Below are 72,089 nucleotides of genomic sequence, written 5' to 3'. Positions count from 1 at the left end.
ACAAAACATTTCAACATGGCCTCTTACTCTCAGGCTGAACAGTTGAATATTTCATTGATGATAATCATTGATCCATAGATATTGATTACATTCATACGTTCACAGAGAAAGTTTGTATTACATTTGCTCTGCGTTTAGTTTAACACGTGTGTGTCTACATGTTCTGTTCGGAGGTTGTTGTACTTTTCTTCGCAGACGACAAAACTGAATTCGTGTCAGAAAATATTTATGAATCTCAGATTTATTTATTTTTTTGTCCACAAAAATGTTTAAAATTTTAAAAAAAATCAACACAAAACTGTGACGACGACGTCAAAGATAGTTGTTGTCGCTTGGAGCTTCAACTCATGCAACTAAAGCAAAGGTCAAAGGTCACAGTGTCCTGAATGTGTGACGTCCTTCACACACAGTGTCATCTCTAAAAAACACATTGTTTTGATGTCTTTACAAAACTTCCTGGTTTCACTTTCAACAAAAAACATTTGTTGCATAAGTTGAAGCTCCTGTTGACAACAACAACGTTTTCCTCCTGAACTGTTTTACATTTCTGTTGTTGTTGTTGTTGTTGTTGTTGTTATATGAAAAGTAATAGTTTCAACAAATGATAACACAAGTTTACTCACATTCATTCTCCGAGGCTTTCTTTCTTTTTCATCTTCTTTTATATCTTAAAACTGTTTGTGAACAAAATATTTGAAAAAATAATATTAATAATAATAATAATAATAATAATAATTTAAAAAAAATCGAAAAATTGAATTTAAAAAACTCGAAAAATATGAAATATATTTGATTCAAATTTGACAAAAAAATTAAAACAACCTTAGTTTAAGTAAATGAAAAGTGACTCGGAGACGCTTTAAGTCGTAAACAAGAGTCAGAAGACTCAGTTTATTAGTCCCACACACACACACACACACACACACACACACACACACACACACACACACACACACACACGCCCTCGTGCATGCTTTGCCCTCCCTCGTGCACGCTCGCTCCCCGGCAGATGAAGATAGCGCGGTGACAGCGCGGCCGGGGAGCGAGGCAGGAGGTTGAGATGGAGATCAGGTTTTTATAAATCTCATTTCTGCTGCTGATTCATCAGCGCGCCCCGGTCGCTGTCACACACACACACATGTGACCGGCGTGGCGAAAGGCTAACTCATTAGTCTGCCTCATCACAGTGGGACGCACACACACACACACACACACACACACACACACACACACACACACACACACTTTTCCTCCTCGCCTCGTCCCTTTCTTTCCTCGCCTATTTCCTATTCTCCGTTTTTTCCAATCAGTCTCTTTCACCGCCGCTCTACCTTTTCCTCATCTGCATCTCCATCTCCATCCCTTTCTTCTCGCCCTCCTCCTCTCCTCCTCTCCTCCTCTCCTCCTCCCTCGTTCTCTCCCTTCATCCGGAGAGTCTGAGTGGTGGCCTTCTCTGTCCGGGATTTAATTTGAGCAGTTTAAATGGCCGTGGGGTGATCCTCATCGTGTCGCCCCTTCCCTTTCTCTCTTCCTCTGGAGGTTAATATCAGACTAATCCACTCTTCTCCTCCTCTAATCCCTCCTTCATGAGGCTCCTCTCTGGCCACACACTCTCAGACACGCCCGAGTCTCCGTGCGCTCAGAAGGGACGCGGAGGTGTGGACATGCAGCGCTCCTCTCAAGAGGACGATGTCATCGCACGAGGAAGAGTCTGAGGACGAGGCGACGAAGATGTTTACTCACCGAGAGCAAAGAGAAGCTCGAGTGCAGCGAAAAAAATATATATATATAATTTTAAATATATATATATATATATATATATATATATATATATATATATATATATATATATACATTTATAAATATAAATACATATTTTTAATTGTAATATTATATATATATATGTATGTGTGTATATATATATATATTTAATCAATAAATATAAAAATATATTTTTATATATGATATATATGTATATATAAATTATAAATATTTTTTATATTTATAAAAAATTAATTTATATAAAATGTAAATAAAAACATATATTAATATTTGATATCTATACATTATATATTTAAATAGATATATCAGAAGACCCTTCTTGGTGGGTTTGTGTGGCATCATATCGGCTGTAAAAAGGCAGCAACTTGTTGCCGGTTTCACAGCAACAGGTTGCTCTCAGCCTCATGGGTTTCATATCGTCTCTCGGTTTCTCGTCGGTCGCTTCGTTCACATTCTTCAGATTTGAAGAAGAAGAAAAAACGTCTTTTTCTCCGTTGTGTTATAATTGCTTCACTCAAAACCCAGCGCTGGTTTCCCAGCATGCATTGGGAGCAGGTATCCACACAATTTAAATTAAGTGAAAGAAAACACGTCTGTGTGCTGCGCGCAGGTGTCCGAGGAACACGAGGAGTTCTGGATCACAATCTGCTATTAAACCCAGCGCGTCTAATGACCTTTACACCAGAGTGTGTGTGTGTGTGTGTGTGTGTGTGTGTGTGTGTGTGTGTGTGTGTGTGTGTGTGTGTGTGTGTGTGTGTGTGTGTGTGTGGAGGAGAGGCAGGCTCTCGGGCTGCTAATGAAGACAGGGATACACACGACAACTACCAATTAAAGTTGTCAGAGCCGCCGTGCTCTCGGTCTGACAGGCTCCGCCCCCTTCACGCCACCAGCAGCACAATTACAGAGAAGTGGGCGTGGCCAAGGCATTGTCTTCTCCTCCGTCCTGGAGTATTGTGTGAAAAGCATTGTGTGAAAGAGAGAGGAAGGGGGGGGGGGGGGGGAGAAAGAGAGAGAGAGTGGAGGGAGGAGGGAGAGAAAGAGAGGGAAAGAGATGTAGAGAAAGAGGGAGAGAGAGACGGGAGAGAGAGGGTGAGTGAGAGAGGGAGGGAGAGAGAAGGGCGGTAGAGAGAGGGAGAGAAAAAGAGTTATGTAGAGAGAGGAGGGAGAGAGAGGTAGAGAGGATGGAGGAGGTAGAGAAAGAGTGAGAGAGGGAGGTAGAGAGAGAGAGAGACAGAGAGGAGGGCGGTAGTGAGGGAGAGGGTGGGATGGAGAGAATAAGAGGAATGTAGAGAGGGGGAGAGAGAGATGAGGGTGAGAGAGAGAGAGAGAGAGAGAGAGAGAGAGAGAGAGAGAGAGAGAGAGAGAGAGAGACGGGGTAAAGAAGACAACCTCTGCTAAATCGAATGTTTCCTCCTGCGTGATTTCAGACTTGTGGGATGTTTCTGTCCTCAAACCAGGAGGCGTCTGATTGGTGGGTTCTCTCTCTCTCTCTCTCTCTCTCTCTCTCTCTCTCTCTCTTTCTCTTTCTCTCTCTCTCTCTTGGAGGCGGAGCTCCGGTGTCGCGCGCTAACCGCTGTGGCTAACGGCTGCGTAGCCGCGGCTCATAAATATCGTTTCACGGCTGTTCTCCGTAATTTACGCCGGGGCGTAAATCAGCGTTGGACTGACAGGCCGCCGCGATGGCGGAGAAACACTTTTAACCGCGAAGAGGAAAGAACGTCCATGAACACGCCTCCTGTCAGCACGCCGCCGCGTCCTCGTTGACGGCTTGAAGAGAGCGAAATATGGTGGAGGTCAAAATAAACGGTCCTTTCTTCCCCTGTCATTAACTGCCACACTTCACTAAGTCCCGCCCCCTTCAATGCCTACGAGCCAATCAGTGAGTGCACTTAGTGTCAGTGTGGGCTGACTGATATTTTCAACTAAAGGTGAATTTAGAGATATTTTCATGAACTAAAGGTGAATTTAGAGATATTTTGGTGAACCCTCAGTGTCACCTTTCTTAAATCTCACCTAGATCTTCCACTAATGAGCTCCAACATCGCGTCACCAGCGCTACAAATCCACTTCCTTCTCGTTTGCTCCGCTCAGGGCGGCAATAAAGTCCCAGTTAAACTTCCGTTAAAAGAGAATATAGCGCTTGTAATTACAGCTTTTGCCCGGGATATTATTGGAGGGCTTTTATTGTGGAAGCAGTGAGCTTCACTCACATGACGGTAGAGACAGATACGCCCGGAGAAAATGTGTTTTATGTCATAGAATCAGCTGTAAATACTCTGAAATAAAAAGGCAAATTCTGCTATTTTCAGACAGACATTTGTGCTCAAACTAATGTGTTTTTTGAACATTGATAAGATAAGATAATCCTTTATTAGTCCCGCAGTGGGGAAATTGCAGGATTACAGCAGCACTGCTCACAAGAGACACAACAAAAAAAATCAAGTTATATAAATAAACCGTAATAAAAACAGTAAAGAAGAATACAGTAGCAATATAAAAGTATACAAAGTACTTACATGTATTACATATTGCACCAGATGAATGCAATTAAAGTGATTAAAGTGCTTGTTATGCAGCCTGACAGCAGCGGGAAGGAAGGACTTCTGGTCCACCAGAAGCATCTCAACATGTTCTAGTAAATAATAAAATGCAAGAACTTCTATACAACCCTAAAAGACAGCGCTGACGGCTTAAAGGAACAGACATATTTTATAAAACAGAGTTTAATCTCCAGTTGGCAGCCAATAAAACTCTTCACAGTAAACACTCAGTCTTTAAGTTTCCTTCATATTTCAGTGATGCTGCAACAATAACATTTGATCCAAAAGCTGCTGCAACATAATCAATAATACACTTTAAGTGTTTGTACTAAAAACAGTTGAATTATACGAGAAGTTATCTGGAAGAATTTGATGGTCGGTCGCAGTCAGTTATGAAGGAAATGTAGCCGAGGGTCATAAAAACATTAGTCAGTCATGTTTATTAATATCGTTGCTTTCATGTTATGATGTTGGGAGGTTTAGTGTCAAACTTCCAGCTGCTTTCATGCAAAAAAAAGAATAAAACCAAAGTGGAAATGGTCAAAGAGGAAGATACCGACTGTAAAATAAAAGTTCCAGAAAAACTTAAAGTGGAAAAATGGTGAATAAAAAAAAAGACGAGAGGAAAACAGAGAGGGGATCAAAAAAGGTGACGATCAAAAAGGAAGTGTGTGAGCGGAGGAATTTGGATGAGGGATCAAAAAATAAAAAAGTATGTGGGTCAGGGTGAGTCTAAAATGAGAATAGAAGGTGTGAAAGAAGAGGATGGAGGAAAAAAAGCTTTCAGCGGCGATTCTGCATGTGTGAATTAGAGAGAAAGAAGCCGAAATAAAGAGAGTCAAGATGAAAGCGTCGCCTTTTGGGAAGGAAATAATGGTGACCGATGCATTTCCTCCTGGCAGGAAGGACCGGCAATGTGTGTGTGGACACACTTTGAAGGGGGATAGCTGACTTTTAGGAGGGGGGGGGGGCTAGTTCCTGAAATGAGTCTGAACCTGTAGTGAAGGTTCAGCTTAAAGGTCACATGCACTTCACATGTGAGAGTTTTACATTGTTCTCTTCATGTAATACACACTTTTATACTACAGAAAACTATGTTCTACAGAGTCTCTCTCTGCCTGAGCCAGTCGTCTACCCACACACACTGTCACACACACTCTCACACACACTCTCACACACACAAACATGGCAAGAAAATAATTCACTGAAGCTCTTTGTGAGTTTTAGTAACGGATCAAATTGAGATTAGACTTCAATGTGATTGTGAACGCTCCAAAAAACTGCATTACATCATACCCAAACACACACACACACACACACACACACACACACACACCTCCCCCTAACCCCCGACCGCGCTGCAGTGTTGAAGTTGACTCCAGATAAGCAGTGTGAACACACTGGGCACTGCATGGCACGAGCGGAGGGGCTTAAGACCCCCGGCTAATTTCCTATTTAAATCACAGGATGACTGAATTCTTGCCAAAGTTTCTGCACAAAAGCAACAGCCAACCCCCCCCCCCCCCAACACCACCACCACCACGCGAACAGAAAGCCACATTTTCTTTGCCATTTAGCACATCCAAGGGCGTGCAATGTTCTTCTTTTATATCATTTAAACACCCACAAACCATACACTGTAATCACTGTACTGTTTTTTTTTCTTCTTCTCCAGAATGTGTGGTGCGACGCCCGAGGAGAACGACGCCTCGTCCTCCAAACCTCCAGGTACACGAACACGATAGACATCGAGTTTACGAGACCAAACGCTCGCCTTCGGGTGGCGGCGGCGGCGGCGTGGCGGGGGGGGGGGGGGGGGTGGAGGGGGGGTTGTGTGGGGTGACGGTTCCTTCCCAAACCCGGGGGTACTCAGGATAAACGCAGCCAATCAAAAGGGGATGTGGAGGTAATGAAGACTAAGGCGCTGAGAGGCAGAAAGCCGCCGTAACGCTGAGCACTTCAGACCGGCTCTCTCCGTCTTCCACAGCTCGGCGGATTAGCCGGCCTAGTCTCTATGGAAACCTTGTCCCCACATGGAAAACACAGAGTCCCCACACTCACACACACTCACACACACTCACACACACTCACACACACTCGCGTCCTGAAGGTTTTTTATATTTCCCCTCAGTTAAAAACAATGAAACAGGATAATTTAAGTGCTACTTATGATTCTTTTAGCTTTGCCTCGTGGATTTTTGTTTCTACCGACCGGCCCGACAAACACACGAGGAAAGTCTTGACTTCTCAGCTCTGATGTTGCACAAACCAGAGCTGCAATGTTCCCTGGGATGGAGGAAGCACCGTCAGGGGGAGGAAGGCAGGATGGCGGCCTTATCAGCCGAGGAATCTCGCTGCAACGGAAATCTACAGGCTCAATTATTTCTCAGCTGAAGGTATGTGCTCTCTCCCTCTCTCTCTCTCTCTCTCTCTCTCTCTCTCTCTCTCTCTCTCTCTCTCTCTCTCTGCGGGTTGATCCCTCTCATCCGCCGAACATCGGAGCCAATAACCTTCGCTTACCCAGAGGAAGCTCCGGCTGAGGGGCCGTGATTACGTCGAGGGGAGGAGGGCGGAAACCACCCGCCGCCTGAGAGCGTGAGCAGGAGGGAGGCGGCACACACATGGGCTATATGGGCATACTGGTGTCACTGGGACTGTATATATAGAGCTGGTTGGTAGCGGTTAGCTCTTAGCCTTCCAAGTCACAGGATCTCCGGTGGATTCGAGTCCAGTCTTTCAGGGATGTAAACCATATCCTGTCCTTCAATGTGAGGGAGTTCAGCTCGCTCGTAGTGTATAAGAACCTCGAGTGCACAAAACAAGTACACACAAAACACACAGGACGAAAACGCTGCTATCAAACCTGCGCGTCGCCATCTTGCCTCCATCTGGCTTGCTAGCACCTCAAATGGGAGCGAGGTGGTAGCATGGCATTAGCATCTTACAAAGTACATTATGTATAGTTGGATTATGGCTAACCCAGTAGCACAAAGGCTAACGCAGTAGAACAAAGGCTAACCCAATAGTATGATGGCTAACCCAATAGTACAAAGGCTAACCCAATAGCACGAAGGCTAACCCAGTAGTATGATGGCTAACCCAATAGTACAAAGGCTAACCCAGTAGAACGAAGGCTAACCCAGTAGCACGATCGCTAATCTAGTAGTATGATGGCTAACCCAGTAGCACGATCGCTAACCTAGTAATATGATGGCTAACCCAGTAGTGCAATAGCTAACCCAGTAGCACGATGGCTAACCCAGTAAAACAATCGCTCACCCAGAAGCACAAAGTCTGACCCAGTAGCACGATGGCTAACCCTCAAAAACAAACGTTTGTGCAAAGAGAAACAAGACGGTCTGACAGCTGAGTGACGTGTAGGTCTGAGCACTTAGCCGCTGCAACAGGAACAATCCCCACAGTGATGAAAATCCACCCAGCGTGCACGCTGCACTGCAGCCGCCGGTAAACACTGAGCGGTGAGTTCTCTGTTAGCGAGCGGTCGAGGGTCACGTGACACATCCGAGTCTCGACACGCGAACGAGGCTGAAACGGCGCCGTTAGCAGCCATTACGCCGCCAACGTCGGGTTTTTTACTGGCAGCCATCGGTTCCCCGCGACCGCCTCCCGATCGTGTCCAACGCGAGCTCCTCGCGTCCTGGAAACCGATGAAACAAACCAGGTGCATCGCTACCTCCCCGTATGGAACAGATGCACACATTTAAAATAATTGCGAGCGAGCGCGTCTTCACAGGATGCACATTAGTCGGAGGGGATGAGGAGAAGTCGTCCTCGTCTCTCAGGAAGCTTTTTCATGTCCCCTGCAGCAGCTTTTTTTTTTTTTAAGCTGAATCGCCTCCCGCTAACGTTCCTCCCGTCGCCGTCTGATCTGATACAGAGCAGCTCATCTGCGCGGCTCGCCGACGATAAGACTCGACTTTTAAAAAACGGAAAAAACGGGCCGCGTTTCAACGTTGAAACGTAGAGGTGGCGGGGGACCCGGTGACAGTTTGCTTCCTTTTGTCCGGCGAGACCGTAATCTGCGGCGGCGGCCTTTGAAGGCTCGGCCTGCCGGCTTGACCTCGCAGATTTAAGCTACTTGGCTTTGCGGACAGTAGAGAGACGAAGACCGGCCTCAGGTGAAGACTCTGTGACTCACATCGCGGTCAAATAACTCTCACGTTTGATAACCAGAGACACCGCCGCCTCCCCGTTTGCGTAACTCTCATTATGTTCTGTTATTAATTGCCTGTATTCTGGTTTAAGTATCATATTCTCCCCCTCCTGCTCCCGCTGTCTGTATTCCTCTGCTCGCTGCTGCTGCTGTGACCCTGTCTCCCTTCAAGCATCATTTAAGTTTTATCTAAAATAATAAAATCTAATTAACACTTCAAGTAAAGTCACTTAGTGGCTTCGTTGCGTGGTGTTAATTGTGTTAAATATGGTGAATCTCAAATTGGAGCCAATCCACTTCAGCTATATCTACTGGAGCTGTCAATTTTTTTTTTTATTATAGTTTTAACTATCTGTCATATTGTGTAAAAAGTGTAACTGTCATTAAAGCTGCACTCCTATTATCATATTATGCACCGAGTCTAGACCCAAAAGAGAAGGTGTATTACCGGAAAAGTCAAAGAGAAGGTTTCTGTTACTAGGAAACACTGATATGCACCTAAAAAAAGATGGTTTAAAGCATATTGTAGGCATACAATATATTGATATGCACCTAATAAGGCAGTTTAAAGCATATTGTAGGCATACAATATATTGATATGCACCTAATAAGGCAGTTTAAAGCATATTGTAGGCATACAATATATTGATATGCACCTAATAAGGCAGTTTAAAGCATATTGTAGGAACAAAATGTATTGATCTGCACCTAAAAAGGTGGTTTAAAGCATATTGTGGGCACAAAATATACTGATATGCACCTAAAAAGGCGATTTAAAGCATATTGTAGGCACAAAATGTATTGATCTGCACCTAAAAGGTGGTTTAAAGCATATTGTATACACAAAATATATTGATATGCACCTAAAAAGGCGGTTAAAAGCGTATTTGAAGACACAAAGCCTAACAACACCCTTGAACAGTACATTATTGACGATACACTACTTCCTCTCAGACATTATTGCTTGAATATGTAACTAAAAGCTCTTGAAGTTCTACATTTGACTTGAAAACGAGATCAACTTTAACTGAGAGGTGGTATTTCAGCCTGTTCCTGACGGCCTCCCCGCTTGTTTGTGTCGTTTCTCCACCTCTAATCCGACACGGCGGCCGTACGGTTCTGGCTTTGTGCGGCAGCGGCGCCGGACTCTCGCCGCCGCAGGTCGACCGGCCCGCCGGGACGAACCCAGATGGCTTCAGAGCCGCACCCCGCCCGACGTCCCCCACTGCCAACGTCTCCACACTGCATAATGCATCGTGGCAGACAGCTGGTTTTCAGGGTAACAGCGAGGTCAGGAGGCCCAAAAGTATGCAGAAACGGCAATGTCAGAGCGGCGCTAACTAACAAACGCTAACTGTATTAAAGTATGTGTTCACTTCAACCTCGTTTAGTGGAATTATATATATAATATTTCTATTAAACCTGTGCACAAATATGTCTTGTTGCTGGGAGTCGGCAGCAGAAAGCTTCGACACCCCCAGAGTGACATCACGACACCACAATGCCGGCTGCATCTTTATCGACCAATCAAAACAAGAACAAACATGCATCATCACCGTGTTGGATTGCTCCTTCTGTATGTGTGGGATTCAGCCTGGCAGACAGTAATACCTGCTATTATCTCCAGCGGATCGGATCCAAGTGAAAGTGAGAATAAATGGCGGAGACTTTAAAAAAAAAATCTTCCCATAGCTGAATGTTTGCGGCTCCAGCTTCATTTGTGACATGTAAACTAATTCAGGTACAACAACAACGGCTTTAAAAGGCCTTTTCACACATTGGGAAGCTTTCTGGAACTAACTGTATTCATTTATTAAATTGTCACATTGGTGATTTGTGAAGGAACAGACGAATGACCTATTTGGTCGTTTCGGTTGAGCGACTCGGACTCCGAAGAGGCGAACGTTCCGCTTTTTTAATCCTGAAATGATCCGTCAAACTAAAAGTTTCTTCAACGCGTCAGTCACCAGCCAATTGGGATCCAATAAGAGGTTGTCCCATATGGTTTCGGGGCTGTGCGAAGGAACAGATGCCGGCACATAATCAACTAAAGGGAAAAGCCTCAGGAAATGGTGGGTGTCCAGTTTCTGTCGGATCAGTCTGGGTTCCGGTCTGTCGCATACCCTCGATCGCATTCAAGGGTTTAGAAAATACTGGATTTCTACAGTGTTTGCACACGGGGACGACTTGGGGCTGTAAGAAAATATTGAGACAGGTGAGTATTGTTAGAAGATACTGTATTGATTCTCAAAAGCACATTTGCTCGCAGAGATCCATGGCAGATGGTGCTTCAGATTGCACAAGTAGTATAATTTCATGTTGGATGTGACGGACTGTTCTAATTGCATGAAAAACATCACTATGTGGTCGCGTCCCTCTGCCAGCCACTTATTTTGCAATTTAAATCCATGAAGTGATCATAATTAGCAGATGAATTCTTAAGCAATGGCCGAAAATGTGGTTTGTGGGGCCCTCGGTGACCTTTTGAGCACCGTATTATAATCGGTTAATCCTGAAGCGTAGGGGTTCGTTTCCTCAAGGACCTTTTTTGAATGTCGTGCTCACGAGGAACAGATCAGTCTGTCCAGATATACGTAAATATGTCCGAACTAACGCGTCCAATCCATTGCTTAAGGTATAGCGATCTACTGAATGCTAACCCCTGTATCATATCACCAGATTATGGCCGATACTCAGTACGAACGGTTCAGATTAAGGACTCTGGTCTTTCATATAGACGTCAATACTTTCTGCATTTGCATCAAAAGGTGGAAACTGTGCATATATATTGAGTTTTTTTGAGATTCGCCCTTAAAAAGCACTGTTTTCAACGGGAATCAAAAGCTCCCGGTTGTCACCGTCGCAGGAGCGTCGTATGAAATGAGGGTGGGGGAGGGGGGCGAGGCGGGTGCTTTGAGGTCAGAGTAGCAGTGCCGCGCCGCAGTCATGGTTGTAGGAGCCAAGTATGAAATATCCGACAGCGTTACGGTGGCGCGCCGGCTCCGGGAGAAGAGCCTGGTCCGCTCTGCCGGGGATCAGGCTCAGCCAATCAGAACCATTCCACACCATTGGCCAGGGCCATCTCTTATCTAGCAGAAGTGGAGAGGCTTTCCCTACTAATGCCACCCAGCTTGCTAGATCCTCCATCCTTTGCTTCACCACTCTCTCTCTCTCTAAACCACCTCTCTCTCATTCTTTTTTTTTTATCTTCCTCGCCACTTCTTTCTGATTCGGCTCCATCCAGTCAAACTCTCCACCTTTCTCTCATCTTTCTGCACTTCATCTGCCTTCTATCTCCTTTTTTTTCCTGGCGTTCTTTCAGTCATGCGTTTCTTTCACTTTATTGGTCACGCATTGCCGAGGTGTGTGATGGGCCTCCCCCCCTATCCTCCCCCCATCCCCCACACACACACCCGGTCACACCGCACACCTGTGCCGAATCCTGATTCTGAGCGGCCGCGGTGTCATGCGAAGGCGGGGAAGACAGATGAAATTAGAATAGCGAGGACATTAAGTGCTTTCGACTGGCTCGACGCTGCAGATGGAGACACGAGGAGGCAAATCATAGAGCTGATGTGTTGCTTTTCGTTTAGTTTTTTCCAGAAAAAAAAGGGGAGAGAAGAGAAGAAAAAGAAAAGGACGGCGGGCACGAAAGAAAAGAGGATGCAGGCAATCATGTTACTTCTAATCTGTTAATCTTTTGCTTGGAGCAGGAGGTGGGGGTGTTAAGTGGACAGTGTGTGTGTGTGTGTGTGTGTGTAGGAAATAAATATATTGCAAATGGGGAAAGACACCAGCGAGAGATCGGTGCTCGCAGATGGAGACCCGGCTTAATCAAGACAAATTGCAGATGGGCTCGGATTTGTATTCTTACCAAAAAAAACATAAAAAATTGACTAAAGCTGCCATCCGCAACACTCCTACAGCCGCCTGAATCAACACGCACACATGGATGAAACAAAAAAAAACACTTCCGCCATCGCACGCACAACTCAAAAGCTATTATTGCTTTCAGGGGCGTCGGCTTCTGGAGGGTTTAGAGGAGGACAGGTTGTGTTTTGAATGTCGAATATAGAGTGTGAGATATGCATCAAACGGCATATTAATTAAAAATGGCGTCCCCAGCGAGTCAAAGCTCGCCACGCCTCCTCCGGCCGCCGCGTCACCCCCCCCCCCCACCCTGTTTTCCCGTGAAACAAATCAACACATTTATTTATTGTTGCGTCATCACGCCGGGCGGGCAGGTTGCTTTGTAAACTCCCTTCAGTCTCTCCTGTAAATACGATGTCATCGGCGATGTTAATAATCCTCTTTTGTTTGCTTGACCAGGAGCTCTCCGGCGCCGCCCGCTTTTTTCCCCTTTGATTCAATTACCGCGGTTTAGGGAGTGGAGAGAATGAAGCCCGGCCCTTGAAGCCGGCGGTGTTAATGACATTCTAATTGATCACCGCCACATGTTGCTACGGTGTGGCCTATTTAAAAGTGAGGGTAATGAAAAGAGGGGCTCTCCATTACAGAGAGCGTAACTAAACATGACACCTCCTCGCGGAAAATTACAAGGCCCCGGCTCGCGAACGCCGCCGCCGCCGCCGCGTGCATGTGATTCGGCCCGGATGCACCCGAGCCGGGAGCAGCTCGGAAACCTGGCAAGCCGCGGAAAAACATGCAATCTGGAGCGCCGTCATGCCCCGAAGACGTGCCGCCGGCAAGAAATGTGTGTGTGCACGCATGTTCGCTGACCCAGAGAAAACATTTAAAGGGGAATGACGCTGCAACGTACACCAAAGAGCCACGAAGCGAGCCGGTATTACAGCTGTAACGTGCATTTCTATTGGCCTGGGGGGCGGTGAGCTGTGAAAGCCCATTTCCGCCACACACACAAAAACAAATCAGGACCAAAAAATAAATAAATAAAAAATTAGGACCAAAAAAATAAAAAAAACATCAGGAACAAAAAAAAATAAAAATAAAAATTAGGACAAAAAAAAAAAAATCAGGACCAACATTTTTTTAAATAAAATAAAATTAGGACCAAAAAATAAATAAATTAGGACCAAATAAATAAATTCGGAAAAAAATGAGGACAATAAATTTTTTTTTGGTCCTAATTTTTTTAAAAATTCTAATTATTATTATTTCATTTTTTTTGGTCCTCATTTTTTTTTTTTTTTTGTGTGGCGGGAATGGGCTTCCATAGTGAGGAGTTTTCACATTGAGGTAACAAAATAAACGAGGGTCAGCCACGTCAATGAGAGAGCAACGCGGCAACACCGGAGAGGCAAAACGAGTCTTCAGGGAAATATTCAAGTCCCCAGAAAGCTGAGCGACTTCGGTCATTTTAATTAGAGATAATGGCGCCATGGGAAGAGCCGTAAAACCAATAAAAGCCCAGGAAATGTCGTCAGCAGTTACCACCGACAAGAGGTCAGTAGAATAGTAAAATTGTAAAACTTTTGCATGTAAGCTTCTTTACAATTGACTAAATCTACTGCATCTAACGTATAACTTATGGTTGACTGTATCTGAGGAATACAGTAACTTACCGTAGTCATATGTCGTATAAAAGCAGTTAATTACTGTGAAAGGAAAACATTTGGCGGCTGGGATCATGGTAGTAAATAGTATGACTCCCAGAATGCATTGCTCTCACAGGAAAATACAGTAAAAGCACAATAGAGAAATGTAAAGTGAATTTACAATGTTTTTTTTCTTGTCATACTGTTCCTTAAGTTGTCGGTTGCCGCTGAAAATGTACATTAAAACCAGAGAGTCTAAATATAAATATGAGCTATAGGTATGTTTCATGTTTTATTTATGTCAGTATGTTTCTGGGTGGGTGGCTGCATGTGTGGCAGCTGGACGACTAAAACACCTGAACCCACAACCGCACTGAAGATAAAAGAGGACTGAATACATTTTCTGATAAAACAAATACATTATTCAGTATTAACGATGTAATCAAAGGGTGTAACTTGGCAACTGTTTGGCAAAACCCCAAAGAAGCGTTGAGATTCAGTTTTAATACCTTTCTGAATCATCAATAATGTCGATTGTTTTCTGGAAATTAAAAAAAGCATCAAACAAAACAAGAATATATTTCCCACTATAGTAATTTTAAAAAAGTATTTTTTTAAATAAATTAAAGTCGGATTTAATATTACACAAATGTCCATTTTAATGAAATTCAGAGGAAGATAAAGTGGACTTTAGTACTTTAATCTTGTAGAAATTAAGAATGAAAACCCTATTTTGTCTACATTAAAACCTAAACTGCAGTTTCTTTGGCTTGTTTTATTCTGTTCAGCTCTCAGCGATGAATGGAAACGGCTGGAGGCTTAAAAGGTGTAAGAGATGTTTTTATCGTTTCTCAGTGGTGGACTGAAGTTGTACAAAAGATGTATAAACAGAGTCTCTGAGAGTCTTCCCCGGCTATTCGCCAGAAGAACGATGCTGACACACGAGAACCCACGGGGGGGAACGCCGAGCCGAGATGTATGAAATGACGCATTGCGTATGAATCACGATGAATGTATGCAATGATAATGAATGAGTGTGGGCTGCTGGGAGAGGGAATGCTCGCTACATTGATGCTCGCCACATTGATGCTCGCCACATTGATGCTCGCTACATTGATGCTTGCTACATTGATGCTCGCTATATTGATGCTTGCTACATTGATGCTCGTTATATTGATGCTTGCTACATTGATGCTCGCTATATTGATGCTCGCTACATTGATGCTTACTACATTGTTACTTGCAACATTTTTACTCACAACATTGGTATTCGCAACATTCGTACTCGCAACATTGTTACTCGCAACATTGTTACTCGCAACATTGTTGTTTGCATCACTGTTACTCGTTACATTCTTGCTCGCTACATTCTTGCTCGCTCAGGATACCTAAGTTTCTATTTCCCCCCAGTCTTTGCCCCACTTCACCTGGAAAACACAGTCTGAGGATCTGAACCAGGATTTCCTTCACTTTTCCCCCATTTATAAATGACAAACATCCCGACCCGATCCACAATAAGCCTTAACCATGAAGTGTAAAACGACCATTTCTGACCGTGGAGTCCAATGACACGGCTTGACCACGGCTGTGTGGTCCTTAAAAACCGTGGAATTCAATGGGTGAACCGCAGGGCGTCCAGTTACACCTTCAGGATCGTCCCATTACCAATGTTGCCAGTGCGTTTTTACAGTTATCATCATCATCATGTAATGTTGTGACGGTATGTCTCTCTCTCTTAACACAGAAAGTGTGTCAGAAGCCGAGCCATTCAACACCTGGACCTCTATAGCTGCCGAGCCATCTGTGTTCCCTTCAACCTTCGGGGGAGGATGTTTCCTTGTTCCACACCTGGGGCCTCGTTACAGAAACCATACGATGACGCTTTAAATCATCGTGTAAGTCGCAAATCCACAATTTTCTGCCCATTATCTTTTTTTTTCCCGCCGCCATGACAGCAAACTAGATAGCCAAGTGACAAATGAGGGCTGTTACAGCTGCGATATTGTGTCTTGTACATCTGTAGTGGCCTGGCAGTGTACGTTTTAAACAAAGATACAGACAGCGCAGATTAGAATAATCTAACGTACAGTTGGGATTTCTTGGGATCAGTTTGGGAATTGGCTCCAGTTCCAGGAAGATCCGATTCTCGTAGGAGGCCTTTAAACTCAAGACAGTAAAAGCAGTTTCCACAGTTTCTGTAAGCGGTACGCATCCATAATTCTCCCTGCGAATAACACAGTGTTTAATGAAGCAGCTCCCCGGAGGGGGGGATTCGAACCCACGACCCTTGCAGTCCATCTCCCGCTCCCATAAACCGCCAAGTAAATCTCAGCTAAATGCCGTAATCACTCCAGTTGGACAAAACCTCCCAGTAATGCGTTGGTCAATACGAGGCCTCCGGGGCTGAAGGGTGACGGCGGCGGCGTCGATGCATCTCTGTTTACTCGACGGCCCGTCACCGAGGAGGACGGTCTTTACGGAGACGCCGCGGCGCCCCGCGGGCGAGGTGGAGGGCGAGGGAGGGGGGGGAAGAGAGAAAGGAAGAGCGAGCGGACTCGCCGGGTCACTTTTCATCTTTAAGTCTCCCCTCGGCAGCCAGACGGATGAGCACAGTCCTCCGTTTCCCCAGATGGAAAACACACGAGCGCCTCCGTTTAATGAAATGGCATTACCGCCGACGCCCCCGCCCGGCCAATCGGAGAGCCGGGCGGTTTGGTCACGTGACAGCGAGCGGGGATGGATAGCCCATCTCATAAAGTGCTTTTACATCACAGCCCGCCCGATGAGAGCAATATCATCACATTTATGAGAAAATAATGATTTCTCCTCTGAATTTATGAGCATCTTGGAGAAAAGAAGGGTTTATATGAATTACATCAGTATGAAAGAGGAGAAGAAGGGAAAGGAGGAGGGGGGGGGGACACTCCCTTTAATTTGTTTTTCCCCTCAAGGGAATAAATACAGCGCCGTAATATCAGGCATAAAAGTCAATCTCGTCGACAAAGAATAGCCCAATTAGTTGAGCTCGGAGGAGATGAAACAAAGGAATCAAAGCCGATCGATAAGGTAGATGCTCTCCGGCTCTCCGACCGCCGATCGATGCGAGCCGCCGCGAGAGATCGGGGCGGGAGATCGCCGAGCCGCGGCTAACCCGCGGCTAACCCGTCCATAATCAAGAGGTAAACCTTTACGGACGCGGCGCTCGGCTCACCTGCCGGTGATAATGAAAGAGCATTCGTCCCGTTTGGACACACGGAGGAAATATTAAAGTAAATCTGGATGAAATACTCGTGGAGGACGACCGCGAGAGGGGAAATAAAACTCGGCGTATACCTACGGGATGAGCCGTTCTCCAAAATGAGTTATTTGTGTCATCAAATATCACATCAAACCAATAATTCTCCGGAATTGCTAATGTGCGTGTGCTTATTGGGCTCCGTGGTTTTGATTTGACGCATGAATAACATAATTAATGGCTGGTGTTTTGATTAAATTCTGCATTGTTAAAGGTGCATTCAGCGACCACTTCAAACGATCGGCACGGTGGAAAATTTGCACACGGGAAATCAGAAAAATCTAAGAAAACTTGAAAAGAAACGAGTAAATAAATAAAAATAACAGTTGTTGACGATGGCGCCCAATTAAATCGGGCGACTCCAAAAATCCCCCTCGAGAGTCAAATTTGTGAGCCGGCGCTCTTCTCTTTCCTCTCGGATCATTTGTGCTCAAATGATGCATGAATGAAAAAAATGAGGAAAAAAAAAAAAACTTAAGCCGGCAGCGCAGAGTGATATCGGTGAAAAAGAGCCGGCGTTTTGAGAAGAGAGCGACGCCTCTCGACCGGGAAGGAGGCGGAGCTTACGCTGCTCCATTAGGCCGCCGCTAAGTACCGATGTAGAGCCACGAGCGGTGGAGTAAACTTTACTTCTCTGTTTAAATCTCTGTGTTTATCAGGACTACAGTGCAGAGGGCTTAAAGTGCTTGAAACCATCAAAGCATGGCACGTTGGTGTTGGAGGGGGCGTGGCCATTTGAAGCGTGCAAATTGATTGGCTCTCGGAAGTGCTGCAGGATGAACGTAACTGCAATTATTAAAAATACTTAACTTCACTCAATCAAAGCCAAACTTTGCACAGCTACTCTTAACATGTATAGCTATGTTGTATATTAAAATATAGCAAATCTAGTTACGCTAAAAAAATACGACTTTTTATATATTTGTTCCTCATAAGCCAAAATACCAGTAACACATATATTGACTTATTATCTATGTTCCTGAGGGTTTTCTCTATATTTTTCCTTTAAAAAATTCAAATAGGCCTTGTGGTTGAGGAGATAATCTGAATTTAGTACGTGTATATTAACCATTCTGATTTTTGGAAAACAGGTTGATGCCATTTTTTGTAAATATCACAAACGACGACTTTTTAGCGAAGGTGGCTGAAGGAAGGAAAGAGTTCACAAGATGCAACGAGTCAGCAACTGGTCATAAACTTGCATATGAACAGGAATATTGGTTGAATATTCATTTTTATTAGCCACGTAAACAGTTTATTGGGACTATTTTTTAAATAAGGGAAACACGCTGGAATACCTGGAGTATTTAAGCGCAGCCGTTGTTGTCTTTAGGTCGTTATCCCGCGGCGTATATGTGAAAGTTTACAATTATTCAGCATTTCCCGTCCCCTGTTATTCTTGACGGGCTGCAGAGAGCTCATTAACGCGCGTATACAGTGTGATGGGACACTTAAACCCTCCATAATAAGAAGGGAAATAAAATTCAAGCGCACTTGATGTGGAATCCAATCAAAATGTCTCATTAGAATGATTTCGGTCTTAATGGCTTCCCGTAGAAATTGATCAATTAAACGCTGTCATCAAACAAACCGCGTCACATCCATCACCGCCCGGGCCGATATTTGAATAAGCGCTGACCCGACGTATCAGCGAACCAATTAATCAGAGTAAACCCAACGAGGCGACGTTCCTCTCCGCGAGGGGGAAGGGGGTTCAGACGACCGGGCTTCAGCCCATCTGGCGGCTGAATGAAGAGGTGAAGGCCGCTGTGATGTAATTATCACGCCGGCTTCCATCGCCGAGAGCCGAGTGAGGACCTGAGGAAGTTACGCAAGGATGTGGCCGAGTCCCCGCAAGGATCTGAGGAAGTTATGCGAGGACCTGGCCGAGTCCCTTGCGAGACCTGGCCGAGTCCCCCGCGAAGAATTGGCCAAGTCCCTCGCCAGGACCTGAGGAAGTTATGCGAGGACCTGGCCAAGTCCTCGCGAGGACCTGTGGAAGTTATGCGAGGACCTGGCCGAGTCCCTTGCGAGACCTGGCCGAGTCCCTTGCGAGACCTGGCCGAGTCCCTCGCCAGGACCTGTGGAAGTTATGCGAGGACCTGGCCGAGTCCCTTGCGAGGACTTGTGGAAGTTATGTGAGGACCTGGCCGAGTCAAGGCAAGAACCTGGCCGAATCACACACAAAGACTCGGCTAGGTCCTCCGCGAGGACCTGTGGAAGTTATGCAAGGACCTGGCCGAGTCCCTACCGAGACCTGGCCGAGTCCCTCACGAAGACTTGGCTGAGTCCCTCGCCAGGACCTGAGGAAGTTATGCGAGGACCTGGCCGAGTCCCTTGCGAGGACTTGTGGAAGTTATGTGAGGACCTGGCCGAGTCAAGGCAAGAACCTGGCCGAGTCACTCGCGAAGACTCGGCTAAGTCCCCCGCGAGGACCTGAGGAAGTTATGCAAGGACCTGGCCGAGTCCCTTGCGAGGACCTGAGGAAGTTAGGTGAGGACCCAGCCGAGTCCTCCGCGAAGACTTGGCCGAATCGCTCGCAATGACCTGAGGAAGTTATGTGAGGACCTGGCCGAGTCCCTCGCGAGGACCTGTGGAGGTCACGAGAGTCCACTACTTGTGTCCGACACGAGTCCTCGCTCCCGTCCTCCTAAACCCTGAAAACACTCGCCCGCCGGTTCCCACGGGGGTCCGAGCTCTCGTCCAATCGCTCGTCGCGTGAATCCATAACTTTCGTCTCTCTCCCCTCGGCCCGAAGGAAAACACAATAAACTGCCGCTCATCTTTTATGCATGATTTTCTCTCTGTCTCTGTAGCTCCGGCTTCGCTCTCGGTGCATATCAATCATCACGGGGACGCCGCGGGGCAGGAAGACGGAGACGGGGACGGGGGGGAGGGAATATACACGGTTGCACAACAAGGCGGAATGAAGAGTCCTGCTTCTTTATCCACTGACTTGGATTTCTATTTCAATTTCACCCTCCTCCTCCTCCTCCTTCGTCTTCTCCTCAGGTCTACCCTTCACGAGACGGAGTAAAAAAAACAACAACACGTTAGCGATGTGAAACTGACCGGCTCACCTCTCGCTGTGCAGCTATAGCCGCGAGTTCATGGACACATGTTGGTGTTTTTAAGAGACACCTTTTAACCCTCGGGGGGATTGCACTGTTTACCCTCCCACACGGTGGCCCCCGACACACACACACACACACACACACACACACACACACTCTCACACACACAGGTTGGGTTAGCGCAGATGTGTGCGCGGCGTCTCCGCGGGCCTCGTTGGCATGCTAACGTTATGCACATCTGGCACCGCGAGGCTGGCGGTTCGATAGAGCGCCACCGGATCGGATTTCAACAAGAATAATACACATTTATTATATATATATATATATATATATATATATATATATATATATAGCAGAAAGTAAATGAGCAGCTAACATTAAAAGAACGTACTGGAGTAGAGGAAGAGCAATGAAAGACAGACTCACAATAAGACAAAGGAAAGAAAATAGCCTTGAGTCCTTTTGATTCTCTTATGGAATAATTCAGTGTTTAGCGTCATAAATCATGAAGAACTGTACTGAAAGGATGAAGTCATTAGTTAATTGAAAGATAATTTGAATCCTCTATTAATCATCTTAGAAAGCTATGAAGCTTTTCTATTTGAAGGGTTTCTCTCGCTGGTGTTTTTGATCGGTTGGTTGATTACGTGACGGCCAAGTGTCACAAATGATTTTAGGACTAAACAAATCAATCAAAATAATAATCGATAACTACATATATGAATTAAAAACGACCACCCTAGTTTATAACTATACCACACACGCTGTCGTCAAACTTATTTACTCATATTGCACTTCTTAAAATTAAAAATGAAAAAAATGGCTGCAAAAAATGAAAATTGTGCATTTTTAGGCCTAAAAAATAATAAATGGACAGTCACCGCGATCCGTCTGGATGTTTATTACTACGTGGTAACAGAATATTTGGAAACTTTAGGGGTAATTCATGGGTTTGTACAGTAACCAGACCACAGCTTTGGATGGTTTAGCCAATGGTTACGCGGCTAAAGACATGTGGAATCACAGGAATGCAAAAAAATGTATATTTGATTAAATCTAATGCAGCGTTATTGTTTTACATGACTCACCACAACGGCAATCACACAGTATTCATAGAATATTATTCAATATAATCTCTGTTATGAGGTCCAGACCTCAGCGGGTCCATCTGGACCTCCGCCACGATTACCAGTGTCAGAAACCTGCAGGAAAAGTCTCCAAAAACCATGTTTGACGCCGGTGTGTCACACACACACTTCAGCGTTTAAGACGTAGGAACTGCACTCTGACATTTTGTGCCGCACGCAGAGCTTTTATTTCCCTCAGAGCTAATTCTTGACAAGCGTTTTGGACGGAAGGTCTTTTACAAGAGAAGTGGCGCTTTGAATAGCCGCCCCGAGCGGGAAGGTGTTCATTATTCCCATCCACACCCCCGCAGGCCAATCCATCACAATCAATCAGTCAATCAAACGCTCTGTTCCTGATGCTTTTAACCGAACCATTTGTCACCCTTCACCCGTGGTTTCACAGTGCCGCGCAGCAGCGGGGAATGCAAATACAAAAACAACTTCTCTATTATTTCTTCTTTTTTTTTTTTCCACCGGGTTGCAATGGAATACAGTCTGAGGAGAAGGTGTTTAAAAGCCTCCATGTGACGGCGACGAGTGTGTTCCCAGGTTGGCGAAGGGCTGAGCGGCGGCCACGGGGAAGCTGAGATTACAGAGTAAAGCCCTCCTCCTCCTCCCTCAAGTAATAAAAGCGAAATGAGACTGACATTTCACTCTGGAAGACACACACACTCACACACACTCTTTCACACACACGGACAAACTCAAAGACATGGAGCAGGAAATGGCGTGTGACACACACACACACACACACACTGACATGTGGACAAATATACAACATCCCATAAAGAGTGACAGGAGGTACATGGACACGGGAAGGCTGAACCGACACTACGGACGTGTGTCTTTCCATCAAGGGCTGAAGGGAAATTATTCTAATGAAATGAAGCGACTGTGAAGAAGCTCAGAGGAGATTCAGGAGCTCTGGCCTCAGATCTACTCGCCTGACACGTAAATAAGCCGAATTTTTAGGTGATTTCAGCAGATTTTGTAATTGCTTTAATAGCGTAACTAATGCAAAATGAATTAAATAAAATAATGCTTTTGAAAATTGGACAATTATCCAATATTTATAATGAAATCAATCAGCAATATCCGGCTTCCTATTGGTCCACGCCCATGATCACTTTGTGCAGCAACATGACTCCTCTGGTTGTATAGAAGTCTATGCTTCATGTCTTAAAGCTGCATTCTCTCTCCTGACCACCAGGGGGCGACTCCTCTGGTTGTATAGAAGTCTATGCTTCATGTGTTAAAGCTGCATTCTCTCCTGACCACCAGGGGGTGACTCCTCTGGTTGTATAGAAGTCTATGCTTCATGTGTTAAAGCTGCATTCTCTCCTGACCACCAGGGGGCGACTCCTCTGGTTGTATAGAAGTCTATGCTTCATGTGTTAAAGCTGCATTCTCTCTCCTGACCACCAGGGGGCGACTCCTCTGGTTGTATAGAAGTCTATGCTTCATGTGTTAAAGCTGCATTCTCTCCTGACCACCAGGGGGCGACTCCTCTGGTTGTATAGAAGTCTATGCTTCATGTGTTAAAGCTGCATTCTCTCTCCTGACCACCAGGGGGCGACTCCTCTGGTTGTATAGAAGTCTATATAAGTGACTTTACTTCTCTCTTGATGTATTCCCTCAGTAAACATTGTAAACATAAGTTTATGTCTCAATCTCTAGTTTCAAGTCTCCTTCAAAACAACATGATGTTTATTTATTATATTATGGTCTACTTAGGGGGCGGGGCTACAAGGTAATTGACAGGTCGCTACCAGAGATGTATACATACTCCTCCCCAGTCCTTATATGGGTTCTTTTTCTTCTTCTTCTTCTTCACTGGCAGGATAAAAAACCAAGATGGCGGTCCTTGCAAACTAATGTAATGCCGACGGTCCCAACAGACTTCTGGGAACAATGGGGCCCTCGCTGTATTCAACAAATGTAATATTTCCTTTAAAAAAAACACACACAAAAATACATTAAAATGACATAAAACGTCCCGGTTTCCATTCATCCTCTCAAATTCAATATTTCATGGTTAAGAAAAAGTGAAGGGAAACCCGACCAGAGGAAAGCGAGGGAGCGGATGGAAAGAGTTATTAAGCGCATATGAATGTTTGCTCTCCTCCTCCACGGCTCGCTCTCCTGAGATGCGCCCGTCGCTACTTTAAGCATGAATACTTAATCACACACCAAACAGCGTCTAATTCCTCTCCCCAGAATGCGAAGAACAAGACCGAGCGAGAGACAGAGAGACGGAGAGAAAAAAAAGACAAAAAAAAAGAAGGATTGAAATGTCACGGAGGCAGTGCTGGGATACTAATAAAGCTATGCAAATAGCAATTAGCTGAACCAATAACCTCCGAGTCAATACCACGCCGCCCAGATGGGAATATCCCGAGCGAGTTCAAAGGTCGCGGCGTTATTGGAGGTCGCGGCCCCCGAGGAGAAAAGCGAGCGCCTCTCGGAGGAGGAAAGGTTGTAATTGTGGCCGGGGAGAGCCGCTAATGTTGGTGTGCTCGTGGCGTTAAAGTAGCTTTAAGTGCTCGAGTGACGCGCGGGCGCGATTAGCGCTCTTGTTTCTCCCAAAATCCATACGCTTCGATACGCCGAAAGAGGGAAATAATGAGTCATCGATAAGCGCTCGCACCCCGGTGATGAACGAGAGACTCGAGCCAGACTGTAGTTTCGTGGGTTCGATTATTATTTGAGGGCCAAGAAAAGCTTTGCACTGCTACTCTGGCGGTAAAATTAGCATCTAGCAATTAGCGAGAACACAACTCTGGCAGATTTAGAGTTTATGGACATGGGTATAAACTGTGTGTGTGTGTGTGTTCTGAAAACAATCAGGGCCTGACAGGTGCGGCGTTCACACTCTTCCCGTGAAACACGTCGTCGCAGCGTCAGATAAACAAAGTGGAGGAAAAAAATTCACCGCAACTTTGTGTGTGTGTGTGTGCGCGTGACAAAACGTGCAAATTCACTCTCACTCCATGAAAGTGTGTCGAGATTTCACACCTTTTTCCCTCAACACTATGGATGCATTCGGTACAGATTTACACAGTGTGTGTGTGTGTGTGTGTGTGTGTGTGTGGGGCCCGGGGTTAGTGCTGCTCCGCTCGGCTGAGTTTAAAATCTTTTCCCACTCGCAGAAACTGAAATGTTAAAGTGACGCAGTGTGTTTTTTATCTGACTGCATGAATACTGAACTGTGGGTAAAAACAACTTTGGAAGGAAAACACTGCGTGTGTGTGTGTTTGTGTGTGTTTGTGTGTGTGTTGTTGGCAAAAACTGATTTAACACTTTCGAACCTGCTGATGTGTAATCCGCGTTTTGACAGTGTTTTTACGTTTTGTAAATATTCATATCTTCGCGATAACACATCCCAGAAATACGGTTCGACTTCTACCGGAAACAGACTTCCTGCCACATTTTAGGCAACTATCGATGGAGACACGGGAGCGTCAGTGTATTTAGCTTCTGAACTTTGATTGCAATAGCATATTTATGCTAGCAGAGTGAGCACATTTAGCTAACGGTTCCGTTACTTTTGACCCTGAAGGCCTCGACCCCCACGACGAAGAGGAATATGCAGACAGAAGGGATCCATTTGAAGATGGGTAAGTGTATTTAGCTGCTCAATAGCGTATTTACGCTAGCAGACTGAGCACAAATAGCTAACGGTTACGCTACGTTACTGCACGGCGATGGCTAGTAATGTTTACAGAGAGCGTCGTGACCACAACTTCATTCTTCCAGTGAACTTAGTGACCAGTAGAACAATCTGTGAAGGGAAAGTTTAAACTTTTAGAGCTCATGACACCTTCAGTCCGTGATGAGGGCCCAATAACTGGGTATCGCCTCGCAGGCTAAAAAGGTTAGGCACCGCCAGACCAGACCTCTGTCATAATGAATGATGGGATTAATTATTCAAGCACTTATCACCTCACATTTCAGCCTCATCCTCAAGAAAAAAACCTATTGTTACGGGTTCTCTAATTTGACTCGAACACGTGTACTTTAACGAAGCAGCGCCCAGCGGTAAAAGTGTAAAAAAAGAGAAAAAAATTATCATCTATTGTGTGAATCGATCTTATTAAATCACACCCTGCAGAGATGGAGAGGGGAAGAAATGATTCAGCTCTTCATTCGACTTTTAATCTGCGAAAAGCGCCAGAATGACCTGTGTTCGACACACACACACACACACACACGTATTCCCACACAAAGCGCTATGCGGGGACCGGCTTTTGATGCGCCGTTAGTGCGCAATCAGGAGCAGCATGTAGCCCGAGGCTAGCAAGCAACGCACGCTGCAGAGGAAAAGGTAGAGCGACGGCGAGGTTAGTGAATATGTGCCGATTGGGTGATTTCTTTCCTCCTTTTTTAAGGAAGGCTTCTAAGTGTTTACAGAGAGCACAGCGGATATAAAAGCACAACGTGGGAGTTTGTCCCTCAGTGGATTTCTGGAACGTGCTGTAATATTTTTCATTTTATCTGCTTCAGAGAGAGGAAGGCGAGCTTTCAACCCTCCGCGCCGCTGATGGGCTGTTTGGTCTCTCTAAACTCCGCGTGAGAAATCTCCCGCGCACAGCTTCCACTTCCTTTATCTGGTGTGCCTATATGCTCGGGTCCGTGGCTGCGGTGCATGTCCTTCATGTCTCCGTGTGTGTGTGTGTGTGTGTGTGTACGTTTTCCTGGTATCTTCTACTGTGTGTGTGTGTGTTCTTGTCTCTCTAAGCAGGTCTGGCTGTGACACAGTTGCCACTAATTACAGATCAGGCAGATTAAAACCTGGAGAGGAACGGGCCAATCAAAAATAAAAATCTCCCCCGGAACGTTCCTTCCTTCCGCTCGTCGCCTTCCCTCCATCTCTTTCATGTCGCTGTTCATCACCTTGTCGCTACCTCTCGCCCGTCCTGAACCTCTCTCTCTCTCTCTTTCTCTCTGCACCCCGTTGACTTTGAAGTATTTTAACACCCTGACAACTACACTCGAGAGTAAAATGACATCTTCGCACAAGATAAGAGCCAAAATGGCGGCCCTCGGGAGGTTTATTTTACTCTCTTTATTCTCCGAGATGTCACCGACATTCGGCATGTTTTTAGGACATGAGGTACAATGGCTACTGTTGACTTTGAGTTTCCCAAACAACAAGGAGGCGGAAGCAGCATCAAGCCACAAGGAAACAAAAACAAATGTAATTAAGAAATGAGAACGATTTGTTGGTACCGGGGTTTTCTTTGTCTTGTTCCCATTTGCAATAAACATGTTTTGAACGTTAGCGCTACAGGATATGTTGTCAAATAGTGGGCTTCGATGTGTTTGGTGTATACATGGAAAGCAGAAAATCAATCACTGCATTACTTATAATAAAAAAAAACATCAGAGGAAGATCTAAATAAGTTATGAGGCGCGTTTATGTTTTGACGTTTATGGGGTCCAGTTTGACGGCAATGACTCAATGAGGGGTCAATCTGACCGTCAGTGACACCAATGAATCAACAATAACATAAAGATGGAGCACCAACACGGGGCAGGGGAGGGAAAGAGGAGGCGGCGGCGGCGGCGGCTGCTCGGCGATGTCAAGTCTGGGGATGTATGAGCGGAGCAAATGAGGATGAACCAGTCAGCGCTGCAGACAGGCAGCTGAATAGACGAAAAGAATGGAGAGACAAGGAGGGTGGGGGAGGATTTTGGGAGAGAGCGCTATTGTCTGCACCTTACAAGCGATGGCAGAATCTGGGTGCCGGGTGTCACGTTGGAACAATCCAACGTGGCGCGCCACGGTGGGAGAACGGGAGGATTCGGCTTCCGGGGCGGCGGCGGCGGCGTTCTCCATCCTCATACCTGGGAATGAATTTTCCCAGGATGAGAGTCTGAGGCTCACCGTGCTGGCTAAACATCCCATAATATACGACGGCGGACAGGCTGACAGAATCACAAGCATATCAAATATGTCTATACTTGATGAATACACAAAATAAGCCGGTTTTGGCCCTTTTCCCCCCAAAAAACGACAATGCTCCGACTGAGCGGTTTTCACGGCTAACGGAAACGCTGCTAATGGAAATACTGCTTTAGCCGGGGGATTTTACTGGCAGGAATGGAGAACAATATTCCCAACTATGTTTTTGTATCGTCATCCGACACTAAGAGTCGCCCTTATGCATGTCCAAATAAACTGTTGAGGTGTGAACTGTGGACTTGTCTTTTGGCCGTGCGTCTCTGCAAATGGCCGTAATATTTAATTTAATATTGGGAGCATTTCAGGGAGTCAACGGAGGAGATGGAGACGTACACACACATGTCCAAAGCATGCTCCTAAAACCTAAATCATAACACACACATCTCAGTCTGGAAATGCAACAGAACATTATAATAATATCCAAACTGAAAAGGCTTTTTACACGACACAGTCTGAATAAAGTGGAATATTAATATGCGTGTAAATATAGGCGGTTATGAAAAGCCCACACTAAGTACCCTGTTAAAATAAAGTACACACTTCCTACACTGGTGCTGGCTGGAAACTGTGTACTGCAGAATTGTCCAAATATGAATAATTCTCCTAAAGGAGAGTGGGATGTCTTCTACTTCTTCTTCTTCTTCTTCTTCTATTTTTGGCAGTTAGCAAAAAAACAAAAACAACAACTGCCAGTGCTGAAAGGAAGTCCCATTATTGAAAACAGTTTGAGTGAAGTGGACAAACTGGTAATGACCATTCACTTGATCTATTGGCCACAACAAGCATTTATTTACTGACGTCGCATTGGAGAAGATGTTCTGTCTGCAGCTGCTGGAAGACACCAAGCCGACCAATAACATTTAAGTGCTTCTGTAGCTTTTTATCTATATATTTGTATATATAAATATACATATATTTATAGATACCCCTATTTTTTTGGCGCTAAATTAATTCATCATCAGAAAATTAGCCGTTGGCGGCTTATGCAAGAGAAAAAATAGGTTTGTAGTAAAAGTCCTTTGCTTTTCTGACTCCGCTAGCTCCATGCTAACATCCGCTTGGTCCATGCTAACCCCAGCTAGTAAAGTATTATGTATTAACTTTTTGTCACGGGTTGAGTTTTGGTTCCTGTTTTATTTTGTAGTCTTGTGTCTCCTGCGTCTCTGCACTTCCTGTTCCGGTGATTGTCTGCGATAGTCTGTCTACCTGGTTCCTGATTGTGGAGTCTGTGCACCTGTGCTGCCCTCATTGTGCCCACCTGTTGCTTGTTACCTCCCTCCTGTATTTAAACCCCATTTGTCGCCTTGTCGGTTCGTACTGTGTCTACCTGTGGTGGTTTTGTTTTCTGTCTGTTTTGCAGTCTTCCTTGATTCTGGTTTTTAGTGCCCTTTTGTTTTTTGTCCTCTTACCGGTCCTTTTTTTTTGTTTTATTAAAGATTCCTGGAACGGTTCATCGGCATTTGGATCCTATTTCCAACACCGCACCATAACACTTTTACCGTCGAAATACCGCAGTCTACGGCGGTTAGCGCGACTTTCGTGTGTGCTTGTGCTCCTCTTGTGAAAAATGCATAAGAAATAACAGAAAATAGACCGTGTTTATTGACGTGTTGCGCATGAGCTAGCCGTTAAAGTGAGGGCAGGAGGTTAGGTGTAGCGGCTAACGCAGCTGTACAACTGTTAGCATAGTGATGATGTCCCTGGTTCCAGGTTTAATATTGGGAGCGTTTCAGGTTTTGAGCCACGTATTTAATCAGCACAGACATATTTAGCTCTAAACGGTCTCCCTTCGCCCGTCAGCATCACTTTGTATGCCGAGAACGTCGCGCCGGGTGGTTCAAAAACACCATGTTAGACGGTTAAGTCTGTCTGTCAGAATATCCGCCGTGAAATTTGGAGAGCAGATGCCTTGGGCAAAAGGAACTGTCGATTTAGATTTTTCGGTGGTGATCCGGACGTTGTGGGGGGGTTCTGCTGTTCCACAATTATTATTATTATTATTTGTAATCTTTAATCACTGGAGGGAGATAAAGATAGAGATACAGGCTTGATTTTGAATTCTAAAGGTATGTGTTTCAAGGTCAGGAAATCCAGTGGAGGGAATTAACAGCCCGTTTAAGAATTGATCAGTGTTGGCAGAGATTGGCCCTCTTCCCTATCACTTTACGCTTTATATTTCCAATGTAAGTCTGACCCTTTCCACCCTCAAAATATGAATCTGTCTCCACCTGCCACATTAGCTTAATACTCTACTATTAAAATGTCAATTTAAACGCCAATTAATGACATACACTTCAACTTTGTGTCTGTCCTACTTAGTTTGGATGCCAGTAGCTCACAGTCTCTTAACCCAACGTTAGCAAGCCGTGCCAAAGGCAATAATAATAGCAGCATATATTAATGATAATTCCAATACCATGCTCTTTTTATTCTTCATTGCTTGGAGTACAAGCAGGAACTGACACTAACACACACTACTTTGGGTGAGAAATTAACAGGGAAATGTGTTTGCTTGAGGTGAAACATCCAGCTAACGTCTGTTTTCATATGGAAGCCCATTTCCGCCACACCCCCCCAAAAAAAAAAAAAAAAGTCCTTTTTTTTTTTTTTTTTTGGTGGTGTTGGTGGTCATAATTCTTTTTTGGGTCCTATTTTTTATTTTATTTTTTTGGTCCTAATTTTGTTTTTGTTTTTGCGGAAATGGGCTTCCATAGTTTGAGGTAAAACATCCAGCTAACCTCTGTTTGAGGTATGACTTTAGCTAATGTCGGTTTGAGGTAAAACATCCAGCTAACGTCTGTTGAAGGTAAAACATTTAGCTAACGTCTGTTTGAGGTAAAACATCTAGCTAACGTCTGTTAGAGGTAAAACATTTAGCTAACGTCTGTTTGAGGTATGACTTTAGCTAATGTCGGTTTGAGGTAAAACATCCAGCTAACGTCTGTTGAAGGTAAAACATTTAGCTAACGTCTGTTTGAGGTAAAACATCTAGCTAACGTCTGTTAGAGGTAAAACATTTAGCTAACGTCTGTTTGAGGTATGACTTTAGCTAACGTCTGTTTGAGGTAAAACATCCAGCTAACGTCTGTTTGAGGTAAAACATTTAGCTAACGTCTGTTTGAGGTAAAACATCTAGCTAACGTCTGTTTGAGGTATAGCATCCAGCTAACGTCTGTTTGAGGTGAAGCATCCAGCTAACGTAAACGCTTCCAGCTGTCTAAGGAGGAATCGTCCCAATATCCCAATAAAACACAATGAATAAAAAATTCTAAGAGTTGTTAAATTATTTACCGCCTCTCTGGATAACATCACCACCAAAATATGTCTCTCAGCTGGAAGAGATTCAAACTGAGCCGTGCATATCTCAGAAATGACATTGGTACATGCTAATAAACAGAACATTACCCGCAAAGAAAGAAAGAAAGAAAGAAAGAGAGACGCTAATGATGTGTGGATTGTTAAACAGCCGAGAGAGACACCAGGAGGTTTTCTCTCTGCGGTGTTAGCGAAGACAGATAACAAGATTTAGAGAGGGAAGAGACAATGAGATGGTAAAGGAAGAAGAGGAAAACAGAGAGATTCAGCAGCTCTGGAAGGAGGGACTGGCAGGCTGACTCAGAGGGAAGAAGTGTTTCATCCTCCCTCTCTGCCTATCCATCCTTTTCTATTTCCATCCTGCTGCAGCTATCACTCTTTTTCTTTCCTCCTCTACCTACTTTCTCTCCGGTGTTGTTCTCTCTCCGTGGAGAGTCGTCATGACGAGGCGGTATATTTCTAATGTTTGACATTTCGCCCCGTGCCGCTCGCCTGAGAGAACACGCCGCGATGAATGATCCGCTATTTTCAAAGGAACATCTTGTTATTAGCCGCCCCCCCCCCCCCTCATTCTAACACACTCGGCACGCAGATAAACACGAGCTGCACACACACACACACACACACACACACATGCATACTGAGAGCTGCACAAACGGGCGCAGAGGTGCATTCAAAAATGGAAAGATCTGTCGGGCTTTTTAACCTTTCATCTCTGTGCAGAATAAAGCCGGTTTCTGACTCCCACATCATGTTTACACCCTCAGTTCCCCCACACCTCTCCCCCCACACTTCTCTCCATCTCTTCCCTCCTCTGTGGGATCAAAGTAAGGAAGGGAATTGATAAAAAAATAAGAAAAAAAACCATGTGGGCTCTGGTCTGAATGGGTGTTAATGGAGGCTACAGGTCATTCATTGTGATCCTCCGACGGTCGGGAGAAGAAAAGCGAGGATTTGGATCTATTCCCTCGTTCACGCAATTCTTTTTTTTCCCATTTCCATCTTCTGATGGACCTCTAATCAGTTTTTATCTCATCTTTCTTGCCTTTGTCCTAAATTTTCTTCTCCCTCAGCGTTATTCCACATGATTAATTCGTTTTTTTTTGCATGACCTACCGTGGTTTTGACGCCCTGAGCAGCGTCTCGCAGGGCGGTGGATGTCAAAGTCTTACGTTTGCTTCTGCAGAAGACAAATACTGTATGTTCATCCAAATATACGTGGCATTTCAAATTGACAATTTGAGGGAATTCAAAATGTTCAGCCATCTCTACGAGCAGATTCTGCGTTCAGAAAGTCCTTCCCTCCTGCTGCTGTCAGGCTGCACAACCAGCTGAGCGCACAGGAGATCACAAAAATAAAATAAACTCACACTTCATTCACTTTGGTCACTAAAAGACATGTGTCTGCATGTATAATATTAATATTGTGCATTCTTTACTGTTTGATTATATTACTTTTAATTCAAATTTGACTGTCTCTTGTGTGCCCTTTACCTGTTTGCTGCAAATTTTCCAACTCGGGACTAATAAAGGAATATTTAATCAAATTCTTCTGCAGAATCTGAAGGCAACGGCCCGAGATCTGCATTCTGGTTTCCATTTGTAGTCCGAGTCGTATCGACCAATCACGTTCCAGCAGGTTTTTGGTACCTCCGGCCCCGATGCTCAGTTGTACCGAACTGAGCTTGAACGCATCACAAAGCGACCTCCGTTAACATCCGTTCGCTCCGCTGAGCGCGGGACTGTTTATGTGAGCGACCCCGTGCCGTCTGCCGAACAACCCAAACACTGAAATCACTCCGAGCGCAAATTGCGGCTTCATGTCTCCTTCACCCAGACGACATGTTGTGTGTGTGTGTGTGTGTGTGTGCCGCTGTGTACCCATGCAAAACATCATCATCATGTGGCAGGTGTGTGTAGATGTGTGTGTGTGTGTGAATCTACCTGCACACCTCAAAATGACGTGAAGGTAGAGTAAACATGGCAATTGGAGAAGAGAAAAAAAAAATCCACACAGCCGGCAACCCGGAGAAGATGAGGATGTGAGATGTATTCATGAGGAGCTCACCGAACCAATCCAGCGGAAAACACAAGACGCAAATGGACTTCTATTCCACAGACGCTTAAACCGGATGACTCCATTGGGTCGTCCGTGTGGTTTCTTCTCTGATAGATGTGCGAGGATAAGTAATGCCCCCACAATGCAACACCAAATTCAACCCATTTGGATCCAAAGAAGTCTCATGAAATGGTGGCTGACGGCCTTAAAAACAGGGATCCATCAAATAAAAAACATCCGCTCAAGAGGGACGGATGAGCAACAGTACAGCGGAGAGCAGCTCGATCGGCCGACACCCGACTAAAAAAACCGGATTTACTCCAAATGGATTAGACGGCCTCGCTTCTAAAACTGTAAATTGCAATTGAAAGCTGGAGCGGGATCAAAGCCGACGCCGCGTTGAGATCCCCGGCAACGTTTTGGCCAATTCTCATCAAGTCAACCGGACGTGGGAATTTGTCCGAAGGTGCCCGATCGAATTTCTCGGGCGCTGACGGCGACGGCGGCGGCGACGTGAAGCGAAATTGAACAGTGGACTGAACGCGGCACGGCGGGCGTTATTGGTCTTTTCCTGCGCTGAGGGAGACGGGAGGAGAAGGCCACTCTCTCTCCGAGGTGTCGCGCACACCTTGTAGGCTGCCAAGCCCCATTAGAGGGTGACAAACAGACGTCCGCTCGGCTCGGCGCTGTCAGACCCCACGGTAATGAAAGACACATCAGCCTTCGGAAAAAGAAAAGGAAAAAAAGCAGAGGAGGAGAACAACAACAACAACAACAACAGGCCATGCACTGACACAAACACATTTTAAGACTAATGGCTTAAACGCAACTGCACTATGTAGCAATGACTGGCAGGGCGGGCGGGGAGAAGATGTATAAATAAAAGAAAGTTCTCCATGAACTATGAAGGGAGAAATAGCGAATTAAAGCGACATGTGGAGAGGAGATTCTGTGGGATAGAAAACGTGCAAAAGCAGGAAAAAGGAATAAAATGGCGAGGGTTCCTCTGCGACTCATTGAGCCGCGTGTGTCGGCGCCGCGCTATTAAACAGCGAGATGCCGCGTCAATAATTGTCTCTGTTTCAGCCACGTTGCTGTCAAATGATTTAGCGGCGCCGGGAAAAGCCCTAACAGAAGAAAAGCAGATATATCTTTCGGCGCTCTCGATATAATAAAGCCGTGCCGTTGCTGTTCCCCCCCCTCCCCTCCCCTCCCTCCTCGCGATGAATCAGAGTTGCACTTTGTGAGGCGTGCAGGAATCCATAAGTACATAATAATGAATTATACACATGGTGGCAGACAGGTGCAGCTCCCGACGTTATGGATGGAGCAGTTTGGGAGTGGTGTCATTATAACCCACGGACGCTCGGTCTCTTGCTGATACAAGAGGATAGGGGAGGCAGATTGTGTCATTCTCCGTCCCCGCTTTGTAATCTTTCCAGAGAGAAAGGATGAGACGCGGCTCTGTCCGGGGGGGAATGTATTTTCTCTGCATGGATATATTTCTCCCACAGCGCCGCCTTCAAAAGAAGGAAGAGAGGAACGACAGAGAATGAGAGAGAGAGAGAGAGAGAGGCCGGTGTTTTGGTTGGTCATAGTTATCATTTATTAAATTTTAAAAAATCACACTTTTTAATGTGATGGAAACATTAATGAACTCCTCACAGCTGCACTTGAGCCAATCAAATCATTATAATATTATATATATTATATTAGAAAAGCCAAGTAACATAAAAGAGAAGATGGCTGCTTAAAGTTTTACGCAGATGACTCTGTCTTTTACTTGAACTATAGGCCCTCGGTTCATCAATTATATTCATGGATTACATATATTTCTCCCCTAATAAAAGTCCGATGTATCAGTATGTTAGAAAGTATCCTACTTTAAAAATAAATTGACAATTAATATTGTTGAAATCATATAGAAAAGCACATTGTTGTCGTTGGGATAAAGTTGGACAATCGGACCGAAGAAACTACTAAATTTACATTTTAACAAAAGGCAATTTTTAATTTACTGGCTCAATATCAGTTTTTTTAAATAAAAACCTGATATTGTCACATGGTCGTCTCGGCCCTGATGAGATAGACATGATGCATTACTGTTTGTATGTTTGATTAGACAAATACACACACATTTAGACAAAACAGTGTCAACTAGAAAAAACAGTAAATTGATTATTGGCACTCAGACCGAGCTGTTGACGGCTTTACTTACTTAAAAACAACCTCTTGAAAGCTTTTTCATACCCAACCAAGTGGCAACATAAAAGAGACTGAAAAAAAAAAAGTACTTTACCTGAACGTGTGTAGAAATGTGTGTGTGTGTCAAAGTTCCTCTCAGTGGAAAATGACACTCTGACATTTCCGTGTGTGGTGTGGATGCTTGAAAAGCATCACACCGCGAGGAGCATCAACACCACTGAGCAGTTCAATACCGGCCCGACAAAATCATTACGCCGTTTCCTCTCAGGTTAAAGCCCCTCGCTACACGGCCACTTAGGAATATGGATCAGACTTGTAAAATGGTGAAAGGGCAGGTTAATGCAATCAATTATTTTTTTTTTAACAGTAATTGCTATGCAAGAGTCCTTGACATACCCACACAGTATATCTCTGTGTAAAGTAATGGGCCTCGACAACTCTTTTGTGTGGGTTTTAGCTGGTTGGCCCCCTGATGACATTTAGAAAGGGACAAAAGATCAGTCCATTGGGAAAAATCACATTTTATGGTGAAATCACCTGTTTGAGGTGAAATCTGTGATGCATCAGAGTGCTGCACGGCCCTCTATATCAGTTTGTTTTTTCTTTAAATACAACATACAGTGATGTTTTTAGAGATGTTTACGTCTGGATTTCTACCCACGTCAACGCCACGGTGGCTTTTTTTTTTTTTTTCGAGCTAAAATTTCCGTGACATTTACACCGATCGTGTTGCTGCAGGCGAAATGCCATCAAAACCATCAAGATGTGAGGAGACAAGAGTGCGAATGCAGCGGAAAGGGGCCGAAAGCAGCGACAGCAACAATATAATTACTGCATGGGGTGTTCGCCAGCAGGAGGCATGGACGATACTCATAGATTCACATAATGGCGCCGTCGAGTCATCGTGAACTGAGATATTGAACGGCCTAAACGTGTTTCATCACTTCAAGGTTTCAGTCTTAAATGGCGGCTCCATTTAATCCAGATCCACAGCAACAAGTACTCAGTTTCTTAGGCGGAGGTTTGACTTTTTACAATGACATACCGCATACATTGTAGCCTAGCCGTATACATTGTAGCCTAGCCGTATACATTGTAGCCGAGCCGTATACATTGTAGCCTAGCCGTATACATTGTAGCCTAGCTGTACACATTTTAGCCTAGCTGTATACATTGTAGCCTAGCCGTACACATTGTAGCCTAGCTGTATACATTGTAGCCTAGCCGTACACATTTTAGCCTAGCTGTATACATTGTAGCCTAGCCGTACACATTGTAGCCTAGCTGTATACATTGTAGCCTAGCCGTATACATTGTAGCCTAGCCGTACACATTGTAGCCTAGCCGTATACATTGTAGCCTAGCCGTATACATTGTAGCCTAGCCGTATACGTTGTAGCCTAGCTGTATATTTTAGTTTATTCATATATAGCGTAGCCTAGCCATATACATTGTAGCTTATTCATAAATATATATATATATATATATATATATATATATATATATATATATATATGTATATATGTATGTATATGTATTTGTGTATGTATATGTATTTGTGTATGTATATGTATTTGTGTATATATATGAATATATATATATATATATATATATATATATATATATGTGTATATATATATGTATATATATATATGTGTATATATATATATGTATATATATATGTATATATATATATGTGTATATATATATATGTATATATGTACATATATGTGTATATATATATGTATATATATATATGTATATATATGTATATATATATATGTATATATATATATGTATATATATGTATATATATGTATATATATATATATATATATATGTATGTATATATATATATATATGTATGTATATGTATTTGTAGCCCAGCCGTATACATTGTAGCCTTTCCATATACGTTGTAGTAACTAATTTCCTTCATATCCACTTCCACCTTCCTGGAATATACCGTCCTTCCTCGTGCTCCTATAGTCTACGTTGGAAGCGAATAATTACATTTGATGCGTACCGCTGTTTATATGGTAAAAAGCCTTTTCATTAAACTCCACATAAATCCGGCAGGAAGCTACATCAATGGGCAAATGAACACGCGCCACATGAACACACACCACGGGGGGCTGCAGGAAGGGGGCAGATTTATTTTTTCTCTCCCCGGCACTCCGGGACCCTCATTACAGCGGAGAGTGGGTGCAGGGAACACATGGCGGTCGGGGCATGTGCATAAAGCAGCGTGGGTCTGAGATATTTGGACTCCTTGCGTCAGTCTGTTTCCACCTTGTTAGTCACCTCGTGCCGCCGCCCGAACAACCGGCCACAACGCTGAGATCACTGCCGTCTGCAGAGGCGTCTGCGATGTGACAGCGAAGGCCAGCTTTTCATTTGCTTGTCAAGGACAGGAAAATATATTTGCACCTGCAGAGTTCACTGGTCAGTCACCTGCTGGAGCAACGCTCATGGATGTTCAAGTTACACCTGTTTTCAGAGTTGGCTGGTGCAGCTTTAAAGCTCAGTTTCTGCCTCCTACAGCAATACAAGGAGAGCTGAATGGCGCTGGGTTTGTGGCGCGAACGCCATTGAAAAATTCACATTGGACGTTTTCCTACACAGGACATATTCCCAAAATCCTGTTAGTGTCTTGGCCGATCCAAGTTGTATAGAAATGCAGAACCTTTATGATTGACAGCTGTCCGTCTCTGCTGCGCTAGCGGTTTCAGGCGTTTCTTTATGTCCAGGCTGGTTTTGGTGGACTTGGAGCTCGTCGCGGTGAAACGTTGCGTAACAGCGTTGTTCGTTACCCGGAGAGGTCGGAAGGAGATATGTACGGTTTCCAAAAAGTTACGATCCTCCGTAAAGTCTTGCAAAGCTAACGTTAGCATAGTACGTTAGCATAGTACGTTAGCTTGTCACTCTAGCGTTGGCGCTACCGATCAAAGTCTGAAAGCTGCTTTTTTAATGGTTGTAACAGCGATTAAAGAACTTTACGGGGTCAGTGTTGCTCATTCATTGCAGCTTTCACTTTCAACTGATTTGAACATGAAATCTTTGGGGAGTCAATAAACATCAACTTTTGCGGTGGAATACTTTTTTAAACTTATATTTTAACTTCTCTTAATTTTAAGAGAACATGCAGAGCATCCAGAACATTAAACATAGCCGTTAGGAACTCTCTCGCTAAATATTTCCTTTTCTCTCTGATATTTCTGAAATATTACTCCAGAAATTCTTTTTGTGATACATCCCACTGATATTGTTGATGTGCAAAGTTGCAAAAGCTTGACAATCTCAGCGACAGCAACCGAGGAGGGAGGAGCAAAGTATGCGTCGTGTCATATATGAAAGCTCTCAGACCGCCGTCGCCTTTGATGCACAGAAACTCTCTCGCTTTACGTTCGTGCTTTTCTCACATTTCACTAGTTTTGTTCCCCGTGCAGAGAATCCAACGACGAAATACAGCCGAGCGCCGTCCGCGTCGCGTGATTGACAAGTGAAAAAACACGGCAACGAGGAACCCGCCCCCCCTTCCAGTTAAAAAAAAAACAATGTCACAGGTGAGAGCTTTAAAAGCTTGCTTCGGTGTCACGGGGAGCCGCTGATGCGAGTACTTTGTGTAACAGGAATAGCGTGTCTTTAATGACCGACTTAAGTAATGTGATTCATTGCTTCTGACAGTCGTGTGCGGCTGCAAATCACAGCGTATGGCGAGCGGAGAGAGCGCCGCCGCATCTTAAAAAGCCAGCGCCTGAACCTCTGCCTCGCGGCCCACGCCGCAGACGCACGACAGCTACTTAGCCTTTTTTTTTTTTTTTTCAATTATGACTTTAAGTTAATTGAGAGGAACGACAAACACATTTTCGTCGGGTGTCGTTGAATTGATGGGCATTCGGCGACGGCGAGAGCTATTAGAGAGCTTGTTTATGATGATAACGCATAGAGTAATATCCATATTCTTCATAATATGTTTATCTTGTACAACATGTAGTGGCCCTTTGTACTACTGGAGACTGCGAGACACTTAAACGCATACGCTTTTGAATGCATAATCGCACGTTGTGAGCTCACTCTGTATGTGTGTGTGAGCGGGCTTTCATTTAGCCGTTCGGCTAATTTGATTTGAAATCTGGCGAGTGGCCGAGGTAATAGAGGGGCTGAGCGGTCATCTGGGGGCCTCATCATAACGCTTGGTGACGAACGGGGGCCATCACACTCTATCGGCGGGAGGGAGGAGAGAGAAATCGAGTCATTTCAGGTCACCAGGAAGAGGAGAGCCAAATGGGGGTCTTTTTAATTCAAGCACAACCCGGCTGGCCTCTTGAAAAATTAAACAAAAAACAATTTCAACTGCAATGGAGACGGAGGCAAACAAGTTAACATGGTCATCTGAGCGACGGGGGCGGTGGGGGCGGGGGGATTACTGACTGAATTAAAGTGTGTGGGTACTTCTCAGTTGAGAAGCGGCGGCAGATGTTGCATCGCAAATTAACTTACATTAACGAGAGGTTTGTATTTCACAGTTAAGACTCGCTTCTGATCGCCGGCAAGCTCTCACCCTGCTGAGCGACTTCAAAAAGAAAACAATTAGCAAACAGTTAGCTAATAAAGTTACCGTAGAAGTCGGGTTGTTTGCCGCGAATATCTTCGGCGGGTTTTACCGCTAAAGCCGGCTAACGTTGCTGCTAGCGCCCTGCTAGCTCTCTGCTAGCTCAATGCCCAACTCAGGAAGCGGGGATGCGAGCGGTAGCAGCAGCAGTAGGGAGCTAGCCGCAGCTCTAGCTGGCTACAGCGAGGAGCTAGCCGCAGCTTTAGCTGGCTACAGCGAGGAGCTAGCCGCAGCGCTAGCTGGCTACATGTATAACCCGACATCTTTAAAAGATAAGTGTTAAAAAACAAACATATAAACCTGTCAAAATACACTGGAAAGTTTATTCACATCAATCAAGAGTCTGTAGTCCGAGAGCCCCTCCTTCCGCTCTCACCTTTCACAATAAAAGCCCTAAGACGTGTAATATTCGCGCAGCGTTTTTTGCATTTTTGTGTAATTTAGCCGTCAACCAGCTAGCTGTGTGCAGCAGGCCTTTACAGCCGCTGCATGAGCTCAACACATCGTGCATGAGGGACTGAGAAAGAAGTAGTTTATTTAATGATATTTCATAAAAAAAGAAGAAGAAAACTGAAAGGTTCTCACCCCGCAGACGATAAGTGTTGCAGGAGCTACAGGAGCAATTTCTGTTCATGATTTAATACCTTTTTCTCCAACCGTGAATCCAAGTAAACAAGAGGTGCCGAAAGATGCACTCAAGTGTTTCATACTCTAAAGATTTTGATTCAATCCAATAATAATAATACACATTTCACCGTCGTCGCACCCACCAATAAAACTGTTGTCTGGATCATTAATAGTGAAAGCATATTTGAAGCGAATTACAGGCAATGATTGCAAAACACCAGGGTTTACAGGAACAAGACAGATGACATCTGTTAGTCAGTAATTACTCACGGAAAGGCTGCCGGCAGGTGAACGCAGTGAGCTGATGTTTGGATCCAGCCAGAACGTCACGTCGCGATCTTGAAGAACTGACGTACGAGTCGCTGTGAGATTCGGACCGACGGTAAGAAGCGGCCATTGTTGATGTCATCCGAGAGCTGGAAGAGTTCAACCGCATGCAAAAGAAAAGTGCAAGAGCAACAAATTAGACGGCAAATGTTTTAACGTCCCTCATTGATATGTCATGCTTCACCTAAGAGCCCGCCCACTTTATGACGGTCCAATCAAATGCGAAGGATTTCATTCCAATCCCCTCTCGTAATGCTGCGTTCACACCAAAAGCGTTGCGAATTTTCCCGCAGCGCTTTTACTCGCGTGAGTGTGTCGACTCGCTCGACTGGTTTATTCGCTTCATTCGCGCTGGAAAAAGGGCGTGGCTTATCGCTGTAAAAACAGTTACCATTTCCGCCATATGCCGTGGAAATAGCAACTAGTTCTGGATTATAGTCATTGTGAAAGTCCCTTAAACGTTGAGATATCAGACTCCATTTTGTCTGGGTTTAAAATATATAATCTGTAGCCTTGAATTTTCCAGGAACAAGCGGACGGGTAGCCATTTTGATTTAGCACAACAGCATGACGGCGGTGGTAGAAATGTGCGTCGTTTGCAACCAACTACTCATGCGAATAATTCGCAACGCTTTTGTTGTGAACGCAGCATAACCAAACACTCTATCATAGCACATCACGAAGGCAAAAGGTTAGCTCGAGATTAGCTCGACCTGATTGGTTAATCCTCTGGGGAAGCGTGATTGGAGTGATGAGGGAAAAATAAAAGTTATCAAACATAATTTACCAGGTCAAATGGTTAAAACATCATGACACTCTTTGGATCAGAGCGAGTCTCATGGCCGAGAGTGAAATGTCCACAGCAAAAGGCAGAGAAGTTAGCGACGCCGGCTTTCATGCGCGTCTCCTTCCTCTCCGCTCGGCGGTCAGCGAGCTCCGGAGGCAACTTTGATAAATTAATCCAACAGAAGAAATCGCTCTTTCAAATGTAAAGAGCACCTCGGTTCTGGAAAGTAACTCATGAAGGGAGCATGGCAGAGGGGCACGAATCAGTGTGAGAGGAGCGGTGAATGGAGTGTGTGTGTGTGTGTCTGTGTGTGTGTGTGTGTGAGAGAGAGAGAGAGAGAAGAGAGAGAGAGTCAGGAGGGAGAAGCTGGTTGTCGGTGAGGTTTGTGAGCGTTGGTTCTTCAGAGGAACTGTTCAAAAAACCTTGGGACCAGACCAGCCGTCAGGTCCACGATGTTCAAACAAGCAGAGTTTTTATTTTGAAAAGGAGCCGTGTGCAAATTTCGTCAACACTTCCTGCTCATAAAACAGTCACTGGAGGTCTACAACGGTAATTTTACTTTACTTTTGTTAATTAACAAGGTTCTTACGGTCATGGAAAACCTGGAAAAGTCATTGAAAACATAAAAATCAGTTCATTTAGTTTGAAATAATGAATCTGCTTTTAAAAGAAAGAGGCTCAAAATATCAGCAGCATACATACAGGCATCTATATAAATGTTTATTCTTTTAATCAAACTATTGTCTCTCATTCATTTGAGTCATTTAAGGTTTACTGTGTGCTTTGAATCCTCATTGTTAGTTTAAATACTACATTTTATCACTTTTTACTGTTTACACACACATTTCACACAATGTTTGCTCATGAACATTTGGTTTAAAGTCATGAAAATTTGGTTTAAAGTCATTGAAATTTGGTTTAAAGTGATGTAAATCCATCGGTCAACATGTATATGAACCCTGACTTAACTAGCGCTTTATTTTGAAAAGCCTCCATCCGTGTAACGAGGTGACACCGAGTGAAGCGTCTGTGTGTGAGAATATTCTGGTTATTAAAAAAAAAAGAGTCCTTAACCTTCTCTGGACTCTTTTCTGGATCGAGGTCATGATTTTTGTCGTCTTGCGTTTGTTTAGGAAAAGACAGCTGCGGCTTTTTTTTATTTTAACGATGACTATTATTTTGAGATTGATTGTGATGAAAGAAGTTAGGAGAACAAATTGCCTCCGTGATGACGTTCAAGGAGATTGATAGCAGGTTGCCTGAGCGCGCACCTGCACGAGCCCACCTGTTGCAACAAACGCATCAAATCAAGACAAATGGCAGAATTAAAACACTCCGTTTAGCAGAACAAATGATTTCATCTTCTGCCGGTGACGCGCTAATGAAGCGTCTCCAGAAATAACAGCGGCCGCGTTAGCTTGTTGTGTGTTGAGCTAGCGCGTGACTTCAGCGACACGTCGCTACTTACTGCGATTAAGCAACTTATCCGGAGCGAGCGAGAGAGAGAGAGAGCGAGAGAGAGAGCGAGAGAGAGAGAGAGAGAGAGAGAGAGTTGGTGTTCTTTAATCAATACTCTTCATCCTGACGGGCCGCTGCAGACGTTCGCTGAAGGTTTTACATGAGGCGCTCGCGGCGGTTGAACGTCGCGATGCACGCGTTGGCGGGGCGAGTACATCGAGTGCATACTCTGGAAAAAAATACTCAAAAAAAAAAAAAATCAAAAAAAAATACACTCTTAAAAATGAAATACACTAAAAAAAAAAAAACACCCCAAAAAAATACACTCAAAAGAAAATACAGTAAAAAAAAAATACACAAAAAAACACTAAAAAGAAATACACTAAAGAAAAATACACTCTGAAAGAAATACACTGAAAAAAAAATACATTGTCAGAAAAAAAGAAATTGTTTTAAAAAGTCTTAATTATGAGAAAGAAAGTCTTAATTATAAGAAAGTCTTAATTATGAGATAGGAAGTCTAAAATATGTAAATAAAGTCTTAATTATGGGAAAGAAAGACATAATTAAGAGATGAAGTCTGAATTATGAGATATAAAGTCTAAATAATGAAATAGAAAGTCTTAATTATGAGATGGAAAGTCAAAATTAAGAAATAACCAGATAACAGGAAGGAAAAAATATAAAAGTCATAATTTCAACTTTCCATCTCATAATGTTATTTTTGGGCTTCCATCGGTCACCAGCAGCCTCAGTGACTCCATTACACTTTAAACCCAAATGAAAACGCTCTACTTCCTGCAACAAAAGCCAACTTTGTACGAGCGAAAGAGAAGTCGATGCAAACACCTTTTCCTTTTTGTTTGTTGACGCCGTCTCATAACAAGAGAGGAGGAGAAAAAAACAACAAGCTGATAAGTTTCAATTGAGCTTAAACTCAATCAGGGCATCTGAGATTGGCCTCGTGAGGATGAAGCAATGTGACGGGCCTAAAGAGGTTAGACGCCAGGTTTATCCAATTACCGCTCGGCAATAAACAATCCCAGAATCCCCCTCTGCCCCCCCGCCCCTCCCTCTCTCCTCACTCAATTTGAAACTTGACCCGCCATCTGTATCCACGCGGCGCTGACGGATCGCTGCCCCTCGCGTCCAAGCATCCGACGCCACTCGTGATGAGTGTTTGCGCCGCTAACCGTCTGCCAATCCGCCGCGCGGCGGGCGAGCCGCCGTCCACCCTTCATACCCGCCGCAAATATGCACGGGCTCTGATGGCGTCGTTTTCTCTTCTTCCAGATTAGCGGAGAGAGAGAGAGATGACGATAACGAGACACTCCATTCGCCCGACTCCGGCTATTGCAGAGACAGTCAGACGGCCGGATAATCTGGTTAGCGCTAGCGGGCGCCCTCAAGCCGCCGTTGCCGCCGCCGCGTTGACATTAGCGCTGAAGACGTATTAGCACATTAGCTCGAAACGGGCGCGATGATGTGTTCTCCAGTCAGTTAAGCGGCGTATGATAGCGGCCGCGTTATGGTTATGGTGATGGCTTTTATGGAGTCGCTGACAACTCCATTGATCTCCCGACGCACCTGCTAACGCCCGACGTTCTGGGCGAACGGCGGCGAAACCGCGCGAGATGTGCGAGACGGAGACGCGGCCTGCGGGGGGGATGTGAGGACGCTCTGGATTTAGCTTAACTATTGAGAAGACGAGGAGGGAGGAAGCCGCGAATGAAGAGGCAGGTTCCCCCGCCATCCCCAACGCGATCGGCGCTTTCGAAGGATCTATTTCTGATCCTTAATTTAGCGGTCTGGACGTTCCTCTCGTGGAAGCAGGAGCCCGGCGGTCCAGCAGTCTTTACCCCGCCACAGGCCACAGACACTGATCTATAAATGTTTTGGTATTAAACGGACCCATTGATGCTCCGGCCTCGCTGCCTTTGCTCCCCCGTTAATGGAGCTTTTATGAATCTCAGGCCTCATTTGTCTCTCATGGTTAGGGGCTTTCTGCGGTCTGAATTGTGTAATAATGGCAAACCCAATTTGCTTTGTGCTACGTTAATCTCAACACGCCCCTTCTCCCTCTTTCATGCTTCCCTAACTGCATTCAGCTCATTCATCAATGATTCTATTATCGCTCTGTTCTTCTGACTGTGTTCGGATGTGTGTGTGTGTGTGTGTGTGTGTGTGTGTTGGGGGGGGGGGAGAAAAAATCATAAATTTATGCCACTCTACTGGTAACAGACAAGTAAAGCAACAATGATGAAAAGAAGAAGAAAAAGCCATTAACCACGAAGCCATTATCTCCTTTAAAACTCCTTTTTTTTTGTTCTTCTTCAACATAAACCAAAACATTTCCTCAAACAATCAGACCATTTTTTAATGAATGTTAAAGAAAAAAAGAAAAGTCTCAGAGTGCGGGCGTTCGCTAGAGCGGCGGTTTAAAGCCGCGGCTATTACAGGAAATTACTGATTGAGGTGAAAGGGCTCACATCTGTTTGGGGAATGGAGGCACTGGTCTCGGTCCCTCTAATCACAAAGGGAACTGCAGCGACTGCATATGGAAAATGACAAACAATGACCTTTCCACAACAGACTGCACATTACACAAAATGTTCTGTTTTTGGTCGTCTTTGTCTCTCCGGAGCACCTTTCATGTGGACAACGACGCTTCGAGTGAAAGCATTCAGGAGGTGGAACCGTCCCCTGAATTGGTTATTATATTATATATAAAAAACATTGTGTTTGTCAAGTAATTCATCCTGATAGAATGAAAGTAGAGAGGAAAATAGGACGGAGAGAGAGTGGTGAGATGTACAAAGATGGAGTTGACCTGTTCTCATGTGTGTGGGTGTACGGCGTGGACGCTAGCCACTCAGCTAACAGTCGCTAACAGTCTGGAGGTGAAACTGGTTCTGGAAACTGTCGAAAAAGACGTTTCAACGCAAATGTTCGCTCGCAAAAATTGCACGAAATATTTTTTAAACAATGAGTTTGCGTTAGCTAGCAAATTTGTGCGTTAGCTAACGGAGATACAGTTAGTATTAGCTAATCTAACTGAATCCCTGTTAGCTAACGCAAAAAATAGCGAGCTAACGGGATTTAGTTAGTGTCAGCTAATCTTACGGGATCCCCGTTAGCTAACGCAAAAAATAGCCAGATATATTATGCAGTCCATCCATAAATCATACAAAGAAAACATACTTTCCTGGGTTTTTATATGTAATTAAATGAGTGTAACTATATGTCTGAGGGCCGATTAACAACGTCTCTCAATCCCTAAAACAAAGCAAAAATATCAACTCAGACACAATAAGAATTTTTCATTGGATTGTTTTGTAAATATACAGTAAATTCTATAATTATGCTCCAAACCATCGTTTGACTCTGACGACTGGTATCCTTGACACGACTGGACTTGAATGTCGTTGCAACTGAAAAGAATATGAATCTGGTAAATTACACAAGTTATAAAAGAGTAAAAAAGGGTCAGAGGTGAAGTCTGGTTGATTCAGAAAGAGAAGAAGAAAAAACACGCCGCAGTGCGAGTGACGAGGAACGATTATGTGAAATGAAAGCGACTTCCTGATGAACACACCTCGTGGTAATCAATCTCTTCATCATGTAAAGGAGGGACTGTATCTGGCGTCAAGTGCGTCTATCAAGTTGATTATCTTGATTTTAATGCCTGTTGACTCCCTTGAGTCATCAAGTCCACAAACATGGCGGCGCTCTCAGGTGGAGGTGCAATGAAGGAACGAGCAAAACGTTTTTCTTTTCTTTTTTTAACCTGATCTCTCTATTGATTATGTCTCTATTTGGTGCTCCTATTCATTGTGATCCTGCATGGAGGAACGCTGCATATTATTTAGTGCTTTTGCTTTCATGAATTTCACCAACTAGCTTCAACTAACTAGCTAGTTGTTAGTTGCTAGCTAAAAACTAGCTAGTAAGTAGTTCTTAGTTCTCAGTCGGTCTCATTTTGGTGAATGTAGTCACAGACAACACTTCTACTCGGTATTAGACATTTATCTACCATTTTATTAAAATATTCCTCTGCTTTTGTGAACCTAAGACCTTTGCTAAACAAATTTACATCACCAAAACAGTTCGTGCACAAGAGTAAAGTTATGTTTTCACAAGAAATATGAAGAACTTTCAAAATCGACCTTCATTTTTTCAGCTTTAGGGGCATTTTGTCAAGATACTCTTGTGCCTTAGGACAATTGTGCCTCATTATATAGAGAGCTGAGATTGATCTGCAGGTTTTGATGCAACACATGGGTATGTATCATATGCAAGTGCCTTCAAAAAAGTGAATTTAAGAAATTATGTCGAATCAAGAAAAAGGCCTAAAACAACGAGCTTCAACTGGTTTCCACCAACCAGCCCGGCGTTGATCTGTTGGACTCTGCGTGGGGATTCATCCAAACCTCCTCGGTGGGATCGCTCTCCAGCAGAGAGGCAAACGCCGGCAGATTGGCAACTCCATTCAGACAGAAGAGTCCCTGTGGCTCCCAACAAAACCACAAAACTCACACTCCCAGGCGTATTCTTTTCAACTGTGAGTCCTATTAGTTTTAGTTATTTCTGAATGGCTACTGATAAAAATGCAACAAAAAAAAACAGCACTGTTTTTCCTCAGGTTAAATGAGAAGTTTATAGTCTACTACACCTGATAGTTGTACTCGGATGTATGTAAATTACATAAATATCCTGTAATGCAGTCTATACAACCAACACATACAAATTACAATATCCAGAATCTAAGACGTCTGGTCTCATATTACAATATATTATCAAAAATGTTGGTGGATTGACTTTTTTTTCCAATACCCGGGTCAAAAACTGAATCTTAATTGGGGTGCTTATTTTTCTATATACATATACACCAGGCTTCAAACTAAATGTGCCTCATCAGCAGTCACCTAAATCCACCTAATAGCCTTTGACATATTTAAAAAGGTGAGTTATGTCAAAAACTGGAAAATAAAAGTCTATGGGGAAAAAAAAGCTGCGTCGTAGAACCAACCAGGTTGGGTCTTTTTAACATGGAGGTCTATGGGGATGGACTCAACTAGTCTTAAGCCTCATCTCACACTGACTCATGTGACATCACTTCAGGCAATCTGTCACATTTCACACCGAAAATGTGTTTTGTAGTCTTTCATCGTGAGAGTGAGAAAAGAAACGAGGGGTTTCGGTAACGGGCGATACCGCGGACTGAAAGAAAAGAAAATGGATAAGTGAAGGTGCGCTGCCCCAGAGACGCTCTTCAGTCTTTAATAAAAGCCTTTCGCATCAGTCAGGTAATCTAATGACGGATTCATTGATCCGGTCCGCGCTGATACCCGGTTGCATCTGCCCGGCAACAAAGTACCCGAGCACCGAGGAGAAGCTCTTGTAATTCAAGGGGCGGGCGGCCATTAGCAGGCCAGAGACGTCCGGGCCCTCCGTGTAGCGGCCGCGCTGTAATCTGTTGCATTTATTGATTTTCTTCACCTTAGCTTCTGTCGCCATTTACAGTACGTTGAGCTTCTGGCGGCTCGCAGACGAGGGCTGAATCCACGAGAGACTTCCCGCAGACTTCCCGCTTTCTTTCCACGTGGAACAATCGGTTCAAACGCAGATCGTGGACAAGTTATGTCCACATTCGTGGTTTTTTTTTTCTTCTTCTTCTTCTGCCACCTCATCTGCAAACTCTCGGTGTGCACAGATGCAGGCGGCGCCGGGAGAGCGAGAGTGTTAGTAACAGTCAGGGTGGTGCTGTGCGATTCTGGCCTTTCCCTTTCAGATGATTAAATCCCTCTAACTATCTGAGGGTGGCAGGACAGGTATGCGCCTTCAACCTGCAGCCTGTAAATTGGGAGGGATGAGGGGTTTTTTTTTCGGTGAAAAACATTCTCTTTGCACAAATGCGGTGCTTTTTGCACATGGCCGACAATCTAGCAGAACCCTGATGTGAGTATCTTGCCTTTTTTATTTATTTAACTTCATAGCATGCATTTATGCACAAAAAACAGATGCACGTTAAGTGTATATAGCAAAATGCTAATTGCAAAATGCTAATTTCCAACACCTTGTGACATCCATATGGCGTAAAATCTCAATTGTCCATTTGAGAACCCGTTTGGCAATGGTTTCACTCAGCCAGGGCTGAACTGGTGGTTTTTATTCTCTAACATACAGAGAATCAAACAGAAGTGAGAAAAATAGAGAAAAGTGGCAAATCCAGGCTCCCAATTTGTGAACATTTTGGTGTTACAGGATTTCTTTTTTATTCTTCTTTTTTTCCGAGTTGGAGGAACAGTCGGAGCTTTTGTCGCCGAGTTTTTTCCCACCTCAGTTAGCCAGCTAGCTAAATAAAATAGAAGTATCAACTCCTAAAATGAGAACGTTTCCCACAGCGAACGACTTCCACATCCACTGAAAATGACATTGCAAGACAAACACAACATCCAACATTTATAGGCTTGACTCAGCAATGAGCCACCGTTTGTCTCGGCTTAAAGGACGTATTGATTGTCCATAAAAACACCCAACAAAAGCACAATCTGAAACTGTGCATGCACAGACCTTGTGTCGTAAAAATTTGAATTCAGGTCACACCCGAACACACACCGCCGGTGAATTAATGGAAATGTCCATCCTTGTTCTACACGGGCAGCTGCTACTTCCTATTTTTTGTCAACGTGTCCTTCAGAATAAAACGGCGGCTGCTGTGAGATCCTCGAGGGCTCGACACCGTCTCTTTACCGCCGGGTTGTAGTTGTGAAGCTCTCCAGTTCAAGAAAAGGAGACAAGAAAAAAAAGAAGTAAACATGACAATACATAAAAGTGTAAAAAAACGCCGCATTTTACGATTAGCATTTCTGCTGCTCGAGTTGTCCACAAGTTCTCTGATATGAAGCTTTCGTCTTTTTGTGTAAAATCCATTCCGGTTTATTTACTGGATCTCCGTTAGCTAACACAAAAATGAGCCAGCTAACGGGGATCCAGTTAGCATCCGCTAATCTAACTGAAGCCCCGTTAGCTGACGCCTTAGCGGCCGCTAATCTTCCTGAGGGTCCACAGAAAGGACAAAATATAATACACACAAAAACTTGAGAAACATAACGTGAAACAAAGAGTTTAAAGTACTACAAACTGAATAAAGATAGTATGGTTTACAAGTTCCCCGACATGAAGCTCTCGTCTTTTTGTTTAAAATCCATTCTCTACCTCCGTTGTCGAGCAGAATGACGGACACAACTTCTATTGTAACACACATTTACTCCCGAGAGCTCTTTGCGTTTGCTAATGATGAGGTTTGTGCCCCGTAATGAGGGTCGTTTTTTACCCACTCGGCTCTGAAGACATCGAGGAGAGAGGGGTCACCAGAACAGCAGAGAGCCGCTCTGAGTGGCCGATTACCTACTTGAGAGTTTTGTGTATTCATATCTTTGAGTCCCATATTATTCTGCAACAGCTTTTTGCAGCAATAATATTGAAATAAATAAATATGCGCCGTAAAAAACGGGTTATAAGCCGCTACTACCTTCGGTTGTTGTCCACCGCTAACTCCCCGCTGTAGCCAGCTAGAGCTGCTGCTAGCTCCCCGCTGTAGCCAGCTAGAGCTGCTGCTAGCTCCCCGCTGTAGCCAGCTAGAGCTGCTGCTAGCTCCCCGCTGTAGCCAGCTAGCGCTGCAGCTAGCTCCCCGCTGTAGCCAGCTAGAGCTGCTGTTCGCGTCCCCACCGCCCGAGTTGGCCGTCGAGCTGGGGCTAGTCCCACTACCTTCGGTGGCTGGCAGGGAGCTAGCTGGGAGCTAGCAGCAGCGCTAGCTACAGCGGGGAGCTAGCGGATGCAACAACCGAAGGTAGTAGCGGCTTATAACCTGACTTTTACAGTGTGTATATATATACACATACATTTCATTCACACTTGTAACCCTCAAAAAGTTTGTGTTTTATGTACACAAATAGTTTGATGTACAAAAATCCAAACACACTCTTTGCAGTTCGGCCATCTTGCACATTATGCCTGCTTATTCTTTTATGAAGCTCATAACTGGCCCAACACACGTTTCATAAGGAAGGATATTGGTTTTGAGGACTAATAAGACCCAAACCCCCAGTGCGTTGTGTGTGTGATGAACTCACCTCATCATTTAGGAAGCGGTTTAATTTTTATTGTTGTTATTATTATGTTGCCAGTTAGGAGTTGTTTTTTTTATTTTTTAGAAGCCTGGATGAACTTTAATTAGTTCTAATACATTTTTCAATGCTTTTAATGCTCATAGCTTCCTTTCCACGCCTTAATTGCACTTTGTGAAATGACTTTTGACTTAATGACGACGGAGGAGAACGGAGGGCCGGAGGCTGAAGCGTCTGCTGCTGGATTAAATACTCCAGAAGGTGAAGTAACTAAACCCGTCCAGTCCAGCAGGACTTCATATTTCCTCCGCTGTGCCTTTTATTAATTAGTTGACTCCGGCCGTCGAGGGTCATCCGACCAATAACCGTCGTTCTAGACGTCTCGATAAGCCCGCCTAGTTTTTCGCGCGATTTAAATACTTAATACACTGCATGTCAATAAATTAATGTCACGGCTTATTAAATCATTCCCGTTTACTCCAGATATGCAATTCCTCATTGTGTCTGGACTCAATAAAACTGTGTGTGTGTTCACACACCCTTCAACTTCAACGGCATACTGGTATCATAGCAGCCGGTTTATCATGTGTTTACACAGGCAGGCTGAGTGTGTGTGTGTGTGTGTGTGTGTGTGTGTGTGTGTGTGTGTGTGTGTGTGTGTGTGTGTGTGGTACATGTCCAGGCTTTCTGATTGTAAGATATTGAGCTGCTCTATTTGCAGCAGAGCTTCAGTTCCAATCAAATCCACCTTAACCGTGTTTACCTGCAATTATTGTGTAGAGGGCTTTTGTCCGTACACACACACACACACACACACACACACACAAATATTCATAAAAATGGCTGCAGTTGCTTGCACTTGATGAAATAGGGAGGGGGGGTTATATCTGTTGAGACGTCCACGAGTTGAACTCTGCTAATATTTCAGTTCTACTTGCAAGTCTGCAGGTTTTATGAATGCATTTAGGAATTTTCACCATCTTTATAATGCAATTCCACATATATATATATATATATATATATATATATATATATATATATATATATATATATATTCTTTATGATCCATCATTATCACACGGGATGTATCCTGTGGCTCTTAATGAGGACGTCACCGTATAGGAAGTGGGATATGGATGAAAGTCCGCTTGGTTTTCTAGGTTTTCCTCGTGTGCACCTCCTCCCCCCTCTCCCCCCCCCACCCCCACACCCCCACACCCACCTGATCTCCGTCTTTGAAATAGAGAGGAACGCCAGTGTGATTGAACTCCCCTCTTTTATTTTTGGCCCCCTTTCGCTCGTTTCCCTCTGATTGAATGTGTTTTTATCTAGTCGCGGGGGGGATGAGGAAGAGGAAGAAGGAGGGAGGGATGAGGAGGGTGAGGAGGAGAGGGGGTTAGGGGGGCTCTGCAGTACAAGTCTCCGTGATGAAAGGGCTCTTTCACTCTTTCACTCTTTCACTCTCCCTGTCTTTCCTCTTTTCAGCCGTTTGAGGCGTCTCATCAAACGGGCCTGAATAGTCGACGTGACACTATCTGTTTCTCCTGCGCCGCCGCCGCCGCCTCTCTTCCTGGTATCTCACCCGCACATCCTTCCATCCTTCCCTCCTTCCATCCTTCCCTCCCTCTCTATCTGCCTCGACTCTGTCGTCTATCTACCAGCGGCCGCCGGCGTCCGTCCACCCATTCACTCGCTCACAAAGGCGCTCGGTGACCTGCTGACAGGAGGGCAGGGGAAAGGAAACCCAACTGGATGGCGGCCATTGAAGCCACAGATTCTAGATTATTTCCTGTTCACTATATATATATATATATATATATATATATATATATATATATATATATATATATATTTGTTAGTGTGCGTTAGGATGCGCTGGATGTTAGCGAGCATTTCTATACGCTAGATGTTAGCGTGCATTTCTGTACGTTTGATGTTAGCGTGCATTAGGTTACGCTAGATGTTAGCGTGCATTAGGATATGCTAGTTGTTAGCATGCATTTCTGTACGTTTGATGTTAGCATGCATTAGGATACCTTAGATGTTAGTGTGCATTATGATATGCTAGATGTTAGCGTGCGTTAGGATATGCTAGATGTTAGCGTGCATTAGGATACGCTAGATGTTAGCGTGCATTAGGATACGCTAGTTAGCGTGCATTAGGATACGCTAGATGTTAGCATGCATTTCCTCCTCGAGTGTTTGAAAACCTGCACGTGTCGTCTCAATTTGCTGATTGTCTGTTTTTTTGGTTGTTTTTTTTAATTAGTCAAGCGGCAATGTGGCTTTGAAAAGAAAAGAAACACTCAAATATTGCAAAAAAAACCCCTGAGCTTATCAGATCGAGGCTTCTGAGGAACTGTAAGAACGTCGCTTTAGACAAAAAAAACATCAGTAGCAAAAAAAACAAAAACGCCACTTGTTTTGTGGAGATCTATGGATCACCTTTTGGGACATTTCAAGTTCCCTCGTTTGAGTCGCGACGTTTGAATTGTTCGAAATCCCCACAGACGTGTCCGGTAAAGTCAGAGGGCCGCTCGGGCGGAAGAAGAGAAGGAGGGAGGAAAAGGAAAAGAACGAGCGGGGAGTGGAGTTGAGAGAGGAAGGAGAGAGGGAACAAGGCGGCGAGAGAAAGAAAATGCCGGCAATCGGCAGCCAAAGGAAGAAAGATGGGGTTAGCAGATATGTTTAAAAAGAGGGAGCGCGGGGAGGAGTGGAACGAGAGAGGGCGAGAGATAATGAGAGAGAGAGAGAGAGGGGAACGAGGAGATAGAGACGATTTCCTATTCCGTCAGACGCACTGTGGCTCATTCATTATATTCCCCAGGCAATTACCCAGACCACCTGCTTTGTCTCTCCCCTCATTGTTTCCATCTCTCTCTCTCTCTCTCCGTCTGTATCTTCCTCTCTGTCTTTCACTCCATCTCTGTCTGTCATTGTCTCCTCCGCTCATCCCCGTGTGATCCTCGCTGTTTTGCCAACTCTTCCTCCTCCCTCCTTCGTCGTCTCATTTCCTCGGTTTCCTCGTATTGTCTCCGTCCTCCCGCTTTTTTTAAATATTTTTTTTTTGTGTGCGTCTGCTTGTTTAATGTGAAAACACTGACAGATTGGTGTGTGTGTGTGTGTGCGTGTGTGATGTCGAGCCAGTCCTAATGAGCTCAGCCTTGCATTTAGCAGGGTGCCAGGTCTCGTGCTAGCCGCTGCCGCCGCCGCCGCCGCCGCCGCCGCCGCCGCCGCCGCCGCCGCTTCACTCCTTTTAAAAATGTTGGAATTCACAGAAATATCCACGTAGGTGAAAAAAACCAACCTCAAACCTGCAAATTTCCAACGCTTTATTTATTTTCTTCAAATTCCACGACACAAAATCCCTCTGAAGCGCCGTCGGTGGAGGATGAGGATGATGAAGGCCTTTTCTGCCCCTCCCATTGTCTCACAGCTGTATTTCATCATGAGACGCTTCTCCATCCGTGAGAGACGCCAATTGATGATAATTGCAGGAATTAAAAAGTTTGTGAAGAGAAGCGACGGCCGAGCGCAGGCCGAGACCTCGGATGCAGTTGTGTTTAAACGTGTTGTCGTCGTTGTGTTGCGTGTAAGCGACACATCGGTGGCTTTACGGGACAAAGGATCAGGTGAGTCGTGACACATGAAACCTTTTCCTACATTTTTTCGGACATTTTTCCCGAAATCGCATGAAGGTATGACGTATGAACCTTCTGCGTATGAGTGAGACGCCGACTCAACGCATTGAATTAAATATTGAATCTTTTATTTTATTGTTTGTACTCTAATGGAGCGTCGCGGGTAAACATTTTGCAGCGATAATCGAAACTCGACAAAGTTCGATTCATCTTCTGTAAGTTTTTTAAAAAGTGTTTTTTTGAAAAATTTGCAAAAATATTCTTCCCATACTGAACCTGTTTCCTCCTCAACCACAAGGTTTATTTGCATAATTTAAAGTGTTAAGATAAAGAAGACACTTGTGAGATTACCTAGAAAGTGTAAATATCAGAGCATGTGTTGCTTGTTAAAAGTTAATGAAGCCAGAAAACAGAGAAAATTGCGAAAAAAAATGTTGTTTTTGTTGTTGCCATCGACCAAATTGAGATCTCCCAGCTCCTGAGCCGGTGGTTTGATCCCGCTGCTGTTGGCTTGGCGTGTGATGAAGGGTGGGCGGTCCCTCCAAAAGGTCAGGTGTCAAGTCCCAGCTGCCCCGGCGCCCGGCGGGGAGTGTGTGTGTGTGTGGGGGGGGGGTCTGCACGCCGGTGACGGGCCGAGCCGAGGTGTCATTACGGCGCCGTGGGCCGTACCATTAGACCTCATTACCGCGCTCAGATGGATCGACCCAAATTACATCCTGGCAAAAGAAAGCAAAAAAAAAAAAAAAAAAAAAGCCACATCTGCTGGCGAGGACGAAAACAACTGGAAATGTCTCTCTCTCTCTCTCTCTCTCTCTCTCTCTCTCTCTCTCGCCCTTTCCCTGCCTTCATTTAAAGCCATTACAGAGTAAATAACACGTGTCGACAGAAGGGGCTTGAGTAAGTGCGGCCGCTTTACCGGGCAAACATCATCACAACGCATCATATCCAAAGCTATTCTGGTCTTTATGAGCCCCCCCCCCCCCCCACCCTTCTGCACAGGACGGCGTGAGAGTCTTTTATCTCTTCTTTACAGCGTAAGACTCACCGCTGACATGAAGCATACGTGCAGAGGATCCGCTCATGAATATTTCACTGTGAAATTAGCCGCGACGCCTCATTTTTTAAGGCGAACTTTATAAATAAATGCAGCCGAGCCATTGAAACACAGCGAGGGCCAATTGGCTTCCTACTATGATTTGTTCCAATTTTTATTCTTTTTTTTGCCGCTCGCAGGTTTGTTTGCCCGTAAAATCAAAGAAATAAAAATGCTAAAGGAAGCTACACGCCGCACCCGTGGATGCCGTGAAAGCAGTTTTCTCTCTTCATTTGTGATCCGTCTGTCTATAAATACACACACCGCGATATTAGCATCTTCATAGCCTTCAGTGTTCATTGAAAAGTGACCTCACTGTGAATCCCAACGGCTCCTGTGATCGCTGACAGCTGAGCTGCGAGAGAGCTTTCAGATTTTCTAGTAAAGTCAACGAAGAAGCCTTTGTTTTTAAAGCCATCGTTTAAAAAAACAACTTCCTCCTTTGTAGACGGATCACCGCCGCCTGCAACAAAACAAGCGCTCCCCCAACGCGCTCACGACGGACACTCGATATGTCTCAAGCTAAAAAGTTGTTTTCCCTCCACTGGCTTCAACGGTGGTGGTCGCTAACGCAGCCGCTAACGCAGCCGCTGCCTGTCAGCAGCCGCTAGCGCAGCCGCTGCGGCTCAGACGTCGCTACGCAGCCGCCGCCATGCAGCCGCCGCCATGCAGCCGCCGCCATGCAGCCGCTTACGCAGCCGCTGCCTGTCAGCAGCCGCTAGTGCAGCCGCTGCGGCTCAGATGTCGCTACGCAGCCGCCGCTATGCAGCCGCTTACGCAGCCATTAACACAGCCGCTAACACAGCCGCTAACACAGCCGCTAATGCAGCCGCTAATGCAGCCGCTGCCGGTCAGCAGCCGCTAATGCAGCCGCTACGCAGCCGCCGCTACGCAGCCGCCGCTACACTGCTGGAATAAACTACAAGAAGAAGAGTAGAAATAAACTCAAATGTTTCCTTTCACATTTTTGGTTTATGGATATCTGCGATCGAGGGTTCCAGCTTTTTACTTTTCTTTCGTCGCGACACTTTGGAGTTTCTCGGCTCCCCCGTTTCTCCAGGAAGGTGCCGGCGTGTGCGTCTGCAAAAGCAGGTCATCGTGAAGCGAGTCTGTAATTAAAGCAGAAAGAAGAAGAAGAAGAAGAGACGGAGAGTCGACCCATTTAGACTCTGACTCAACGGAACAATTAATTAGCGCTTGTTGTTCGCGGGCCTCTGAACGGTGACATCACCGCAGGACAATCCACCGGCCCGGAGGGGTCGCAGTCATCCGGGCTCTCTCATTGGCTGGAGCGCTCGCCCGACACGCAGCCGTCGGCTCCGGGGCTCTCCGCGTTGATCCGGACCGGCATCGGGCCCCCGGGGGCCTTTTTCCCTCCTCCATCGAGGCCACCGAGAGGCTGCGGGCTCATCGGAGCAGCGATCCAATGACTTCCTCCACGAAAGAGAGATTTTCAGCGTAGAGACGTTCTCGTGTAGCCGGACGCCATCTTTTTTAGATTTTAACTCACCACCACCAGCTCCCTCGTCTTCCCTTCGCTTCATCTTCATCTCCTCGGTTTTTCTCTCTCTTTTTCTGCGGTTTACCATCTGAAGCCCCTCCCCCCCCACCCCTAAACCCTCCCCCCTCCACCCCCCCTCCTCCCCCCTCCCCTCCCTGTGCTCTCCGAGGTGTTTTACTGTGGTGTAGATTTCAGGAGCTGTTTTCCCCTCAGTCTCATTGGACTCATTAGTGTCCTTTACTGAGGCTCCGTCTGTGCTGAGTGCGCATCAGGGCGGCACACACACACACATGTATGCACACAAACACGCAGACACACACATGCATGCACACACACACGCAGACACACACATGCACCGGCAGCCCCGTAATTACGTGGAACTTCAGGCTGACGCTGCCTGTGTTTGATTGCGGTGATCAAGGGCCACGTTATGGAGAGTAAAAGGGCGTCCGGCCCCGAGGAGAAGTGTGTGTGTGTGTGTGTGTGTGTGTGTGTGTGTGTGTGTGTGTGTGTGTGTGTGGGCGGGGCAAATGAGCCGATATTATGGGATGGCCTATTGATGACAAGACGTGTCGAAAAACGCATTTGTGGGTTTTCTCTTATTTGGTGGTGTCGCCTCTCGTTCTACACCTGTTGGTGACGGGTGTAGCTTGTTGTGTGTGTGTGTGTGTGCGTGTGTGCATAGTGCGATGATGGGTGTGGGCCTTTTTACGACCGAAGCTGACAGAAGAAACTCAAATATTGATGTCAGAAGTTCACATTAAGAGGTTTCGAGCGAGCGAAGGTGTGCGTGTTTAGCGAGCACATTGATTGGCGGCCATTTATAAATGATGGCGCATAATGTAGTACATCCACCGCCGATGGCAGCGGCTGGCTCAATAAAACATGAGGCCTGTAGCACAGAGGGAAATATTAAAAGGAAGCAGGGAAGGATAGACGAGGCGCTGGGGTGGACGTGTCCGACACTCGTCCAGCCTAAACCAGGAGGCGACATTTTGTGCTTTTGTAGCGTCCCGCTAACGGGACCGGCTGAGGATTTGCCACCGCCATCTTGTCACAGCGCCTCCTAAACGGCTACGAGGAGACGTCCCGGCGTGCTATCGCTTCCCTTTTTGCCGCCCACAACAACAACAACAACAGCAACACAACCAGGAGAGAGGAGGCTGGAGACGGCTTCCTGTTCTCCCGCAACATCCCACTGCTTGTCAGCGCCGATACCTCTCAGCCTCTAATGGGAGCACCGGAGAGGACCGGCAGCATCTGCTGTCAAAACCAAATTATCTCCTGTCAACAAGGCGGGAAGGGAGGGAGGACGAGCCGGAGCCTCGTGGTCTCACCGGTGCTGCCGCCCGAATACTTCTAGGTTTTTTTTCACCAGCAGCAGCAGCGGCGGCGGCGGGGTCAGTCGAGGCGACGCCAGATTTTGATTTTTCTATTTATCGACTGTGTTGGCGGTTGTTGTGGTCAGAGGCGCGGAGCTAAACTGCAGGAAATTGGTGTTGGATTACCTGGGAATGCTTTATCAGCTGCTGCCGAGGCCCCGAGGCGCTCTGACAGCTCCGTGATGGAGCGGGTGGTGGTGGTGGTGGTGGTGGTGGTGGTGAGGGAGGGAGGGCCTGTCGAGGGGCCCAGAAAGCTGCCGGCCTCCAGAGAGGAAAATGATGTGCTTGTGTGGGCGTCGCGGAGTCACTCTCGAGTCAATATGTGGCACCTTGAATCAAATTAGCTTTGGGAGGAGATTCCACATTTCACCGCGCGGCTCTGAGTCTAAGTGACGGACTGCCAGCGGTAATAAACGGGTCAGCGGGAGGAAGATATGAGCCGGAGAAGCCAAACCGGAGCCGTTTGTCAGGTTCATCCCCCAGAACTGGACTCGAGAGGACGTCTGTGGCCGAGTGGGGAAGATTTGTTGGGTGACGATCGTCTAAAACTGCATGTGTCCTCCATTTAAAGTGTCGTTTTTATGCGATATAAATCCTTTCCAACGTTATACAAGCTGCTTTTTTTACGACAGCAATGAAGCATGGGAATGACAGTAAAGGGGAGGTAACATTCCAACACTGAGGCTTACTTTCAATGCAAATGAATACATGAATAAATACATAAATGAGGCCAAACCAAGCAGATTAAAAGTTCTCGTCTTGTTAAAAGTTATTGTCCGTGAAAAGTAATGCTCGATTCTTTACACATGACCCAAGTAATCGATTCATATTTCCATCCACGGGAAGTTCTCCTTGAGAAATACATCTGTTTACAGGCTTTTCTACAAGCTACTAATGTCTATGTCTTGTTGATTTCTTCTCTATGAAGCTGTTGTGGGTGTGCAGCGTGAACAGGAGTGGCCCGAGGACGCAGCCCTGTGGCACTCCAGGCTGTTTAAGGCAACTGAAGAAAACATGCATTGTTTATTATGACAGATTATTATGTGCTGTTAAAGTCTTTTAATCGCAGCAGCAAGATGAATCCCACTACAGCTTAATTTGTCATGTGACTTTTCCAGTTTTTCTTTTTTAAATACTTCAATTGAGCGTTTACTCATCGAGAGTTGAGGAGATTCGTCCCAAAAATGGGAGGAGTCAAGTCAAATGTGGAAACAGCGGCACGCTAAGGTTCTGCATCACACTTCTGTTGTTATTATATTCATATATGTTGTATGTTATCCCATGAATCCAGAATAGACCCTGACCTCGTCGCTCCCTCATCCAGTTGCAGAAATATCGATCATTTGAGGAAAGTTTAAAAAAAGGAAAGAATAGTCCTCTCGCTGTGCAAAGCGATCAGAGCGGCGTCCGTATCGGTCTGTGATTCATAGCGTCGAGTCGTCTGCAAAGAAAAGAACCGAACGACGCCGAAAAAAAAACTCAGCGGAACATTTACAGGTTATGAAGACGACGCTTCGTTATGTTCGTCACAGGAAAATGTGTTTCAACAATCCAGCGGCTAACAGAACTCAAAGTGTCAAGTTCTGGAGCACTTGTTTAATGGAAATACCACACACACACACACACACACACACACACACACACACCTTGTCATTTCCTCGGGCCATTCAGTTGGTTTTCCCACCCCGAGTGCATGTGTCACTTCATTCCCGGCTGCATCTATTTTTAATGGAGGTAAATTGCGCGGCGCTGCTGTGCGCTGACCTCTGGCTCCGTAATCCACAGCGATGACCTCTAATAACGCGACCGGGCACCTCTCACACACATCAACACTCTCACACACATCAACACTCTCACACACATCAACACTCTCACACACATCAGCAGCTCTCACACACATCAGCAGCTCTCACACACATCAGCAGCGTGGCCCTCGCTGCCAAACACTCGCTTTTCTGTTTTTTTTTAACCTTTTTTACCTCCAGTACTCTTTGCTTTTCCTTCTCTATTTATTCATCCTTTTGTTGCTCTTTTCTTTCCACGATTCGTACAGACGGGTATCTTTAGGGTTGTATTGTATCAATAATGTTCTCTTGGGTTCGTTTTCATGATATTTCCTGTCAATTTACCTTTGGTTTCCTTTCCACTTCCTCTTCTATTACCTTACCTTTCCTTTGGTTTCCTTACCGTTTCTTCTGTTTCCTATCACTTCCTTTCCTGTCCCTTTACCTTTCCTTTGGTTTCCTATTCTTTTCTTCCGTTTCCTCATCACTTCCTTTCCCGTCTCTTTACCTTTCCCTTGATTTTACAGTTTCCCTTCCACTTCCTTTTCCTTCCATCCCAGTCTGTTTCTTCCCTCCATGTCTTCTCCTTCCCTTCCTCTCCATTTTCTTTTCCATCCCCCCATCATCTCTCTCTCTCTCCGTCTGCTTGTCCTCCCCGGGCATCGAGCCCTCGGTCCTCCAGTCGGCAGCGTTGCAGGTGCGCTGCGTCGGTGAGCAGGAAGCAGAGTTCACTTCCTCTTTCATCTGACGGATGCCGGCGCTGAAGACAATAAAGAGATACTTTGTAGCCCGCGGCGCCATGCGGCGCCTCGCTCTCCTCGCTCTCCTCGCTCTCCTCGCTCTCCTCCTCACCAGAGCGGCGGCGGCGGCGGCGGCGGCGGTCGGGCCTCCGGCGCCTCGAGCGTCCCGTGTCGCCGTCTGTGCGTGCGTCGGGTTTTTCTGACACGCGGTTCCTTCATTGTCTCGTTCAGGAGCAGTTTATGTTTTTTTTTTTTTTTTTCGGGCTAATTTTGAATTTGGGAATTTGTCACGCTGAGAAACAAGACGTCAAACTTTCTGACTCCTTCTGTTCTCACCTTGTTCACCATCAGTGTTAACCCGACAATCACATACATACAGTCTGTCTCTCAGTAACACACACACACACTGACACACACACACTGACAGACACACACTGACAGACACACACTGACAGACACACACTCTCTCTCATCAGAACCGGTCAGCGCTCATTGTTTCTGTCAAACCGATGAAGCGCACATCCTGTTGTGTGCTCACCGGCTGGTACGCCTCCGTGCACGTGTGTGTGTGTGTGTCTTTGCATGCAGACACACACACACACACACACAGCGCAGGATAATTGTCACCAGCTGATTTACAGCGTTGCCACAACTAAATTCAGTCCAATTAAACCCGTCAGAGTCGCGGATCAGAGAGAAGACGCTCTTCCTCCTCTTGACTGTCTAATAATAATAATAATAATAATAATAATAATAAAGGCTGTCCTCGTTTTTTAACGTTACCTGGAAGAAGCCACGCCCCTTTTATCGCTACACTTCTCTGCGTGAGCGACTACAGTTGATGAAACTCCAAAAAATTCACCTTTTTCTTCCTAAAAATTCAAATTTTGTTGCTTTTTTTGTCTTAATTTGATGTTTTCTTGGTGTATTTCTGGCGTACGACGGAATACTCGCCAACGCCGGACCCAACGGCACCAAACTCAGACTTGATGGACGATGTTTAAATTATATTTCGGCCACATTATCACGGTTAATGCTTAAAAAAGAAGAGGAAAGCTGCTGATTGCTAGTGGTGTGTCATTGTGTAAGTACATCACATCCTCTATGATACATATATCTGTAAATTACCGCCCGCACACCTGTTCATGAAGTACACACTCTGGACACTTTCACAACATCACACATCTAATCATAACTAAAACTCCTCTGACGTCTTGTTCCAGCTGCCAACGCACAGGATTTAAACATAAAAGATATATAATAATGCAAATGTGTACAAATATCACGAGAAAAGATGCAAATGCGGGAAGATGAAGATGAAGATGAAGAGCGGGGCAGTGAGATCGCTGCTCGGCGCCACGCCGCTAATCGGGATCGGGAACGCGGATCTTTAATGGCTGTCAATTAAAAACTAATTAGAGGGTGTAAGCTCAGCTAGATCGCCTATCAGACCATTTGTCATCACACAGCTGTCTGACACACACTCTCACACACACACACACTCACACACTCACACACACATACACATTATCATATAGACACTGTATTCTGTATTTCTTTTTTTCTATTCTCTGCCTCCTGCTTGTTTCTGGCCCTCTGGCATTTACAGAAACACACACACACACCTCCACACACACACACACACACACGTCTACCAAAGACAGTAAATACATACGGAGCTCATTCAGCACCAAACCAGCTGTAATGGACACGTTCCCTCCTCCGTCTCTTTCATTTACCGCGACAGAATTGCCTCTGAATTGATGGCGAGGGAGTGGGATTTGACCTAAATGTATTTCTGTAAGTCGCCGCCACGCGGACCAGACAAATGAAAACACACGACCTGATGAAATTGCGGAAAAATTCAAATTCGCCCGAGCGTCTCGATGAGCCGGCGTGAGGGCGTTGAAGGCGTGTTTTGCATGTTTTGAAGTGTTCTTGTGAGTTTCGAGAAGCAGCAGAGGAGCAAAGAGAAGAACCGCAGCAGATGAAGGTTTTTATTTGATGTTATATTTAAAATAAATGTCTCAAAGCAACAGGAACTGAAGTGGAACCTGTACTGGAGTCTGGCGGCTTTGAAGAAACCGGAGACGCGTTTTACTTTCTGTTCGGTTTCCCCGTCGGAAAGCGTGAAAATATTCCCAAAATATGTAGCTAGGTTAGCTTAGCGTAGCTTCCACCTGCTCCGTACGTAAACTCACAGAGAAATAATCTGCTACTCAATCAGTGTTTGGACTAATTTTACTGTAGTTGCGTTGCCTGAACTAAAACAACAACGACTGACCGTTAAAACATCACGACGGATGCTAAATTGTTGGGACTTTGATCGGGAATCGAACCGTCGTCTCCTGGTCGCTCTTCGTACTTCCTCCTCCTGGATTACTCAGAAGTGCCGCTGATTGATTTCCTGCTAACAGAATCCTCTCCGACACTTTGCCGCCTCTAAAATTGCTTCTTTTGAATGACACCAAGCTTTTTTTTTGTCATCTGTCTTGTCAACATTTGTCACCGTGAGTGTGCGGATTCCCGCCTCGTGTGTGTGTGTGTGTGTGTGTGTGTGAGTGTGTGTGAGAGTGTGTGTGCGGCGTCTAGACAGGAGAAGCCTAATCTATTTTCCATGTTCCCATCCGGTCCTGTTGGAGCCGTTTGAATGGCAGATAAACAGAGCGGGGCGAAGGCTGAGGCTTCATCAAGAGGATTAATTCTGCAAGCCTTATCTCCTAGAGGAGCCTCTCTGCCTCCTCTTTCTCCGTCTCCTTTCCTTCCCCACAGGCATGGAGGGCTCTCACCGCACACTCCAGAGTTCACTAACAGTTCACACACTTCGCTGCAGTAAAAAGCGCCGCCGTCAGCTCAAAGATCCCGCGACGCGCTCCGCTTCTCCCGGCCGGTCCGAAGTTGCGCAACAGACGGCGGCGGTCGAGCCGCAGGAAGTTAAAAAAATAATAAGAAAGTCAATTTAGCAAGTTAGTTTTGTTTTTAACGGCGCAGTGGATTAGTGTCGTGCCGGAGTAAACACAGACGGATGCAAACAGATTAATTATGAAGAGAAAAAAGATGGAAAATGGAGCAAATGTGATGAAGTGAGACAAAAATCAAATAGGAGTATTCAGAATATTTGGCGTCTGTTGGTCTCGTTTGTGCCGCGATTGTCACGACGCGTCTCCGGGCTCGGCATTTGAATATGAAAAGGAAAGTCGGATATAAAAATGTACATTATCGTCGGCTTTATTAAAAAGCCTGACGGTAAAAAAATGAGGACAGAAATTAAACATTCTGCAAGTTGAGTTGAATCCGAGGAAAGTGAGCGAGGAATCAGAGAAGAGTCGCATCAGGACAACGTGTGCTTCTGAATTATGTTTGCAAATAGACATTTAGTCTGATTCCTCATATCGATGCACAAAGTGCGACATCTCATATCTGCACTTTGACTACTTTATTTAGTTGTAGTTTTTTTGTCTTTTTGTATTTGCTTTGTATTTTTCTCTGTATGTATATATATATATATATATATATATATATATATATATATATATATATATATATATATATATTTAAAACTTGTATTTGTATTTTTAAATATTTTCTTTTGTATTTGTATTTTTTTAATTTGTATTATTTTGTATATTTTATTTATTTATCATATTTTTGTATTTTATTAATTATTTTGTATTATTTTGTATTAAATAAAAACATGTATTTATTTTTTGTAGTTATTTTTTGTCTTTTTTCTATATTTTTTATGTATTTTTTTTACTTGTTTATTTTTTATATTTTTTATATTTGTATTTTATTAATTATTTGCATTATTTTGTATTAAAAACATTTTTTCTATATTTTTGTATTAATTTTATTATGTATTACCAAATAGGATTCTTGCGCCCGTTTTTTTTCATTCTCAAAATACGACATTTTTCCATCAATATGAACCGGATCTGAATGATATAAAACATAAAGAAAGCCTCGTCGTCATCGTTTCTCTTCATCAATCGGCTGCTCCGCGGCGACCAATAGAATGGCAGCCCGGCGGCGTCCTGGTGGTGCGGCCGGCGGCGCTGAGCTCTGTGATGTGTGTAATCAGCAGAAGAGGAAACTGAAGAGGGAACGCAGCGATAACCCGTCATCTCACTCCAGACCAATCAGCTCGGCTGCTCGTCCCGGACTTCACCGCCAGCGCCGGTTATCATCAACCAGCTGAGAGACCCCCCCCCTTCACCCCCCCCTTCACCCCCCCCCCCTCCCCCCTCGGACGCCACGCTCCTCCGGTGTCGGTCTGAAGTGCGGCGCTTTGCTCGAGTGAAGGATGTGAAGTGTGTTTGATCTGCTGAGCGAACGTCGACCTCACGGAGGCGGAGTCAAGTTCATCACTACGCCTCCTTGTTTTTTACTCCATCTGAAAAGACTTGAAGCGGCAACCTGTTCCTCAACTTAACTGTAGTTGTGTTGCTTCAACTCAACTCTGTAGTTGTGTTGCATCAACTTGACTGTAGTTGTGTTGCCTCAACTTAACTCTGTAGTTGTGTTGCCTCAACTTAACTGTAGTTGTGTTGCCTCAACTCTGTAGTGGTGTTGCATGAACTTAACTGTATTTGTGTTGCATCAACTTAACTGTAGTTGTGTTGCCTGAACTTAACTCTCTAGTTGTGTTGCCTCAACTTAACTCAACCAGCTTAACCTAACGAGCAGAAATTGACGCGTGTTGCCGTAATTTTGTGGGAAAACTCACGACAACTGAGGAAATTTTTTGTAGAGTATTACACAAAATGTTGCATGAGGAGACACACACACACACACACACACACACACACACACACACACACACACACACTGAAACATCTCTTTGTAAATCTCTGCCATTAAATTCTTCATCAGAAAGCTGCTTCTACTCAGCCGGTCGGGTCGGCTGCGTGCGCGTGAGCGCTCGTGCACATGCGTGCACGTGCACGTGCGCGTGCTTAGCAACCGCGAGGCGGCAGCTGACGATAATCTCTCGGAGGGGTTGATGTCGTGGTTGTCACGGCGATCTTCCCGGGGCTGATTCTGGCTGACGGCCGGTGTCGCCATCGCTTCCCGTCAGCGGCGCTCTGACGGCTCTCGCTTCATTCTGTGTGCGAGCGTGTGTGTCTGAGTGTGTGTCGACACGTGTCGGAGTGGTTTCCAATTGGTGTACATCTGTGTGTGTGGCTGTGTGTGTGTGTGTGTGTGTCTGCACAACACATTTAAAAAGCAAAAGCAACCCAAGGATGCAGTTGTTGCCGCCATCAGCGATCGTTCCTCCTGTTTTATGACACATCTCGTGTGTTCTGGTCCGTCCACAACGTTTCTCCACGGGGATCAATAAAAAAATTGGTCTGACTTGTGTTTAATTCTTTTGGCACGAGTGCACGCCGCGTCCTCTCCGGCCGACCAATCAGCAGCCGGCGTTGCTGTTCGACAACGAAGGGAAAGAACGATGAAGAAGTTCACGAGTGCGATGTGTTTTTCCTCGTGATGAGTTCTCCAAATTAAATTAGACGAGTTTGTTTCGCTCTCAGCGGGTTCATCTGCTCGTGGAAATCTTCCTCTCGGCGTCGGCGTGTGTGTTCTCTGTGTGTGTGTGTGTGTGTGTGTGTGTGTGTGTGCCTTTCCCGCCTGCCGATTGGACTCGCCTGCAGATGGCAATGTGTTACATTTCTATTACGGTTCCTCATTCTCTCTCCCAGATTCCCAGAAAAAAAATGTCTCCTCCAGCAGCATTTTCTGGAAAGATTAGGACGTAAAGAATCAGAATCTGCGACAAAAAACACAATAAAACAAAGTCTTGTCCTGTTAGGAAGGAGCTTCAGTCCAAAAACTGTGTCGTTCGGTTCAAACATGGAAAAATATGACGTATTTCATGCCTAAAGATTGTCTGAATGGGGCATGCTGGGTATTAAAATGGGAGCGGGAGGGTTTTCGCACAGTTTGTAAACACAAAACATTGGCCGATTTGGGCATGCCGGGTATTAAAACGTTCATCAGCTTCCTTACTTGCTGTGTGACGAGGTTTCAGGAACATCCGCGGGTCACAGAGGCCGCAGCACGAGCCCGAACGTTGCGTTACGTGATGAGTCCGTCAGTGAAATCCGACGCTGTAAAGAAAACTCATCACCAGTTGAGTGAAACGTGACGGCACGTTTTAAAAAATGTAAACCATCCACAACTTCTCACAAGGGGTTATGTAGAAGAACAACGTCCTGTAGCATCTTGTGATTGTTGAAAGTGGCGTGTTATGACGTGCAGGAGGGGGAGGGGCTTAATGAGCATCACCGCTTTCTCACAACTCACGCTGCAAAAAAACTGAAAGTGTGAGTCTCATTTCGGCGGCGGTTTGTCGCCGTCGTCTCTCAGCCGAGCTCCTGCATCTCTGAAAGATGGAGAGCAGAGCTGACGGAGGGAGACGGACGGAGAGGCGGCATCTGGACTTTCATAGTTGTACATTTCTCTCTCTGGCTTCCCCCTCGCGCTGCCTGGTGTTGTGTTTATTACTCCTGACAGAAGTAAACAGCTGCTGCGAGTCTGGCTTCCTGTCTGCTGCGGGCTCGTGAGCGTGCACGTGCATTGGCATCATGCTTGGGCTTTCCTTACCTGTGTGTGTGTGTGTGTGTGTGTGTGTGTTTGTTTGTGTGGAATCTGAATGCTTTACGAGTGTGAGAAGTGTGTGTAACACACTCAGCAGCCGTGTCCAATTGGAATAGATTGGAGCCGTGGAGGTAATGGTGTGTGTGTGTGTGTGTGTGTGTGTGTGTGTGTGTGTGTGTGTGTGTGTGTGTGTGTGTTCGTACTCCACCACGCCACACGTTTCTTTCTCTTATTTTTTTGTTTTTTTGATACATAATGAGATCGATGGCTTCTCGCGCTCCGGCAGAAAATGGAAAAAGGGGGAAATGAAAGCGCGTTTGTCGGCAGCCGGTTTCTTTTTCTTTTCTCGTGTTTTTGTTGTGTTTTACAGGATTTGTTCTCCGCCGACAATTCCACCAAATCAACTTCAACGAGTCTCAATTCCTTTCGGGGTGTTTGCAGATATTGTTCCAGGACTTCTACACCTGGAATCTGCAGCCGGCTGATCGGCAGCGGACAAGACGCTGGCTTGTGTTTGTGGACACGTTGCCGTCGGGCCGTCGCTGATAGATATCAGTCTACATGTTACTGGTTAAGGGGAAATGAAGATGACAGAAAGAAAAAAGTCACTTTTCAAAAGATATTTTGATCATAACTATGAACATAGTGAGCCAGATTCCCCAAAAAAGCCTCCTGGAGCGTCAATAAGACACCTTTTCAGAAAGATTAGGACCTAAAGAATCAGAATCTGCAACAAAAATCACAATAAAACAAAGTCTTGTCCTGTTAGGAAGGAGTTTCAGTCAAAATAATGTGTTGTTTGGTTCAAAAATGGAAAAATATGACGTATTTTATGCCAAAAGATTGTCTGAATGGGGCAGGCTGGGACTTAAAATTGGTGCGGGAGGTTTTCCAAAAGGTTAAAGTGTGAATCCAGCTTTGCTGTGTGGGTCTGAGCCCCGGAGCCTCCGGGACGACACTCTGCTTATCTTGTTGGACTCACATTCGAGGATCCACGGGCGGACGGGCGAGCTGGAGATGTGACGGCTGATAAAAGATGGCGATCGGCTCCAAACGCGTCCATCTTATGAACAGATTGTTTCAACTGTACTCCGGCTGCTGAGCGCCGCTGTGTGCTGGATGCAGCAGAGATGTACTGCTGATGGGCTTCAACGCTTTTATCTCTCTCTGTCTCTCCCTGTGAGCGACAGGCCGAAGCCTCGTCATTTAAACGCGATTAAAAACTGTGCAATATGAAAACCGTTTGAAAAATATTGGCATATATCATATAATATAATATCTGGTGCAATTTGTGTCTGTTAATATATTAATACCACTTTGAATTAAGGTGCAAACGGCGCTTTGGCGACACGGTGGAGGGGGCGGGGCCTGTCGAGTGTTGTACACGAATGAGGATTTGCTAAACGTACAGCACGTTGCAGGATGCATGTACGATTGGCTTTAATGCATTTGTTCCTTTGGGTGAAACGCAGCTTTATTATTAATGAAACGGCTCTGGGAAAGACATTGCAGGTCTACACACACACACACACACACACACACACGTCACACCCTTCCATTTGCCTATTTGCTCAGCTAACACGGTCGGCATTTGAGCCGCGAGTCCTTCCTTTATGAGTCCTGAGTGATTTAGCCCTGAGAAGCAGAGTGCTCTCTCGGAGCAGTCACAGCCACTCAGCGGCAAACGAGAGGATGCGACGTTCAAGTGTTGCCTCTAAACCTCGTACATCCAAACATGTCGCTTGTTTTCCTGAGGATAAAAGAAAGATTTTTTTTTTTTTTTAAAGGAGAAGACTCTCTGCGACCCCTTGAACCGTCCCGACAGACCACTACACGGGTTTGGAGAAGCTCTCACTTACGACGAGCCTCTTGGACCGAAAGATTCTTCCCCTGAAATTATTCCCATCGGGTTGAAATCAAGAGCGTGACGTAGTTTCTTGACTTCTGTACCCAGTACAGACACAACAGGAGGCAGTCGCAGCGCACACACACTTTATGAGGACGTGAAAGGAAAGAATTCCACGTCCCGGAGCTGAGGATGAAAATGTAAGCGCTAACTGGCGGCCATTGGCGATCATTAGCCACCATAGGCCTCCATTGGCCGCCATTGGCGCTCATTAGCCACCATTGGCCTCCATTGGCCACCATTGGCGCTCATTAGCCACCTTTGGCCTCCATTGGCCTGTATTGGCGATCATTAGCCACCATAGGCCTCCATTGGCCACCATTGGCGCTCATTAGCCACCTTTGGCCTCCATTGGCCTGTATTGGCGATCATTAGCCACCATTGGCCTCCATTGGCCACCATTGGCGATCATTAGCCACCATTGGCCTCCATTGGCCACCATTGGCGATCATTAGCCACCATTGGCGCTGATTGCCGGCCATTGGCCCAAAGTCTGCCAGTAAAAACGGAAGAGACGAAGAGGAGGAACAATGGGAGGAAGGTCTTCGGGTGAGCTTTCAATTGTTCTTCCTCATCAGAAAATAAAGACAATTTATTTAGAACTGGGAATATTTTGGGGAAAGGTGTTTCCCATTAAGTTCTTCTGCAAAAGAAAAATTCAATTATTATGTTTTTAAACAATCAAGGGAGTTGGTTCAAATTTTTTGGACACCACCATTTTTGACATGTATGCTATCGGATGCAGCGTGTGCGGCGGGCAACTTGTCTCTGCAACTTGGCTCGGCAACTCGTCTCTGCAGCAGCCGGAGCGACAGTATTTACCCGTCAGCTAATGGCCGGGGGGTCAAAGGTCACACGCTCTCCCGTCTCCACCGCGCCCTCTCCCTGCGACCTCATCTCACGGTCGTCTCGAGTAATGCTAGACGATCCCGCTGGCATTAACCACACACACACACACACACACACACACACACACACACACACACACACACACACACACAGATACAGAATCGCATGCATGCAGAAAGTCCGAAATAGTCAGACGAATGGCGGACACACATTCTGTTGTGCGCCTACACGCCACACGCCAATACGAAGCATTCACACACACACTGACACACACACTGACACACACACACACACACACACACACACACAGAGCCCTCTTCACGTATGCATGATAGGAAGATAAAGCCGAAAGGTCAACTCCATTAGACGATCACCTTTTAATGTCACGGTGCCTGCAAAGAGCAGCCGCGACCTCGCCGTCTTCGCGCCGCATCACAGTGTAATCACGCCGCCGCAGTCCGTCCCGCGTGGCGCCCCGCGGTGTCTTCTCCACGTTTGGCATCTCCGTGGACAGACGTACCCGTCTGATGATGCGGTATATTTTTTTTTGGGGTGGGGGGGGCGAGAAAGAAAAAAAAACATTCGCCCTTTCCAATCCTCAAAGGTCGCCCGACAGGATGTTTAATGCATCGCGCGCTGTCTATTTATCAAATATTTGCTCTGCAGCCATTTTACCTGTCGAGATTATGCAAGTTTATCGAATAATAGAGTCATTATATGCACATAACACCTGCACACTTTAGCTGGGGATGCTCATGCGCCTCCTGTATCTATCAGACTGTTTTTCACTGTGAACTCATCATTTGCAGAACTGTGGGGCGACGCTGTGCTTCATGTGGCGTCAGCCAGCGTTTCTTTGTCGTGGACTCGCTGCCTTCAACGCCCAATTAGGCCCTGAATCGTCCCCATTCCTTTTCTTTAGCAGATTCCCTTTAAGTCCCTATTTAAAAATGTACAATTCTCTTGAAGAAGTGCTCATTGACGCCCATTTGCGCTGATTTGCGCTCATTGGTACTCAATGGCCACCATTGGCGCTCATTGGCCACTATCCGCGCTCTTGTGTGCTTATTGGCCTCCATTGGCCACCATTGGCCTCCATTGGTACTCATTGGCCACCATTGGCGCTCATTGGCCTCCATTGGTACTCATTGGTGCCAATTTGAGCTGATTTTGCGGTCATTGGTACTCAATTGCTGCCATTGGTGTTCATTAGCCACCATCTGCGCTCATGTGCGCTTATTGGCCTTCATTGGCCACCATTGGCCTTCATTGGCGCTCATTGGCTGCCATTGGCGTTCATTGGCCTCCATTGTAATCCATTGGCCACCATTGGCGCGCATTGTGCGTTCGCTGAAGTTTGTCGACCGTCACCGTGTAGATGAAGCCTCTTTTTTATTTTGATGCCGTTTCCCAGCAGCTTGTCGGTTGTTGTGAGTGATTGGCTGATGACGGACAGAATTTCCTGAAGGCTAATCCCTCTCAAGCACACGGACCAATACACATCTTCCGACACGCCCATATACAGACACACACAGACAGACACAGACAGACACACTTGCATCGCACACACAAACACAGGTGTTTTCTCTGTGTGCCCG

Source organism: Clinocottus analis, unplaced genomic scaffold (genome assembly GCF_023055335.1).
Source record: "Clinocottus analis isolate CAN_PGR_092001 unplaced genomic scaffold, fCliAna1.0.p SCAF_20, whole genome shotgun sequence".
Taxonomy (NCBI): Eukaryota; Metazoa; Chordata; class Actinopteri; order Perciformes; family Cottidae; genus Clinocottus; species Clinocottus analis.
This window is presented reverse-complemented; position numbering follows the sequence as displayed.